Genomic DNA, 72,089 nt, shown 5'->3' on the forward strand with positions numbered 1-72,089 from the left:
ACACCTTTTGATGGCATGATTAGGAATCAAAATTGGTGGTGCTTCTGCTGCGATTTCCAAAGAATAAATAATATAACTGAAGTTAGTCAATAGGTCTACAGAGTTATACTAGGAGACAGGGTTGTGGAAGACTTTTACAAAGTATGCCAACCAGAAAACTTTTAATAGAGCAAGGAACAGCAATGAAAATAATCTAAATGGCTATCCATGAACTTCTATATAGTAGGAACAATGTTCTGAAGTATACATGCCAGGGTTATTGGAGATTTTCAACTGCTTTAACCAAGGGCAAAACTTCGTTGATGTTAGTATATGAAGAATGGCTCTGAAACAATAACTTGGTGATTATTTTCACTATTGGGAAATAGTCTGGACTTAAGGATATGATCTGGGTTCAGTTTATCTTTGCAGTCTCAGAATGTAACATTCCTAGCATATAATAGGCATGGCGTGCTGTGATTCATGGGCTCACAAAGAGTTGGACATGACTGAGCGACTGAACTGAACTGAACATCAGTATATGTTTATGTGGATTAATGTTCAATTTATAAGGTTATTTGAAGTAATGCAATTATAAGCAGGAAAGGTAAAATATTAATGTGTGTTAGAATACTCTGAGATGTGTTTTAAACCTTATAACAAGACTGTGATTACTAGACAGTTCAGTTTGATAGATTTGTTGTATGCGTGTCAAAAACTTGTAGAGATTTTTGACAACTGGCCTTGTTTCTAAGATCCTATACATTCGTGTATCCTATATAAGATCCTATAAATAGTGACTATACAACAAATTGAAGAGCAACCATAATGAGTTCACAATGTAAAAGACCGTTTTTAACCTTTTGGTCTTTTCTATATATACATAAATTGGATAGTTCCTTCTTTGAAAATGGAATACGGCAAATATATCCATAGCTTCCATGCATTAAGATGACCTTTATGCAAGTGGGGATGAAAAGTCAGACTTTCAAATGTGTGCATTCCCTTTTTAACTGTAGTCTCCATTCAGAAATCTCTCTGTATCTTGGAACGCTATGAATAAACAGGTGGCCTGGGTTGGAAGGATTTTACCTGTGAACCACACTCATATGGAGACACCACCATAAATATAAAAAGGTGGTGCAGACAAGCACGTACAAGACCTTCAAGCATTCCCTGAACCTTGGTGGAGCTGGAATCCCTGGGCACTCATTGTCCTGTGCAACTTTTCCTTTACTTTTGTCACTTGTCTATTTTGTTTCCTCGTTCTTGATCCTGGCCAGTCTTCATGTTTGTTTCGGTTTTTCTTGTTTTTAATTTCAACCAGGAGTTTTGATTTTGATTTCTAATAGATCTTTTATTGGATAGTTTTGTTTTATCTTACTGACCATGAATTGGACTCAAATTTGATTGATAACATTTTACCATGAAAATCTCTAATGCCTTTCCCCCAAAAGATTTCCTCACCCACCTGTAGAGTATCTCTAGGAGCAGATATGGAGGAATCCATCCTTTCATTTCTCTCTGTTGTCACTTCTTCCCATCATGGTGTTCCTTCCTTCCCCCTTTCTCTCCCTCTTCCTTCTCACCCCTTGCTTCTTCCTCTCATTCTTCAAATCACTGGGGCTCCAAACTCATTACATTTTCAGTTTTTTATACTGAGGCGAATAAATCTGTTCTAAAATTAGTAGCCTCAGTTAACAGATCATGGAACAAAAGATGTATACAAGGAAGAAAAAGTGGTAGCAGAGAAATAGATGGAGTTCTGAACATCATTCTAGTTCTCTGCCTTTTTCTACATTAAACTCTTTCTTCCTGCATCTGGACCCTCACCCAGGCATAGCTAGCGACATTACTCTTCAAGTAATGCTTTAAAAGTCATTTCTTTGGACACATTTCCCCTTATCTTCTAGACTTTGACTTATACCCTATAGACTGAATGCCTCAAGTTTAATTAATAGTCTAGATGTATTGATAGAGAAAACAGTGGGCTCAAATGCCATTCTTCCAGAAATTTGGGCAGTTCCTAGGCAATCAGAAATGTGTGACAAGTTCCTTCAGTACAGAAGATACTATGGTAGGCAGCCTGTAAACTGGCTTCTAAGATCCCCGCCTTGTGGAATTTGTGCCCCCACAAGCCTTGTGTGTGGGCTAGACATCGTGACTCACTTCTAAAGAACAGGATTCAGCAAAAGTGATGAGGTGTCTCTTCTGAAATTAGGTTACACGAAGACTGTGACTTCCATCTTACTGGTTCTCTCATGGTCTTCCTCTCATTCTCTCTCTCTCTGAGCCCTTGCCTTGAGGGACGCCAGATGCCACACTGTGAGAGGCCCTATGGACAGTGTGCAAGACAGGAATTGATGTTTGTAGCCAACAGCTAGCAACATCTTGAGGCTTACCGCCAGCCACGTGAGTGGGTTTGAGAGACCTTCCCTTGGTTCATCCTTGAGATGCAACACTGTGAGAATCTTGAGCCATGGGACTCAGCTAAGCCAAGCCTGGATATCTTAACCACAGAATCACTGAGATAATAAGTGTTTATTGTTTCAAGTCATGAAGTTTTAAGTTTGGGGATAAATTCTTACACAGCTGTAGATAAACAATATAGATTTTTCTGGAAGTGGGTTGAAGCTGGAAGGATATTGAGAAGCAGGTTAGAGAAAGCCTAAGTTCCTTGAACACCCAGGACAATTTCATCTGTATCCTACAAATTACATCTAACAAGAAAGCATTAACAATAACCTCTATTAAATGTAACAAAGGACATTTGATAGTGTTTTCACACACACACAAAGTGCTGATATTAAGGTACACTTTCACTTTTCACTTTCATGCATTGGAGAAGGAAACGGCAACCCACTCCAGTGTTCTTGCCTGGAGAATCCCAGGGATGGCAGAGCCTGTTGGCTGCCATCTACGGGGTCGCACAGAGTCGGACACGACTGAAGTGACTTAGCAGCAGCAGCAAGTATTGTGGATATTCAAGCTAGTGAATATCTGTGATTTCACATATTGGTAGCCTTTTATATATGTAATTCCATCCTTCTCAGACCATATAATGTACACCTCACATGACAGATGTGTATGGTGATTTGATGTAGGGCAGGATGCTCTTCTATAGCTTTTTATGAGGTTTTGAATCTTCCCATTAACTTTTTATGGATATATTTGGCTCAAATCTGTGCCTGTGAATAAATGATCACATTTTCTTTTCTCTCTAATGGAGGCAATGCAACTCCAAATCTTGATTCTGTTTACTAAACAATTTCCATTATAAATAAACACCTTGCTGCTGCTGCTGCTGCTGCTGCTAAGTCGCTTCAGTTGTGTCTGACTCTGTGCGACCCCATAGATGTTAGCCCAACAGGCTTCCCCGTCCCTGGGATTTTCCAGGCAAGAACACAGGAGTGGGTTGCCATTTCCTTCTCCAATGCATGAAAGTGAAAAGTGAAAGTGAAGTCGCTCAGTTGTGTCTGACTCTTAGCGACCCCATGGACTGCAGGCTCCTCTGTCCATGGGATTTTCCAGGCAAGAGTACTGGAGTGGGGTGCCATTGCCTTCTCTGAATAAACACCTTAGGTTATGCATAATGTTCTCGACAGTCTGACTATCTGATCATAGTACAAAGGTATATTCCTTTTGCAAAGTCTTGAACTAAATCCATTTAGTGTTTTTTCTTTACATTAGTGGGGGAGAAAATTGTTACTTATCCTGAAAGAATTCTTACTCATGGGTAAGGGGAAAAGGATATTCATGGTTTAAGTGACTAAAGACATTTGAGTGGAAATATAATGTGTTATTTTATAGATGGCATTCTTTGGAAGTAAGCATAATTAAATCTTTTAATGTATCATCAGGTAATGTATATATGTGTATATGTACATGTATCTCTATTTTCTCTGTTCCTATCTCTCATATATATAGTAATATAATACATATCTAACAATATCTAGTTATTTAATTGCATTTGGTGAAAAGAATGTTTTATCTAAATTTTGACATTTGAATAAGACATATTTATTTAGTATGACCTTTCCTTTCCTATGTGACTTGAGAAACGGAATCTTTGTAAATTGTTTAATTAAGGTCTAGTGGGACAAAAAGGTAAATATGAGGAAATGCTCTTGGTTCTACTGGCATGTGATTCTTTAGTAGAATGTAGGTAACTTGGTAGCAACATGGTTCAACCTTTCAGCATCAATCATTTTTGCTTCCATCACCACCGAGGACTTATATGTATACTTTAAAAATTACCTTTATGAAGGAAAATTACATGCATAAACAATCTTACCAGGAAGTAAGGTAGGGTGCTATTTAGGTGATGTACTTTGAAGAAAAGTCTCTGATCAGAAATATCTTCCTCTGTGGAATGTCACTAGTCCTAAATTTAAAATGTTCATGTACACTTAAGGATCTTTCAAGAAGCTGTACGTTTCAGCTAAGTTACGCTATCACTCTAAGGGGAGTTATCCAAAAATTAGCTTGTTGAAAGTGAATGTGAAAGTAAAGTCACTCAGTCGTGTCTGACTCTTTGCGACCCCATGGACTGTAACCTACCAGGTTCCTCTGTCCATGGCATTTTCCACGCAAGAGTACTGGAATAGGTTGCCATTTCCTTCTCCAGGGGATCTTCCCGACCCAGGGATTGAACCTGGGTCTCCTGTGTTGCAGGCAGGTGCTTTATTGTCTGAACCACCAGGGAAGCCCAGTTAGCTTGTTAGCAGGAATTAATTAGTTTATGGGAATAACTGCTACTCATCGTTATGCTGTAGAAAAAGGACCTTGAGCAATTTGACACAGACTGTCACGTTTGATGGCAGTGGTTAGAACCAAGGAATTGTATTTAGGGTTACCGAGTCTTGTGACCCAGCTACCCCTGTTCTCCATTGCTCAGGGCCCTGGAAAGCTAGGAAGAAGACAATAAAGGAGAACAAGGTGGTACTAAAAATGAGGCATAGCATGTTTTAAAGACACATTATCTTTTTATCAATCTTGCCTAGAGCTGAAATTTGTTACATTTTTCCTTTTGTGGTTAAATATAAACAACTTATAGATAAAGTCTGTATGAGGGAAGTCCCTGTAAGGAAAGACCCTATTGCCTTAATAATTTAATTATAATGAAGAACTAATTTTTCAGATTGATTCTGATCATTTTCAAGTGCATGTTATGTGGTTTCACTACTACTTTTAATGTTTTAGTAGACATCAGGTGCAAAAAGGGCTTCCCAGGTGGCTCAGTGGTAAAGAATCCACTTGCCAATGCAGATGACAGAGACGCAATTTTGATCCCTGGGTGAAGAAGATCACCTAGAGGAGGAAATGACAACCCACTCCAGTGTTCTTGCCTGGAGGATTCCATGGGCGGAGGAGCCTGGTGGGCTATAGTCCATGGGGCAGCAAAGAACTGGACATGACTAAGTGACCGAGCACACGCGTGCTCACACACATACACACAGGTGCATAAAACTGGACTATCCATAATCTTTGCTCACCGTTAGTCAATTCCTGACTTCTTCTCTCCCTTCTTTTCTTTCCTCCCTTTCTCCCTCCCTCCCTCCTTCATTTATGTAATAAATTAGGCAACATAAAGGTTGAGGCCTTGACAGCAACTTCTCTCTGCCTATGTGGCCCTCTGCAGCATCCTAACTCTGTCTTTTCCTACCTAACAGAATCACCATCCCAAGTCCTGTATTGATTGCTTTCTTGCTTTGCTTTTTGTATCATTTTATCCCATGCAACTGTATTTCTAAAAAGAATATATCTACACTTTAATTATTTTAACTTTAAAGGGATCATGCTTTATGTAGTCATTTGTGGCTTTTAAAATGTAATATAAAATTAAGATTATCCATATTGTTGCACTGTAAACAACTGTAGAATCTAATCATTCATTGTGATTTCTGTATAATACGTTGCAGATTAAAGAAATATCCAGTTGAATAATCTCCTTTCTCTTCTCCTTACCTCTCCTCTCGCTTTTCTTTCTCTTGTTCTCCCTGTATTCCTGCTCTCTCTCCAATTCACAGCTTTTTAATTGCAGCTGTTACATATTTCCATCTGCAAGTCCTGTAGACACCAACTACATGTTCCAAAACAGATTTTCTCTTCACATTCCTTCTCTCCCCACAATTCCCCATCAGAGCCCTGAGACAAATGCCCAGCATTCCAAGAAAGAGAATTTGAAAATAACTGAATAAGGCAGTTACCAGATGCATGCATATATTAGAACTCTATTAGTTCTCTTCAGTGGGTGTCAAGCTTCATCAGAAACACCTGTGGCTTGTTAAACCGCAGGTTGCTGGACCCCACCCCAGAGTTTCTGATTCAGTGACTCTGGGGTGGAGTTTGATGATTTGCATTCCTAAGCTCCCAGGTGATGCTAATTTTGAGAAGTACTAGTACAGGCTTCCTTGGTGGCTCGCACAGGAGACTCAGTTGGATCCCTGGGTTGGAAAGATCCCCTGGAGAAGGAAAGGGCAACCCAGTCCAGTATTCTAGCCTGGAGACAGCCAGGCAGTCAGTTACGACTAAAGTGCTAGCGTGCGTGCGTGTGTGTATGAGTGCACCCTCACGTGCGCACGCGCACACACACACACACTGTACATTTAAAACATTTTTTGACGTACTCCATGACCCAAACCTTGTATTAGTCTCATAAAATGAAGCACTTTTCAGGATGTGTTTGAAAGCTGACCTCCAGTCGATCTGGCTAACAATCCAATAATCTTTCAATTATGCAAGACAAAATATATTGGTCTTTTCTTTGAACTTTATAAATTTAAATTTACACTTGCCTTTCTTGTATATTCATCAAGGATATTTCCTGAAACTAAAAAAAGAACAAGTTTTAATGTAGTGCCATTTATTCTCATACTTTTGTGGGATACATTCTGATTATCTTCTTTAAATTCTACCTACAGATATACCTCCCTAATTTACCTAACAGATATGATTGTGATGGACTGCATGTAGTACACAGTTCTATACACCTAAAAATATTTTAAATGCACTAAGCAAGCTACCTCTTTAAAAAACTTGTTAAAAAGGCCTTCTGAATTGTGCATAATTATTTTCCAATTTTTATCTTCTGTAAATTTAGGATTTTGTGTATAATGTCTTCTTGAATGAAAGCAAATATGCCCATGAGAAATACAACAATCTTATAGATGCATTAGGAAGGAATGTGGTAAGAGAAATAGTGACCTCCCTTAGATACCCATGTGCAATTTTAATGACCAAAGTTGTCCATTTTCACTGTATGTCATGTGCAACTACAGGCCTATCTTTCCCCAGCTCATAAATGCTACTGATTTGCATCTTTCTGGCTGTTGCAATATACCCATAAACCTCTCTTTGAAGAAACACAGCTTCCATCAAAACAAGTCTTTAAAAATATTTACCAAACTGTAGTAAACAACACTCCTCCAATGTGCTACATATAAAAAAATAACCTCTTGATGGACAATGTCAGTTTTATTTTCACTAATTAGGCTCTGCACGTTTGCCAACACTAGTAAATTATATGGTCAACCAAGCTTATGAAAATAAAGCTTTTTTTTTTTAATTTGAAGAGATGATCTATATTCTCTTCTTGGTTATTCCAACAGATAAAATATCATCTCTTCAAAACTGTTCCCTTGGCACTATGAGGATATATAGTTTAGTAAATAGAAATGTACCAGATCAAATTATATTGCCTTTAGCAAATAATAGCAATGTTAGCTTCTTGGTACAGGCTAGGTCGTTCAATACATTTATTAATTTGTGCTATTCAAAGTAAGAATTCAGATAGCACAGTAAACATTTTGGCTGGAGTGGGAAATGGACTGCTGCTATACCAGGACTGAAGACAACTTGGAAACTTGAGCAGTGTAGCCATGGGGCAGACATAGATTTGAGCCAGAATGAGTCTACTAATAGCAATGGGCGCATTGACTGTATTTGGGAAATCTATCTGCTGATCGATCTATTTCATAAAAACAAAAGAAACAAACAACAGGAGTAATCTTAATATGAATTAAGCATAAATAATAGAAATAACCATAAGTGAACAGTTTCTGATGATTTACCATACACAAGTAGATGCTATTTCAATTAGGGCTTTCTGAAAAATTCTTCATCTTTTCTAATTACCCACATAAATATTTGTTGCCCTGTATATTTCCCCCCCGTATTTCTTTCTTGCTCACCTTTTCTTCTCTTTCATCTTTCTCACTTCTCTCTTTCTCCACTACATTTTCTCTTTCTTATCTTAAATTTCTTCTTTCCTTTCCCTTTTTACATCCTTCTCTGCACATCCCTCTTTTTTGTTCTTCCTTTCATGTCAAACATTGACCAAGTATTGAACAGAGGAAACAAAAGATTATGCTGGTTTCTGTCTTAGACTTCCTCAGTGAAGTATAACAAGAAAATATACAATAATGTTAAGGTTCAGTTCAGTTCAGTAGCTCAGTCGTGTCCAACTCTTTGCGACCCCATGAATCACAGCACGCCAGGCCTCCCTGTCCATCACCAACTCCCGTAGTTTGGACTCAAACTCATGTCCATCGAGTCGGTGATGTCATCCAGCCATCTCATCCTCTGTCGTCCCCTTCTCCTCCCACCCTCAATCCTTCCCAGCATCAGAGTCTTTTCCAGTGAGTCAACTCGTTGCATGAGGTGGCCAGAGTATTGCAGTTTCAGTTTTAGCATCAGTCCTTCCAATGAACACCCAGGATTGATCTCCTTTAGAATGGACTTGTTGGATCTCCTTGCAGGAAGCAACAGTTAGAACTGGACATGGAACAACAGACTGGTTCCAAATAGGAAAAGGAGTCCACCAAGGCTGTATATTGTCACCCTGCTTATTTAACTTATATGCAGAGTACATCATGAGGAACGCTGGGCTGGAAGAAGCACAAGCTGGAGTCAAGACTGCCGGGAGAAATATCAATAACCTCAGATATGCAGATGACACCACCCTTATGGCAGAAAGTGAAGAGGAACTCAAAAGCCTCTTGATGAAAGTGAAAGAGGAGAGTGAAAAGGTTGGCTTGAAGCTCAACATTCAGAAAACAAAGATCATGGCATCTGGTCCCATCACCTCATGGGAAATAGATGGGGAAACAGTGGAAACAGTGTCAGACTTTATTTTTTTGGGCTCCAAAATCACTGCAGATGCTGATTGCAGCCATGAAATTAAAAGATGCTTACTCCTTGGAAGGAAAGTTATGACCAGCCTAGACAGTATATTAAAAAGCAGACATTACTTTGCCAACCAAGGTCCTTCTAGTCAAGGCTATGGTTTTTCCAGTGGTCATGTATGGATGTGAGAGTTAGACTGTGAAGAGTGTTAAGGTAGAGAAACTACAAAAGAAATTTATTGTTGTTTAGTTATTAAGTTGTATCTGATTCTTTTGTGACTCCATAGACTGTAGCCTACTAGGCCTCTCTGTCCATGGGACTTCCCAGGCAAGAATACTGGAGTGGTTTGCCATTTTTTCTTCTTCAGGGGATCTCCCTGACCCAGGGATTGAATCTGCATCTCCAGCCTCGGCAGGTGGATTCTTTACCACTGAGCCACCAGGGAAGCCCATAAAGAACTAGAGAGACTTATATAATTCATCTTCAAGCATGTGGCAGAGTAGTTGACTTAATTTTGTAGCTGGATTCACTCTTTCACAAAGCAGGTTTCACCATTTATTACCTGCGAAATAGTCTCCTAATGGTCTCTGCATAGTCCCTACCAGTCCGTGCTGTCCACGGCTGTTCGCACTTATCATATTTCTCACCAGGTTAATTGTCCTTAATTTCAAGCAAATCACTCATTCATACTCCCAATAATTAAAATATTGCTCTTTTCAGCCTGTGGGGGGAAGTAAAAAACTCCTAATCTAGCGAATATATCTATCACACTGGTCCACGCTGGCTTTCATTTTAATCCCTTCTGTGCAGTGGCTTCTTCCTTCCACCTATTCATCTCTTATTCATTCTTTGAATCACCTTAGATATTCTTGTACTTTCCCTTTTAAGCCTTTTCTGATTTCTTGTTAATCTTGAGTTTGTTGCTTCTTGCAACAAGGTGTTTGGTGTGTTTTTTTTTAATTTTTAAAGTAATTTAATTTTGCTTTTTAATGCTTCTTTTAAAGCACATTCTTGTCCTCAGTATAATGTAGTTATTTTATTTTGATAGAGTTTTCAGAAAATATTTTTCATCATAAAGTTAATATATGCTTTTTATATCATTGTTCTTCTAGAATGTTTTCTATGCATAAATTTTATAATTTATTGCATCACTTTTAAAATAAACAAGCCTCTTCTTGATAGATTTAATAAATTTTAATTTATATATATATTTTAAGGTTCACATCTCTTTTCTTATTTTTTAATTTAAAGTTTTTGTAATACATATGTTTTTCATAATATTTAATTTTTTATAGAGCTGAAATTTATTTTAGATCCAAATTGATTATAGATTATAATTTCCAAAGAGCTAAACAATTCTGCTAAAATATATGTTGATTTTTTCTTCATTGTCTGGGTTTTGCATTATATTTTTCAAGTGGATTTCTTGAGATCCTTACAAAACCCTGCAAGACAGATGTTTTCAAGCTTATTTTACAGATAAGGAATCTCAAACTCTGAGAAGTTAACCATTTGTTCAAGGTCAAACAAGCTGTGGTATTAAAATGGGGTTCATGTTTTATTATAGTGTCAACAGTTACAGTTTCTTGTTCACTAGGAAAACTAAATGTAAGATTAGTCTACTTTCCTTATTTCTTTCCAAAGCTCTATTTTTGATTCTTACCTGATCTTTATTTCTTATCAACATTAGAAATATTGCTAACTTTTTTTAAAATCACAATATAATTCTGATTGGATTTTATGTATTATGTACACATGAATTAATTAGGGAAAGTAACTCATTGCCTGCATATGAGAAGATACGGACTTTTAAGTATATTTTTGTATACATGCTGAAGTTTTAGGAATCAAGTATTACAATGTCTGTAACTTTCTTCTAAATGCCTTAACAAAAAACAGGAAAAATATACAATATATAGATGTAAGGACAAAATGAAAGAGAAAAATTTGGGCCAAAATTTTAAAATTGATGGACTTTGATTTAAAAAATGGAGATTTTTTTGTATTATTCTGGTAACTTTTTTGTAAATATAAAAGTTTCCAAAATGAACAGCTAAAAAAATGTATAGTTGGTCATTTTATCGAGTTATCTTATGAATTCTAAGCTTTTGTATTGAGTTTCTTTTGTGGTAAGATTTTAGGTATATAACCATATCAATTGTAAAGCATCAAAAATTTGTCTTGTGTTTTCTAATAGTAAATCTCTTATTACTGCTTTATATCTTTTTGAAATTAGACAATAATTTTAAGAATGATGTCAAATGTAAACATCAGATGTCATTTTAGTGCTATTCTTCCTGAGTTTAATTGACATACCTCTAAATTTAGTTACACTAAGATCTCTCTATTCAGATGTGTCTGTATCTATCATTTTAAAAATTTTGTTAAGAAACCTATTTCCTACTCTTTGTTCCCACTGAGGTTTCCTTCAGCATGGCTAATGAATTTTATCGATCTATTGAATAATACAGTCTTTTCTAAATTACCAATATTTCATTTTCACTAGTTTCCCTTACCAGAGATTAGCACATGGTCACAGCAAAAATACCAGGGACAAATAAATGCACAATAAACATTTGTTAAACAAAAGGAAGAGGCAAAGAAAAGCAATAAGTAGAGAAGGATTACAAAGAAGAAAAGGAGAGTCAAAAATAATCTGCATTTTTCACTTTAGATGCTGTTATAGTTCTGATTTAAGAGGAATTTTGTTTGATTAGAATTTTAAATATTGCTGCATTGAATCATATTATGTACATGCTGGCACATGATAGGTACTCAATATACTTGCTTACCTTAACTTTTCTTCTGTTTTTTGTGTAGTTTCTTCTTCATAGGTAAATGCTCATTTAATCTGTCATGGATAACAAGGACATGGTTACTGTTGAAGAAAATGACAGCTAAAGAATCTGCCTTGGCTTTGCATAACTTTACAATCTCCTAGTCATCCATATAGAGCCCGTAAATAAAGCCTCCAGTGGTTGCCTAGTGGATTTCAACTACTTTTTCATTTCAATATACTTAAAAAAGTGAGATAGTACCTCTAACTACCCAAAGACCCAAATTACATTTTTTTCCCTTTTAGTACACTTTCCATGATATATTCTTTTGGAGGCAATTTATGAGACCTTAACTTTTAGATAACAAGTTAAAGCAAAATTAAAATGAGGACAAATAAAAATTAGATACAGGAATCTAAAAAACTGCATAGTTCCTGTAACATGCTGGATAAGGAGGCTCTGTTTCCAAACACTGAAAAGTAAGGAAGATGCCCTTTAATTTCTTTTTCCTTCCTTCCTCCCCCTTTCACTTCCACCCTTCCTCCCTCCTTCCTTTTCTTCTTTCCTTTTTTTCCTTTTAAATAAGTGGTTTATTTTTCACAACCCCCTTCTCAGCAGTTGCTTCTCTCTATCAGGCTCTCCCTAACCATAGGCCTCCCATGGGTGCGCACTGAAACTGTGTTGCACATGCGCAGAACTTCTCGACCTTGCGGCCGGCATATCAGACCTGCTGATCTGTGGCGTGGCTGGCAGTGTTCACGCAGTACAGAGAGAGTCTGTGACACAGTTACGCACGTTAATGCAAGACGCCTCTGTGAGGCTGGTGGTCATCCAGGGATCAGTACCCACTGGAAGTCGGGCTCTCAGAAGGCTGCGTGGATCCAGTTAGGGAAGGTTCTAGGCCTGGAACGCCCACCACAGGAGTGGTTCCAGTGGCAGTGGCAAATTTCAGCCCAGCTTATGGGTCAGCATTCCTGGAGGATGTGGTGCTGAGCTCAGCAGTTTTTAAAGGTGACAATGGCAGGAACCTCCTTCAGAAGTTTCTTCCAGCCTCTCTTCAGAGTAATGAATAATGCTATCATTTTTCCCTTTGTAAATGAGTGTTGCTATTGGAAATGAAGGTTGGTGCCACCTGAGTGGGTTCCTGCTGCTGCTGCTAAGTCGCTTCAGTCGTGTCCGACTCCCTAGGACCCCATAGACGGCAGCCCACCAGGCTCCTCCTTCCCTGGGTTTCTCCAGGCAAGAAAACTGGAGTGAGTTGCCCTTTCCTTCTCCAATGCATGGAACTAAAAAGTGAAGTCGCTCAGCTGTGTTCGACTCTTAGTGACCCCGTGGACTGTGGAGCCTGGTAGGCAGGAGTCCTGGAGTGGGGTGCCCTTACCTTCTCTGAGTGGGTTCAATACTGCAAGGAATTTGAGGACATCCTCTTTCATTTGTAGGACATCAAGCGGTCTGTGCATTATCAATTTGCCCTTTAAATTATGATGGGAACAGAGAACAACACTTTGCTGGGTAGGGTGGAAAGTCCTCTTTAATTTTGTCAGGTTTATTTTATCTGTAAAAGGAAAAGAATAATTCTTTTGAAATTCATTTTCTGGGGTAGTGATTTGAAAGGGAATAAAAAATATTTTAGTGATAAGCTGATATCTAAAAACCTAATTTCACTTGAAATCATTTTTATTTAATATGTCAAGAATTATATTTGTAGAGAGTACAGTCTATTCTTGGAAACATTTATGTTATTAAACATTTGAAAAAGACAATGATGCCATTAGATAGTATTCAGGATTAACTGATGAGTGCTGACTCTTTTAGCAAATATGTACTTTGATAAGACTTGCCAGGCAACTTACAGGTTGGCCTCAATGAATGCAGGCCGAAAAAAAAACTTAATGATACTGTAAACATTTTGGACATTATCTTTCATTTACCCCTCTATCCACTTCTCTATCTATCCATCCATGCAACCACTGATGCTTTCATAGTTTAAAAACAAATTATCAAATAATAATTTTCTATGCCTTTATTTTTACAACAATAAATCTACTTTTTCAGGCAAAGTTATTACTATTGTTTTTTCTGTTGAGAAATATACATGAAACACAGGAAAAAGTCCCTAACAAGTGTTCTCTAAATATTATGTGAATGAATATCTAGACAGTAGAAATGAGACAGATCAATTAGTTCATATTATCTACAAATAACTATTTTAAAATGATTTTCATCTAAATTTCCTTATATAGTTTCAAATTCAATATAATTGCTTCAGTTCAGTTCAGTTCAGTCACTCTTTGCGACCCCATGAATCACAGCACGCCAGGCCTCCCTGTCCATCACCAACTCCCGGAGTTCACTCAAACTCATGTCCATCGAGTCAGTGATGCCATCCAGCCATCTCATTCTCTATCGTCCCCATCTCCTCCCACCCCCCTTATGGCAGAAAGTGAAGAGGAACTCAAAAGCCTCTTGATGAAAGTGAAAGAGGAGAGTGAAAAGGTTGGCTTGAAGCTCAACATTCAGAAAACAAAGATCATGGCATCTGGTCCCATCACTTCACGGGAAATAGATGGGGAAACAGTGGAAACAGTGTCAGACTTTATTTTTGGGGGCTCCAAAATCACTGCAGATGCCGATTGCAGCCATGAAATTAAAAGACACTTACTCCTTGAAAGGAAAGTTATGACCAACCTAGATAGCATATTGAAAAGCAGAGACATTACTTTGCCATCCAAGGTCCGTCTAGTCAAGGCTATGGTTTTTCCCGTGGTCATGTATGGATGTGAGTTGGACTGTGAAGAAAGCTGATTGCTGAAGAATTGATGCTTTTGAACTGTGGTGCTGGAGAAGACTCTTGAGAGTCCCTTGTACCGCAAGGAGATCCAACCAGTCCATTCTAAAGGAGATCAATCCTGGGTGTTCATTGGAAGGACTGATGCTGAAGCGGAAACTGCAATACTTTGGCCACCTCATGCAACGAGTTGACTCACTGGAAAAGAGTCTGATGCTAGGAGGGATTGGGGGTATAATTGCTTTCTGCTGCTGCTGCTGCTAAGTCACTTCAGTCGTGTCCGACTCTGTGTGACCCCATAGACAGCAGCCCGCCAGGCTCCCCTGTCCCTGGGATTCTCCAGGCAAGAACACTGGAGTGGGTTGCCATTTCCTTCTCCAATGTGTGAAAGTGAAAGTGAAGTCGCTCAGTCGTGTCTGACTTGTAGCGACCCCATGGACTGCAGCCTTACATCCATCTAAAAATAAATCTACATTATGATGACATATTTTAGGAGGAATTTTACCATCTTGATGATACAGAGACATGAGGACTAAATGATGCTGTAGTTAGAGAATTTTCAGCTATTTCAACAATGTTTTCAGAGTTTTGATTAATGGACCAATATCAGCCTGGAGATTGTATTTCCAGTGACAAGCCATCACAATATTGTAATTATCCTGCAATTAAATAAATAAAATTTAAAATGTCTATTTGGATTCTTCTTTCTCAAAGTTTATTTAAATAATTGGAATGAAGACTTAGATACATTGTGTTAATAGAAGGTACAGATTTGAGAGATATATATGAAAACATTGGACCCATCAAATCACTATGGGATAAGACCAACACAATGAAGTTTAATAGTCACACACACACAATGCAAAGTAAGATATGTAAATATGTAGTCTTGCATTTGGTTAACAATATCAACTAGAAATATACATCTCAAGATTATCTCTTTTTTTAAAAAAATCTGAGCTCTGTACTAATAAAAATTGAAAACTAATATTTATTAATAAACGTTTGTTATACAGTCATTTATAAAAGTAAATATTCAAAAGAGAAAAGTACTCTAATCATGATACAGTCACTTAATGAAATACCATGCATCATTAAAATTAAACTTACAAAGAGAATTTCCAGTAACATGGTAAGATGCTTATGTATATTAATAATAGTAAAAACCCAGATTGCCAAATGGATGTCTTAACCTAAAGAAACAAGATGTTGTGCAAATTAAAAATTGAACAAATATGCGCCAAATCCTGTCTTTGTTTTTCTAATATGCACTCTTAGTTCTACTTTTTGCCTCAATTTTTATACTGGATCAGTCAGTTCAGTTCAGTCGCTCAGTCGTGTCCGACTCTCCGCGACCCCATGAATCACAGCACGCCAGGCCTCCCTGTCCATCACCAACTCCCGGAGTTCACTCAAACTCATGTCCACAGAGTCGGTGATGGCATCCAGCCATCTCATTCTCCCTCGTCCCCTTCTCCTCCCGCCCCCAACCTTTCCCAGCATCAGAGTCTTTTCCAGTGAGTCAACTCGTCGTGATATATTATTTATTATAATTATATGAAAATTTTAAAATCGGTTACAGAAGTAGTAGATTGAGGATACCTGGCTTGAAAGCAGTTAATTCTGATGGCTAATAAGAGTCACAGTTTGTTGAAAATCCTGTTCTTTTCGTGCTTTAGCTAACTTAATCATTACAACAAATGTGAATCCACTTAAGCTTCACAACAACTATATGAAATATGTATCATCATCTTCATTTTAAAATTCAAGCTTAAAGGCCAAATTATTAGTATATGGTAAAAATCATACTCTGAAAGTTAAACATGAGCCCACAGTGAAATTAATAATAACATCATAATTATAAGAAATAATATATGTAAAGTACTTGCCTCAGTACTAATAAGTGTTAAGAGAAAGTTCTTATGATTACATTGGATGCACACACACAAAGGTTTTGGTGGTAGTGAGGTCTGACATACTCACTTTACAATATTTTAAAGAGTTGTATGGTAAAGAAAGAATTTTTTTTTTTTTTTGTAGTTGCAAAGGATTGTACTGGGAGAAATTGTGGAAATTAAAATTTCCATTCAATATAAAAATCCTAAGATATTGGCTTACTTAGCTCTTTTTTCTAGAAATATTAAAGCACAGTCTAAATTATCATGTATCAGAATATTACATAAAGGAAATTTTATGTTGTATAAAGATTTTTGTGACTATTTTTTAAAATTCTAAAGTTTTTTAAATCCCAGCATCCTATAATTCAGTTATATTTCATCTTTCTTAATTCTTCATTATTTTCCACATTCTTCATATGTCCTGTCAAGAAGTACATCTATTCCTCTACTGCTTTATTTCAGTGTAGGCACTTGTAATAGGAACTAAATGAATGTCCTCTTCACCTTCACGGCTAGAAAGTTTTAAACCTTATTGCAGACTGGGTTTCAAATACCATTACAAGCAAATCTTAGTTTTGGATGAACCTGATAAGATGGATGTTGTCCAAAGAAATCAAATATGATCTCCTTTCCATGTGATGGGGCAGGTGGTGTCTCAGAGGCCTACTCTTGGGCAATGATTTGGATTTGGAGCCAAAGCAGGCGGAGACAATTAGCAGAGGCAGATCTTAGGGGTTTCCAAGGTCAGTACACAAGGTAAACAGTCTGGGAATAGCTGCCAAAGCCAAATGGAACAAAACAAGGAGGGTGAACCACTCTCAAAGCCATGAGGGAAGAAAGCAAGAGCAGATAATTTCTGAAACGTCTTAGAGCAATGGAATAAAGACAAGAGTGGAGAACTTCTCCAATCTGGATTTCAGATTATGTCATATCCACAACTTTAGGAACTATGGTAATGGGTGGGAAAGGCAGACACCAGAGTGCACACTAAATTGATACCATCAGGCAACATTAATTTATTAAAAAATATTTAATGACTGTGTCTTATGAGTAAGGCACTTTGCTAAGTACAGTGAAAAAAAAATAAGTATAGATTTTGTCTCAAAGAGCTTAGTTTCTAAAGGAGTGGAAAGTGTGAAAATAGAGGTCATTCCTAAATTAAGTGGTAAGAGAAAAAAGGATTTTTTATTGCCTGGTTGTGTAAATAGGCAAGTGGGCAAATATGGGGGAAGAATGCAAATACTTTGGGAAAAAAATTTCCAAAAGATGTTGCATCATTTAAAAATTTCTAGTTCAGTATAATTCTACTCTTAAAATGAATTTAATTTATGAAAGCAAATGTACTAAGTAATAATTCAAAAGCATTAGTGAGAAGAGCACTGGCAACCAACCAATCCATGCTGTCTGTGTGAAGTTTCTAAAGATCAGAGTGGTTGAAGGACTTGCCCAAATCACAGAGTAGTTCTATTTGTGGGAGTTCTATTTGTCTGATTAATAGTCATTCTCAGGAAATTATTGTTCATGTAAGTCTATATTAACTAGTGGTAAACACTTTTTGTTAAGAATTTTTATATCCTCATTAAATTGCATATGACATAGTTTGATAAGTCTGTTGTTCAGTGGCAGAAAGCACCACGACTGATAAACTTACTCAAAACTGATGCATGAAAATTTATACAATCCCCAAACCACGTGATGGCTGAGTGACGTACATGCTAACACTGTGAAAACGCATTTTGGATTCTCTATTATTTCTTCTGGTTGTTCCCTCTGATGTAGTATTAGAACATGCTTTATTACAAATACTATACCCTTCTAATCAAACACTGGTATGGATCGTGATAGCCAACTCCTTTCTACTGCCTTTACACCATGTTGTTAAGGGTTCTACTGTGACTCAGTCCTAGTGCCACACAATGATGCTGAAGCTTTCAGTCATCCGTGATGCTCTTTACATATCTTTTTAAGAATCATATGATCTACCTTTGGATATATCATAGTTTTTGTTTTACAATATCTAATTTTATTTATAACTATTTTAAAAATTGAACTTAGAGGGAAAATAGCACCATTTTACCTGGGTTTGTAAGAGAAATCTCAGACACAGAAAGGTCAGAGTGAGTTCATAACAGAGACACCAAAAAATATATCTTTTCCCCCCATAAGCTCCTTCTTTCCCAATAAGTATGAAATTTATAAAGTTCAATAAAGACACAAATTCTTTGTAGCCTTCATTTTAGTATAAATAACTATTTGTAGAACCAGGAAGGTTAAAGGAAAGGGGTTATTAAAATATCCAAATCTGCCAATTCAAAATAATCTTGGGATTGGAGTTTTGGTTTTTTTCAGTAATTTTTTTAGACAACACTTCAATACTCAACAACATACGGTGTTTACAGTTTTACCCACAGGCTATTTTTCCAAAATGACTTCAATGATGGGCAATCACAGGGTTTTCAGAATAGGTTTCATTTCTTAATTTTATTTCCTCTATCCCTTTTCTCACTTTTAACTCTTTGCCTACTATCATCGTATCGTCTATTGCTAAGATGTTAATACATTTATTAGGTTGTAGGAGCAGTGAAATTGCATGTTTTCTTCAACAATCTATATAAAGCAGAAGTGAGCTAATTATTTTATTCATACATATAAATACATAATCATATATATATGCATATCATTATATATGAAGAATGGTTTTCTCTCCATCTGTATCTATATTCCACATAAATCTATAAATGGATACTCGTTCAAGGATGTAGGACCAATTTTACTGAGTGTGAAAAATCTGGCACAACATTTTACCTGCAACTACTCACAACAATGGAGGAGTTTAATATTATAGTTCCACTTTCATATACTTTGAACTATAGATCACCTACCACACCAATCTGTAATTAGCTAATGGACATGAACTGAATGCTTTGCTGACAACTGAGCTGTAGTTTCTAGCTATGATTTTGTGAGCACACGCTATATGTCAGACACTCGAAATCCATCTTCATTAAGGCCCATTTTTATATTCTGCCAGCTCTTCATGTTGAACATTGGTGGGAACGAAGTCACATGGAAGTAAAGCATTTGTCCAACATCATTCAGATATGAAGTGCTTGACCAGATTTTAAACCTTGATCTTTTGGCTCCAAAGATCCAATATAGGAGACTGGAAGTGATAAGTTTGAAATGGTGTGTAGTAGTGATCTGTTATGGCAAGATGGTGATCATTTCTACTAAACCACAGTTAATTATTAGAGTGCTGCCATAGCTTATTGGTGATTAAAGAGTTGGCAGATCATGTGATCCGTCCAATTGCCTATAAAAGGAGAAGGGCGTGCTCAGTCACTAAGTCGTTGTTTGACTCTTTGAGACTCCAAGGACTGTAGTCAGCCAGGCTCCTCTGTTCATGGGATTTTTCAGGCAAGAATATTGGAATGGGTTGCCATTTCCTTCTCCAAGTGGAAGGGAGTATAGTTGAATTGTTGAGTGCTAGTTCTGGAGTTATTCAGATCTAGATTGGAGCACAGGTCATATTGTATTTTAGTTACACAATCATGGGCAAGTTATTTTCTCTAGGTTTCAACTTTTCTCGTCAGTAAAATAGGCTTGTAATAGTACCTAACAGGTATAATTATTGAACTTTATTGAGATAACACATGTGAAGTCTGCTCTATTGGTTAGTATATATTAAGCACTCAATAGTGTTCTGTTTATTATTATTGATATAAAATTAAAAAGTTAGAATTTTTTACTTTATTATAGCATAGAAATTGTTGATCTAAAATATTCCTGAATGGTATAGGAACCCATCAGATTATCATAAAAGTTAATGATTATCAAAGATAAATGGGTGTTCAGGGTGGGAATACCAAAATGGCAAGTGATAGAGCAGAGCTTAAAATTCACATTTTGTGCTTTATTCAAATGGCAAGTAGACTTCTGCTTTTAGAAGCCCTGACAGTGAACTGGCATAATGGAAAATTACTTGATATTATAGTTTAAGATTTTTATAGTGTTTGTGCAAAACATTTACAGTTTACTTCCATTTTTGATGGAAAACTTGAGTGCCAGGTTGACCTAATAGACTGCCCAAAGTTTTGTAGGTGGCAGAGGCATGGTTCACCCTTAGGTCTAACCTGCTTCTAAGCCTATGTTCTCTCCATGCCTTGAAGGCTACCTGAATGTCTCTACCCAGGGCAGTTTGCAGAAGTGCTTAGTTGCTTAGGGATCCAGTGCCAGTAAGTTATGGAGAAGAAAATGGCAACCCACTCCAGTATTCTTGCCTGGAAAATTCCATGGACAAAGAGCCTGGTGGGTCACAGTCCATAGGGTCTGAAAGAGTCAGACAAGACCAAGTGAGCACGCATGCATGCACACACTAGTGAGTTAACATTCCAGGACAGACCCTCAATCAGTATAGTACAAGAGTTGGTGGATAAATAGTTCACCTTTCTCATAGGCTCACTGCAGTGAAGAAATTTGAAGGTGTATTCCACAGTCTCTCAGACGGTTCCCATCCAAGTGGATCTCCATTTGTTTACAGAGATATCGTCCACACTGGCACACCTTTGTAAGTGTTCCTTCTTCTCCCATTTTTTTCTCCTCCCTCACAGTACTTCCTAGTTCATCTCTCAGATAAAATACTTGCATCCAAATCCTAGTTTTCTTCTGGAGGGATCTAAACTGAGACCCACTATTGTAAGCAAATGAAAATGGCACTGCTTTGGGACAAGCAGCCATGCATACTCTGTGTCTTTTTTCTGCCCAGAGAGGCTCCTGTGAACCACTGCTGAACTGATCATTCCATTGTATGTGACGTGGAAATCCCTGGGACACACCTGACTCTAATGGTATCACTTTATGGGTTTTTAGTATTTATCTCATTTCTTAGAACTTGTCCTTGGTTACCAGAAGAAACTTGAAAGCTGTGGTGTGTGAATAGAGACCTTTGAAGTAGCACGTTCAGGCTTTCTTATAATAAGTAAATTGTATTTTCTTTTTCGGTTAAAAGAATAGGTGGAATCTTCAAACTGTTTGCTTAGATAAATCAATTAAGGTCTCTGGGCTTCATCTGAAAAACACACTAACTTTTAATAAAAAAAACTAGGCCAGATGGGATTTTTTTTTTATTTCCAAGATGCATGCTTTTTAAATTCTTCAGGATATCCAATTTAAAAATTTTTAACATACTTTTTTATATTTATTTTTTTCTAATTTTAACATCAATCTGTGTACATTGTAGAAAATTTCATAATAACAGGCAATATTAAAGTAGAGAACAAAAATAATATTTTTTCTTTCATTCTTAGATTCTACTTGTATGTATAGATATAAATCAGCATGTACATATAAACACACACATATATAAATATATACTTAAAACATTAAGATCAAGTTTATAGCTTGTATCATTTGAAAAACTGAACTCTCTCTCATAATATTTTCCAATATTAATAAATATTCTTTATTCCATAATTGACATGATCCTTTTTTTTCTTCTTTTGAACACTGACTCTGTTTCTTATGTGTCACCATTACATTCAAAAGTTGCAGAAATCTTTGTGTCTCTAATTTGGAATAAATCCCTAGACATAGGTTTGCTGTTTACAATGTTAGGAACAACTTTATTTCTCAAAACATTTTGTCTCCCATAAAATCAGCATATTCTAACTATTAATAGAAGCATATGAGTAGACTTTTAAAAAATCATTCTAATAGTTTTGAAGATAAACATTAAAAAGTAAGCCCCATAATTAATTGAGTTTTAGAAACTATGCCCAGTGTTTTCAAGAACTACCTATTCAAAAACAGTCACTGGAAATGCTGCTCAGAGCTGACTTTGCTTTGCTTTTGCTGTTGATGGAGGCCACAATTTAAATTTAGTGTTCTTTCCTGGAGAGGACCCAATTAGACTACACATCATAAAAACATCCTGGGCCGATAAAAGTGTGGTGAAGGGTTTCTTGTTCACAGGATTTTGTTCATGTAGGAGGAGACTGAGTTGGCATGCATTCTCCTTGACATAGAGAAAGAGAAATGGAAGGGTGACCCTTTGCTTTTGGGCAAAAGAAAAAAGAAATCTTCGTGTTTCAATAGCAGGTGGCTGAACATAAACCATAAATATGGAGTTAGAAATATTTCCTCCACTCTGTAGAAAAAATACTGATATCTCATTTGGATGTTTTCTTTTTTTATTGCAGTATTATGCAAGGAAAGTGGTACTTGAAAAGCCATAATCCATTGCTAAAGGCATTAGTTTCCTCTTACAGTTCAGGTGCAAATGCAATATGCTGCGGAAGACATGCTACATTCTTTAATGTTTCTTCTAATAAGTAGGGTAGGATTGTGGTCCACATGAATTTCAAATCCTAGAAATTTTCAGCTGAGACCTGCAGAGAAGATAGAGATTTAAAACTATGCCAGGAACTCAAACCTAGCAAACACAGTTCATTATTAAAGACACTTTCCTACATGAGAATAAACTTACTAAATGAGTCTCTCCTTTCAGTTAGGTATTAAGAAACAGCTTAAGTGCATGAAAAAATATTTTGTGGTATCAAAAAGCATTTGAATGTTTCGGCTGAGACATTTAATAGCCACCTTTTCACAGACACTCAGGGATTTTCAGCAATTGGGTTAGAACCTATAGGTGCATGTCATGTGGTTACACAGACTTTGCAGGCCTCAAGCACTACCCTCTAAACCTCAGTATTTTGTTTCTCTTCCCTCTTTCCCGGGTCTGCTCTGTTTATGTATGTGGGAGAGGCCTGTTGAGTGTGGCTGATCTCTCCCAGCTGTGGCCTCTCCACTCACCCTAATTTCTTTCTCCATAGCTCATTTGGACCCAAGCAGTGGTGAAATTGCTGACTGGTGAGTGTGTCCTGCCACAAAAGACATAGGCAAGACACAGCCGCAACCAAAGGAGCATGAAGGATGGAAAACACCATCTGGACCGTGCAATTTAAACAGCATAAACCCTTCCGTTTTTTTTTTTTTTTTCTCTTTCTTTTTTTTTTTCACTTAAGAAAAATCAGCCATGCAGTCTTTTGTTGCTTTCTGCTGTGGCCAGAAACCACTTAGGTTGCAGTCCTCTGTCAGTGAAAGAAAAAGTCCAACGGGACTACAGGATATGCATTGCCCTCTTTTCAAGTTTTATGCACAGCTTTTTTTGGCTCACATCTCTGTGGACCTTTCCTCTGCTCAGAGCATAGAAAGTGGCTCCCGACTGTACATGTGTCATCGATCACCCTGAGAGTGCTCACTGTGCTCCTTGGGGATTTGTTTTCCAGTTGTTGGTAGACAAGGAGAATTTATTATTTTCTGTTTATATGCAGCCAATATCTCCAAAATAAGCAGACTACTCCAGAGAGTCCGTGTTCTTGTACATTTAGGGAAAAAAGTACAAAAATGCCTCTTTTGGATTCTTAACAAAATTTAGTCATTCTTTGGCTTTTACTCAGTAATGAAGATCCTGAGAGTTATGTTGTTACATTTGAAATAAGAGTGTTTTATAACAGACAGCGATCTGGTTGCATTTATTTTAATTGACTATCAAGACTTACTCTCTAGCCATGAGGGAATAGTGGTTTTCTGAGTGATGTAGGTTCAGTACAAATAGTATTTGTCTCTGTTAAGGGAGGTCAATATAGTATGTACCATGCTATATCTGCTAAGGATAATGTGGGACTAGATTCAGCTCTGTCACTGATTAGCTGTGTGACGTTAGGCAAGCCACCTAGTCTCTCTAGCCTTAATGTCCTCATCTGTGAAAGGAGAATTGAGATCCTCTGTATTTCTGCAAATCCAAACTTCTTCCTGAATCTTTAGAATGCAAGTTGAGAAGGAAAATATAATTAAAAAGGTATCAGTTAATGATGCTAAGTGCTAGCAACATGGAAGAATACATTGCAATAATTCAAAGAAGTTGTTCAGTTGCACAGTTGTGTCCAACTCTTTGTGACCCCATGGACTGCAGCATGCCAGGCTCCTCTATCCTCCACTGTCTCCTGGAGTTTGCTCAAATTCTTGTCCACTGAGTTGATGATGCTATCTAACCATTTCATCCTCTGATTCCCCTTCTCCTCCCCTCAATCTTTCCCAGCATCAGAGTCTTTTCCAGTGAGTCAGCTCTTTGCGTCAAGTGGCCAAAGTATTGGAGCTTCAGCTACAGCATCAGCCCTTCTAATGAATATTCAGGATTGATTTCCTTTAGTATGGACTGGTTGGATCTCCTTGGAGTCCAAGGGACTCTCAAGAGTCTCATCCAGCACCACAATTCAAAAGCATCAGTCCTTTGGTGCTTAGCTTTCTTTATGGTCCAACTTTCATGTCTGTACATGACTACTGGAAAAACCATAGTTTTGACTATACGTACCTTTGTTGGCAAAGAGATGTTTCTTTTTAATACACAGTCTAGGTTTGTCATAGCTTTTCTTCCAAGGAGCAAGTGTCTTTTAATTTCATGGCTGTAGTCAAGTAGGTACTACTGTTGTGTCCATGTTATAGGTGATGAAATTGAGACTTAGAGTATTTATGGAATTTCCTAATGCTGCAAGAGATAGAGCTGGAATGAAAGCTCAGGTTTCCCTGATACCAAAGTCTGAGTCTTCATAATTGTTGAGCTCTTGTTAAGTACACAGCAGTTTCTGGACATTATACCATTTAATCTTCAAAATAACACTATAATGCTGCTCTCGTCATTCCCACTCTGCAGATAGAATTGTAGCTTAAAAATCTTTGAATCCTACCAAAAGTTACATGGGAGATGCTGAGCAGGAAAGCCAAGATTCATTCCTTAATCAGCTTAATTCCAGAAACCAAGTCCTTTCTACCACACCGGCTAGATGCCTGGACATACCTAACTGTTGGATAATTAAGTAGCACTTTGTTTACTTCAAAATTTTGGACTTGACTCTAGATTGGCACATTCAAATTCATTAGGCCAAATGTTAGGTAATGATATGCAAAATGTTTATTTTCATAATCTTTGGACAAGCCAATAGAACAAGTTTGGGTTAAGTTCCAGATCCCAAACAAAATCTTGGAGGACCTATAGGATTGATGAGGGAGAGTCACTAAGATCAGATCCATACTGCTAATTTTTATAAAGTAGCCTTTTAAAAGATAATTTTACAGTTCAAAATTCTCTTTGGAAAGGAAAAGTAGACACTATCTTGAAATCTGGAGAATATCATAAAACATCTGATTTCCCTTCTCTTTTTAACAAAATTTTTGATAAAGTCATGAATATAAGTGGGTAGTGCATATTAGGATCTTTTCAACTGATTATTATCAAAGAGAGGTTGAAGATGAGGATATAGTCCATTAGTATCAAGTTGAACGTGGCTAGTTTGTCAGTAAGTGGAGTGACACTTGACTAGTATTGTTCAGTGTTAAGTCACTTCAGTTATGTCTGACTCTTTGTGACCCTATGGACTGTAGCTCACCATGCTCTTCTGTCCATGGGTGATTTCCAAACCTGACTGATCATAATCATTTGGGAAGTGTTAGAAAAAATTCAGATTTCCCAGCCTCCCTCTAGTTATATTGAGTGAGAATTGCTAGGATGTGTGTCCAGGGCATCTACATTTTTCAAAAGCTTCCCAGACAGTACTGAGGTGCAGGCAGGTTTGGAGAACCACTGAATTAAGTTAGAATCTGAGCTTTCAGCACTCTTTTGAAGAAAGTCTATGACTAGCAATAGTGATGCTGTTTCTGGTTGTGTTTCTAGAACTTCGATGTCCTACGAGGGTAAAAGGAGAAAATTCACCAGGAAATGTTAAGATGCCACTTTGTAAAATGGAGGCCTGGGTCACAAAAAATCTCTGAAAGTTACTTATGATTTTCTTTTTTGCTTTACTCAAAAGCATAATTCTTCTCCCATTATTTTTTCTTTTGAGGGAATAGACACTATAACTATTTAGTCACTGCTTTATATTTTCTGTGGTTAAAGGAGAACTGGAACAAAGTAAATGTCTTGATTTTCAATCTGAAAGTTTGGAGGATGCCTTTTATGAAAAAACTTGGGTCAGAATGTACTGTAAGGAAAATAAAACATTAGTTTTCATGAATTCTCTTGAGAAATATGTTTTAGAAATGTGTGTACCATGTATCAAGATATTTTAGTTTCTTTAAAATCATACCACATATTTTGACATGCTCTTAATGTAACAAAGCACACTGGTTCTAAAGAATAAACATTTTGGTATTATTGCTTTAGATTTATAATGTCTTTTCTATTATGAATATAAGTTGGGTTTTTTTCCCCATATTCTTTTCTTAGTTGTAATTAAATAGTTTTGCATGTGAATTTTTTTTTTTCATTTTTGAAATGATGGGAAGGTCAAGAATTATACTTGGGTCAATGTGTGAAAAGAAAAAAATAAGAATTTCCTGTGGACTACAAAAGAATGAATAAGTTTTAACAAAATGGAAGGAAAGTCCAATTGTGTCCATATTTAGGATAAAATCAATTTCTAGGAAAAAGCTTAAAGATTGTAAGTTCTATATATTTTAAAAAAAATAATAATGTATTTCATTTACAATAAAACTTTTTTACTCTCTAGCTAGTTATTTCTAGGATTACTTCTTATCAATTAAATTAGTCAAGAAAGTACTAAAGGCAGCTCTAAGACTTTTTTCCCATCACTTTTCTTGATGTGAAGAATTTGATTTAGTTGATATGTGGGTAGTTTTCTAATATTTATATATTCTAAAGGTTAGCATATAATTTATGTGTGAGAAATGTACATTAGGCTCTTTTTGTTTGTTTGCTTTAAGGCAAAGAGAAAATCAGAATGTTGTGAGTCTATTCCATTGATTTCAGAAAAAGAAACATACCTTTAACCCAAAATGCCACCAGAAGGACGTGGGCTAATGACTGTGGGTCTGTTTGTTTTCGATCATTTAAGTTGCATCATGAAAGAGTTCACTGGAAGGAGTATTAAAATCCAAACTGAAATTGTCATTTAAAATCAGGTTCTTGGGTAAGGTGGAAGGGTAGAGATTGAACTAAAAGTTGTGTATAATGTAACACTGATTTGAGGTTGAACTGTATTTTATGCTTTCCGTGAGGCCATTTGAATCAGAGCATTTCTTCGGATGGACTGCACTTTGTTCCCAAGGCCTGAATCTGCTCACACTTGGTTTGTGTGGCGATCACAGCACCACTTTGGGTATTCTTCGGTGCGTATGTGTGTGAGGAATGTCGTCATTAGTCTGCTCCTGTCTTTCCAGTTCATTCACAAATGACCTCACTGCAAGGCCCTGAGTCAGGAAAGGAACTTTTACTCTGTTAGAGCCATTCTTGTCTCTATTCCTGAGCAGAGTGACCCTTTGGCTCAACAAAATTATGTCTCTTTGCATTACAGAGTTTTCTTTCTCTAAACTTAAATAATTTTTTGATATGAGTTCCCGTGCAATCCAGCTGGCTTCACGTTGTTCTAGGGTCACATGCACAAATACCATTCCATTCCATTCCGTCGGTCAGTCGTGTCCGACTCTTTGCGACCCCGTGGACTGTAGCCTACTAGGCTTCTCCGTCCATGGGATTCTCCAGGCAAGAATACTGGAGTGGGTTACCATTTCCTTCTCCAGGGGATCTTCCCGACCCAGGGATTGAACCCGTGTCTCCTGCATTGGAGGCAGACGCTTTAACCTCTGAGCCACCAGGGAAGCCCACTAGCATTTTTGAAAATAATTATGAACATATTTACTAGTATTTTTAAAAATATTTACCAAGGGTCCATAGTGTGTTCGTCTAAGAGAAAATTCATCTTCAGTTCAGTTCAGTCGCTCAGTCGTGTCAGACTCTTTGTGACCCCATGAATCACAGCATGCCAGGCCTCCCTGTCCATCACCAACTCCCGGAGGTCACTCAAACTCATGTCCATCGAGTTGGTAATGCCATCCAACCATCTCATTCTCTGTCGTCCCCTTCTCCTCCCGCCCCCAATCCAGTAGAATAACTTACTAATTTATGTTCTATGACTGCAAATAATATTTTCATATTTGGAGGACAATCTGGAAAAAGAAATGATGCTGCCTAATAAATTCTGATCAAACTTATAATAGTTTGATATAATTAATGTAATATAATATAGTGAATTACTCACTGTAAGGAAGAACACTGAATGAAGTGAATGTAAGATTACTTGGACTTTTCAAGGGCAGTCTTTCCTTTGTGTTGTCTGGATGACCAGGCACCTTCTAATCTGTATACAAATTTCAGCCACAAGTGAGCAATCAGCACTTTCTTAACTTGCACCCTTTGGATATGTTCTAAGTCCCTACTGAGGACGTGGTTATTAAGCTAATATCTCAGTGAAGTAAACAAGACTATAGATTGTGGGAATAACAAAATTAACAAGGGCACAATCCATCCAACTTTGAGTTGAGCTTATTTTATTGAGTTGTTTTGCACATGAAGAATCTTCTGGGCTGCAATTATAGTAGTAGCATTTTTGGTTTTATATGAATTAATATTCCAACAAAATAAAATTTCAGTATAAGGTCAAACCATTACCAGAAATATATATTGATAGAAACTTACAGAGCTCTCAGGAGAGATAAGTATTTGTCAGAAAAAAAAAATGAAAAAGGAACTTCAATGTCTGTTACTTAGAACTCTGAGGAAGAGTTCAGGCAGCAATTCAGGCATTGTTGAACATTTTATTTTGTTACTTTATTTATTTTCCCTTCCAGTTTCATTCAGATATAATTGATATACAACACCGTATAAAGTATACAGCATAGTGATTTTGAATTACAAGTATTATGAAATGATGGTCACAATAAGTTTAGTGAACATCTATCTTACATAGATTCAAAGTAAAAGAAAAAAAATTTCTTCCCCATGATTGGAACTCTTAAGATTTACTTTCTTAACAACTTTCACATATAACATACAGCCGTGTTAATTATATTTATCATGTCATACATTATATCCCTAGTGCTTATCAGTGGGGGTTTATACCTTTTGACTGCATCCAATTCCATCTCCCCCATCCCCACCTCTGGTAATCACAAATTTCATCTTTTTCTATGGGTTTATTTGTTTCTGAAGTATAACTGAGTGATTTGATATTTCTATGCATTACAAAATGATCACTACCATAAATCTGTCCTTTTATAATTTTGGTCTTGGTACATCCTAAATTATGTATCCTTTTCTTTATCTACAAGAATAGACTTAAAGGGAGTTACTGTGTACATATATATATATGTGTGTGTGCGTGTTTGTGTGTGTGTGAGAGTCTGTGTGTGTGTTCATGCATCCCTGAGTATGTGCATTTAATTAGGTCTATTAAGAAGGGAGTCATCCTATACTAACTATAGCGTTATTAGGCAGTGAATGAGTCTGGAAAGTGGCTGTTAGACTTAATGGTTAGAAAAAGTTCTAAAAATTATAACCTATCACCACAAAAATAAAAGTGGAGCATTGAGATGATTTGAAGTTTGCGAAAAATGTAGAAATTAATAAGTGTTAGGGAATCCTACCTCTTTAATGGAAACAAAGCAGATGGATAATGTGGCCAAAGATTCAGAAGTATATTTTTCACTTTCAGCATTTGATTTTCTTGCTTTTAGTGTAGCAAATTGTTGTGGTTGATGCTGGAGTGTTGATATTAATGTTTAATGAAACATTTTTTTCCCTTTAAGTATGTGATTTTAGAAGATTTACTACATGCTTAGGTATTATTGTATTTCATTGAGAAGCCAAAATTTTTTCCAACAGAATGCATCTGTGATTATTATATAATGGGAAAAGAGTTTATTGGCAAAATTATGTTCTTCAATAGGCCTTTACTGAACAGAACTTGTTGCTTGTATAGCTTCTTCTCTGGTAGAAGTTTTAGTGGGAAGTCAACCATACTTTACTTGGCCTACTTATTTGAGCAAAAATATATTTTTTTGAGTGATTACCGCTAAGAGGAAAACTTCTATAAATAGTGACCCTACTTGAAATTTTATTCATAAATGTCATATATATAATTGAAAGAAAGTATATGTTAAATACATTTCCAATCTGTTTCTGTAGGTGCTTGCCATGTATATCATGCCGTATTCCTATGATGCAACCCACAATAATCATAATTTCCCTTGTACTCACAGCAGCAATGGATTTGTTTGGAAATGGCAACCCACTTCATTATTCTTGCCTGGAGAATCCCATAAATAGAGAAGCCTGGTGGACTATAGTCCATAGGATCACAAAAAGTTGAACACTTTCTGAGCAACTAACACTTTCACAGTTTCAAAGGGAGGTTACAAAAAATTAACTTTCTCTTTGGGGCCTTGTACATTTGGAAATGTTCTTCAAGTTTGCTTTAGGTTTTGTGAAAGCATACACTACTGTGCTTCTAAATGATCGTTTTCTCTTCTTGCTCCACAAAGCTCCACAAAACAAAGTTTTGTTTCCAAAACACTCTGAAATTAAAAATCAGATTGAAAATGGAATAATTATGGTCACCTTGTACAGGGCATTGGTTCTGAGGTGAAATAGCATGTAATTCTTTTAGGGGATTTAAACGAAAAATTTATATCTCCTTTTGAGGAGCAAATAGGAACACCAGAATACATGCCTAAACCTTGAGAGCTGTAGTAGGCAGAGTAATGGACCCTAACGATGTCTGTGTCCTAATTTCTACAAACTGTGAATGAATTACCTTACATTGTGAAGGCACATTCAGGTTGCAAATAAAAGTAAAATTGTTAATCAGCTGCCTTAAAAGAGGAAGAGTATCCTAGATTATCCATGTAGGTCTAATGTGATCAAAGCAATTCTTAAAAGTGAAAGAAGGAGGAAGAAGAGGAGGTCAGAGTGATGTAATGTGGGAACCTGAGCCACTGTTGCTGGCTTGGAAGATATAGAGGGAAGGGTCATAAGCCAAGAAATGTGAGCAGCCTCTGGAAGCTGGAAAAGGCAAGGAAACAGACTCTCTTTTAAAGGAAATGAATTCTCTCTTAGAGCCTCAAGAGGGGCAGAGGACTGTTGACACAAATTTTAGCCCAGTTGGACCCATTTTAAACTTCTGACCTACAGAACTGTAAGATAATAAATCTGTGTTGCTTTACACATTGTTCTTGATAATTTCTTACAGCAACAATAGAAAAAACACGTGAAGTGTTAGATTCCAGATCTGACTTTATTGATTCATTTCTCTCAGGTGTGATATGAGTGGATTATGGTTTAGCCAAAAGCAAGGGTGCTAGAGTTCATCTTCACCCCTCCAAATAAACAGCACATTCTCAGCACAGAGGCATTCAGAGCTGATGAATATGTCTTTGAGATTTATGTGAGTTTTTCCTTAGCTATATGTTCATAAGATTGGTGGAACTGCATGTTCAATTTCTTAATAACTTTTGGAACTGTGGTAGTTTCACTTATACCAAATGGTAGGGACTAAGTGAATTATCAAAAAATGTATTTTAAGCAATTTTACCCCATTTTGTAAACTTACAGGTGGCTAATTGGAGATTAAAAGCAACTCATTTACAAGACCAGCAAGCTCTCTTTTTATTGTGAGCTGTGTAAACATAATGAGGGAGGGAGAGAGAAGGAAAGAGAAAGAAACACTTTTTATAAGATTTGTCATTTAATATCCTAACCCAGTCAATGTTAGTGGAAAAAGACTCAGTCTTGCAGTTATTAGTTGAAGAATAGTTTTGCTGTCAAAAACTTATATTTATTCTCACTGACTGATTTGGGTAACCCCAGTGGGAAGGTAAAGTCAGATAAAGTTGAGATTTGACTGGTTTTGCATGACCAATAGTCTTTCCAATTTAATAAAATAAATAGTGCTTCTATGTGTGCTTAATATATTGACATTATCTATACCAAAATGAATTATTTTTGAAGGAACTGCAACATTATTCTGTCATCATGGTAAGGAAAATTTGTGGGAAAAAAGCCGCATGTTATCATCTGGATTCATTATATTAAATGCATAGTGTAAAAAGCTACCAGGATTAGCCCAGGTTGGGATGATAGTCCTGTCTTGCTGTTCTTGTATGATAACGATATCTCACGGTGAGCTTATGAAAGGAATCTAATGTAAAATTGTAAGGTTGTAGAAAAGCATGGTCATTTAAAATTTTCTGAATTTTTCAGTCATTAGTTCATTATGTGCATCTAAATATATCTAAATAATTTTCTTATGGTAGTTTTGTAAATAAATAATATCAGACTTTTTAAAGTAGATTTACAGAAAATGAAATAATAATTTTCAAGTTTTTCAAAGTTATATTTAGGAAAGTGTGTTAAGACCAGCAACAGTGGTGACTTGGCATATGTCAGTATTTTAAAGTATTTTTTTTAAACATTGCAAACTACAAATTAAGAAAAAGAAAAAAAATATTAATACTTGCCAAGGAAAGAAAAAAAATATATTAATACTTGCCAAGTATTTTAGCTTTTCTAAATAGGCAAAGAAATACAGCTGTGGCATTGACTATCTAGAGGGAATATGATTAATGGATCAGACAATTTATTTTGTGGCTCACTGACTTCTTAGAAATTTTAATGAAATCTATGGTACCTTTCTTGTAGCTTCCCAATGGCTCAGCAGTAAAGACTCTGCCTGCCAGTGAAGGAGACATGAGTTTGATCCTTGACTTGGGAAGATCTCCTGGAGAAGGAAATGTCAACCCACAATAGTTTTCTTGCCTGGGAAATCCCAAGGACAAGGAAGCCTGTTCATGGTGGGCTATAGTCCATGAAGTCTCAGAGAGTTGGACATGACTTAGCAACTAAACAACAATGGGGCACTTCTTGGAAAAATGTAAATACACGCCCTCCATTTGTATATAATATACTATTTCAAAGAGTTTATAGAATCCATGAAGTCCATTCATGAACCGTCCAAGGTTAAGAACTTGTTCTTTAAAATATTGTGGCTTTCTTGTCTGGACTTATACAACCAACTTGAACTTTGATTTCTCAAGAGACTTCAAGAGGAGTGACGGGGGGTGGGGGATGGATAAGAAGGGGAGAAAAGGTAACTGTGAAGTCAGTTCAGTTCAGTTCAGTTCAGTCACTGAGTCGAGTCTGACTCTCCGCGACCCCGTGAATCACAGCACGCCAGGCCTCCCTGTCCATCACCAACTCCCGGAGTTCACTCAAACTCATGTCCACAGAGTCAGTGATGCCATCCAGCCATCTCATTCTCTGTCGTCCCCTTCTCCTTCCGCCCCCAACCTTTCCCAGCATCAGAGTCTTTTCCAGTGAGTCAACTCGTCACATGAGGTGGCCAAAGTATTGAAGTTTCAGCTTTAGCATCAGTCCTTCCAATGGACACCCAGGATTGATCTCCTTTAGAATGGACTGGTTGGATCTCCTTGCAGTCCAAGGGACTCTCAAGAGTCTTCTCCAGCACCACAGTTCAAAAGCATCAATTCTTTGGCGATCAGCTTTCTTCACAGTCCAACTCTCACATCCATACTTGACCACGGGAAAAACCATAGCCTTGACTAGATGGACCTTTGTTGGCAAAGTAATGTCTCTGCTTTTTAATATATTATCAAGGTTGGTCATAACTTTCCTTGCAAGGAGTAAGCATCTTTTAATTTCATGGCTGCAATCAGCATCTGCAGTGATTTTGGAGCCCAAAAAAACAAAGTCTGACACTGTTTCCACTGTTTTTCCATCTATTTCCCATGAAGTGATGGGACCAGATGCCATGATCTTTGTTTTCTGAATGTTGAGCTTCAAGCCAACCTTTTCACTCTCCTCTTTCACTTTCCTCAAGAGGCTTTTGAGTTCCTCTTCACTTTCTGCCATAAGGGTAGTGTCATCTGCATATCTGAGGTTATTGATATTTCTCCCAGCAATCTTGATTCCAGCTTGTGCTTCTTCCAGCCCAGCGTTCCTCATGATGTATTCTGCATATAAGTTAAATAAGCAAGGTGACAATATACAGCCTTGATGTACTCCTTTTCCTATTTGGAACCAGTCTGTTGTTCCATGTACAGTTCAATGGATGCTAATTAGCTTGAATATGTTGATCATTTCACAATGTATATTTATATGAAATCATCATTCTCCCAACCAGATTTATGAGTGAAATTTGAAGTAGGTATGAAAGAGCAAGAGGAGTACCCAGTAGTATTTATTGCTGTGTCATCCAGGTTGGTGGGGTTACATGTACAGAGAATCTGGCAGGAGATTCCAGAGGTTCAGGAAGAGGTCTTGAAAACCTGAGTACTGAAGTACTGGGCAACGGATCTAGAAGATGATTGGTCAAGTGGAGAGGGTGGGAAATAACTCAGTAATAGGCACTGTGGCTGACTTGATCTTGAACCTTGATCTTTGGAGGTAGGCAACTTTCATGCATTTTCACTAGTACTGGGACAAAAGGCAAGCTAGATTGAGCTCACAAGTGGGAACAAGCCTTCAATCTGGTACAGGTAGAAGAGCAATGGTAATATAGGCCCCAAAGCAAGGTAAATTTTTTTTAGAAAATCACATGTATTTCTCTGTGTAGTCTATATGTATGTGCTGTGCTTATTCACCCAGTCGTGTCAGTTATGGAGTAGAGGCTGCCCTCCAGAGTAGCCACAAGGCTCCTCTGTCCATGGGATCCTCCAGGCAAAAATACTAGAGTGGGTTGCCATACCCTCCTCCAGGGGATCTTCCCAACCCAAGGATCAAACCCAGGTCTCCTGCCTTGCAGATAGATTCTTTACCATCTGAGCCACCAGGGAAGTCCTGGTAGACAAGAAGTACCAAGAGATAGACAAGAGGAAACAAAATACATCTATATTAGCAGGCAAATTCTAGCATGATCTAAAGTCACCCTGTGGAAGTCTTCCAGATCACTCCTCTCTCCCTAATCAAAATCTTTAGTAATGTGATTGAGAAAGATTGGTTTGAATCCTGATAAAATTTCTGATGACCTTTAATGATCTTCATCTTTGAAGAAGATTTTCTGTGAATTCCTCAGAAGTTTCTTCAGGGATTCATGTTCTCAACTCCAAGCCTTTGTGGCTGTCCTTTGATCTTGTCTGGCATCAACCCAAATGTAGAACTTCACCCATTTTTTATTTTAACTTCACATGGACATGCTCACACATGCACACTCAAATATTCATAAAAGTCCACACGTCAAAGAAGGCTTTGTGGTATAGAGTTAACTTTACTGATGGTTTGGGGATATGAAGGTTTATTTATTTATTTATTTATAAAATTTAATAAATGGTACAAAGCACCATGCCATAAATATTAACAGTTAAAATATCACCAAATGAAAAAATACTATAGAATACACAGTTGCAAAAAGCTACATTGTTATTTTACAACTGCCTCAAGCTGCAAAAAGAAAAAAAAACCCAATGCCTTACCTAAGTTATCCCTCTCTTGAAATAATGCCATTTGTATTATAAACCACGAACTCCCCATCAAAAGACGGGACCTGCTTTTGTTAATTCATATATATATATATATATATATATATATGACTGTATCACTTTGCTATACACCTGAAACAAACACAACAGTATAAATAAAATATAATACAATATAAAATAAAAATAAGTAACAGATCTTTGGGCTTTACACTGAGTTAGAGTTCCTATCAGAGGGATAACAGCACCACAACTGCTCTGAATCCTCATAAAGGAGGCATGAAGGTTTAATATATTTTAGCTATTCAGTTGAAAGCTAAATGTTCAAAGGTCTGTATGATAGAGTCAAATGAGCACTGAATCTAGCCATTTTGCTCCATAAACCAAGCCACAGACTAGGAAATGGGCTTGTGCTTGCCCACAGGAAGGGTCACCTTTTAAAACTCATACAAAGACAATGCACCATCTACTTACCAACACCGTTTCTGAGCTTATCTAGAAGTAGTATCTTTCCTGACTTTATTAAGGCTTCATATAAGCTACTGGGCTTCCCAGATGGTAAAGAATCTGCCTGCCAATGCAGGAGATTCAAGAGACACAGGCTTGATCCCTAGGTCAAGAAGCTCTCCTAGAGAAGGAAATGGCAACCACTCCAATATTCTTGCCTGGAAAATTCCATGGACAGAGAAGCCTGGCAGGCAGGCAGGCAGGCTACAGTCCATGAGGTCAAAAAGTGTCAGACACAACTGAGCATGCATGCAAGCATATAGCAAGTAGCGGCTCAGCCTGTGTTAGAGTATTTAGGCCACTCTGCCAAACTGCTCAGCCATTCTTGTGAAGAGTCCCAAAGGCCGACTGCCTGGATTTGAATCCTTATTTGTCACATACAGGGCTTCCCTGGTGACTCAGAGGTAAAGAATCCGCCAGCCATGCAGTAGACTCAGGTTCTATCCTTGGGTCAAGAAGATCCCCTGGAGAAGGGAATGGCTACCCACTTCTTGCTTGGAGAAGTCCATGGACAAAGGAGCCTGGTGGGCGCTACAGTACATGGGGTCTCGAAGAGTCAGATACAACTGAGTGTCTAACACATTCTGCCACATACTCGTTGCATGATGATGGGCAAATTATTTAAACTATCTTATTTTCCTCATTTGTAAAACAGGAATAATAAAGGTCCTACTTACTTTATAGGTTCATTATAAGGACTAAATGACACATAAACATGTAAAGTGCTTGGAAACATTGTCTAGCACATAGTGCTTAATATGCTCATCACTAATATTCTCCTAAATGTGTCATTTTATGCAATGAATGTAATATTTTATTCACATAGTAAAATTTCTGGTAGTTTCATGTCACTGACAGAATAAAGTTCCCACACCTCAACTTGACATTTAAAGTCCACTCACCACATCCATTTAGTGATATACCCTCTTTGACATACGATAAAGTCTTCACTTTAGCCATAGTGGTTTGCTCACAGACAGCCCTATCTTCCCACGTTCATTCACAACTCTAAACCCCATGTCGTGTTGCTGAACACACCCAATAGTACAATTCAAAAATTCATTCGTCTCAAAAGATACTTGATAGATGCATATGAAGGTCAAAGAAACTCACTCCTCAGTGGTGAGTGAAAAATGAAGGAATAAAAGGGAAATCCACAACTTTTTTAACTGGTAGTAAATGAGAATTTAAATAAAAGATTTTTATTGGGACATTTAGCACCCTTGAATACAATACATAGTATGTCTGCTTGTTAAGTGAAACTACCTGGCAGATACCATATCTAGTTCCCTTTTCCAAACACTTTTCACCTAAATTAAAGTATCAATGCATTTCCCAGAGATACATAATTAAAATGAAGATTAAATGAGGATTAAAGCATCTAAAATATAAGATGTTACAAAGAGTGACATTTCAGCCTGTAACTGAGGCAGAGTGTATAATTTTTTTCCAAGTTGCCTTCAAATATCACCCTTTGGGCTGTTGCTTAATTTGTCAGAATATGAGTATAGTTTGAATGTTAATTAATTAAAGAAGAAAATGTAAAAGATAAAAGGAGAAGGGCACCCTGACCCCTAGTGTTTATTTTTCTGCTCCTCTTCACTGGTGGTGGTCACACTGCTACTTCCAACTATTTAATTGGTCTCTTATCTATCCTTATGACCTAGTTCTTTCTGCTTTGTGACTATCACTTTGGTGTGAGAGAGAGGCTAAATGCCATTGATTTCTTTCTTTAATTTTGGAGATTATTTCCATGCCCAGAGGAAAAAGATCATCAGAGAAGCAATCTTAAAAGCTGCTAATAATCTGACAAGGTACTCACATGGAGATACAGCAATGGAGAAGGTTTTAGGTGCCCATGGGTAAATGAAATAGTTGGTTTAGCTGACCTTTTGCTTCTGAAGTTGGCGTCCCAGCAAAGTGTCACAGAACTAAGCAGAAGGTCTTTTTGTTCTGACGGGAGAGCTGCAAAGCTATGCCACTCCTTGAAAAACACTGAGCTGGAGGGAGGAGATCTACTTTCCGCTCTGAGCTCTGTCATTAAGTCTCTGTGGTGCTCTGCATCTTAGTTTATCATCTGTAAAATAAAGGGTCGGTCACTGAAATACTTGCTGAGCACGAGGCATGGTTTTTGTAAGGTCGGACCCTCGTGGCCTTCTTGGTTGGCTTCCCCTTCCCGGTGGCTATCTCGTCTCCTTCCCCAGTCCATCCCCTGCTGGAAGGAAAAAGTCCCGCCAAACCGCTGAGGAATTTCTGACGTAATAACCCTCTGCCGAGATCTATCCCCACCTTCCTGACCTCCAGAGTGACCAACCCGGTCTAGCTGACCACTCACAATCTCACATTCCCAAGCTTTACCTTATCTTAGGCCTGTCCAGGTTATATGATGCCACTTCCTGCCCCGAAGGCATAAAAATTGCACCCTGCCTTTGTTGGGGCAGAACTCCTCGTGGCCATTCTTGCAGTCAGTGGGTTCTGCCCGGGAGCGCACTGCCAATAAAGCCTGTTACTTTCCCTTGGTGTCTGGGTTATTTCCTTACAGCTTGAGACGCCCGTTTCTGCGACCTTACAGTTTTAAGTGCTGGTTATACAGCAGTGAGCCAAACTGACAAGATTCCTTCTCTTGGGGTGCTGAGTTAGGAAGCATGCAAGGAAAGGAGGCAGTCAAAACACTCATACATTGATGCAAAAGAAGATCCCAGCTACTGATTAGTGGCTGTTAGGAGAGCGAAACTGAGTGGAGTGTTAGAGCGTGACTGAGGCTGGATTGAGAGAGGTCTCTCCGTGGAGCCTGGTGTGTATGCTGTGTTTGGATGATGCGGATGAGTTATGATATAGGGAGGCAGTTTTCAGAGAGAAGTCACAGTTGGTGCAAAGAAAGACTTGAAGGCCAAAGTTAGGTTAGTGTCTTTGAGGGACTGGTAACATACCAGAAGGAAGAGAGAGGGGCAGAGAGATGGGATTAAAGAGATGCATGTGGGCCTTGTTGACACTGTAAGGTGTTTGAATTTTTTCTTATCATATAACCCCATTGAAGAAGTCTGTCCAATAGAAATATAATGCAAGACACATGTAATTTTAAATTGTCTCGTTACCACATTAAGTGAGTGAAAAGAAATAGATAAATTAGATTCAATAATGTATTATTTAGCAGAATATATTAAAAAGACTATCATTTAAACATCTGCTACTGCTGCTGCTAAGTCACTTCAGTCGTGTCCGACTCTGTGTGACCCCATAGACAGAAGCCCACCAGGCTCCCCCATCTCTGGGATTCTCCAGGCAAGAACACTGGAGTGGGTTGCCATTTCCTTCTCCAATGTGTGAAAGTGAAAAGTGAAAGTGAAGTCGCTCAGTCGTGTCCGACCCTTAGCGACCCCATGGACTGCAGCCTACCAGGCTCCTCCATCCATGGGATTTTCTAGGCAAGAGTACTGGAGTGGCTTGCCATTGCCTTCTCCGATTTAAACATCTAGCCACTTAAAATTATTAAAGAAATATTTTACACTCTCTTTTTGGATTAAGTCTTTGAAATTCATTGTGTGTGTTACATTTATAGTGCATCTCGGTTTGGATGCCAAATTTTCATTGCAGATAATTGATCTGCATTGAGATTTTACAAAATTTACAATTGAAATAGCAGGTTCACATATCCAAGTTGTTCCAAACATACTTAAATGCTTTCCAATAATTGAATCAAGCACTAGTTTTTAAACTTAGAATAATTGAACTTAAATTAAAAATTCATTCTTCAGTTGCACTAGACACTGGTGATTAATAGATGTGTGTGGCTAGTGGCTGCAATATTGTACAGCTCAGCATTGGAGAGTTTTAAGCAGGGAGTGACAAGATTTGATTTGCTTTAAAAGGATCACTGGTTGCTGTGTGAAGAACTGACTGTGGCAGAGAGAGCACAGGTGTGGGGAACCAATTACACACAGGTCAGCAGACGTTTTCTATGAAGGGCTCGAGAATAAAAACTGGCCAGATAGTATAAATGCTTTAGACTTTGTGGGCCACATGGTCTCTGTGAGAGGGTTGTATAACTGCCTTTGTGACGTCAAAGCAGTAATGGGCTATACATAAAAGAAAGAGCATGACAGTGTTCCAATAAAACTTTATTGATGGACACCAGATTATTAATTTTACATAACTTCACGTCATGAGGTATTATCAGTCTTTTTATTTTTTATAATCATTTAAAGATGTGAAAACTCTTCTTAGGTTGTAGGACATACAGAAAGAAGTGGCAAGGAGAATGTGAGTTGCAGTTTGCTGACCCTCAGCTCAGGGTTTTTTTGGCAGAACCCAGGTGAGAGGGGTTGGTGCTTGGAAGCTGAAGGTGCTGCAGTGGGGCAGGAATATGGTTCCCATGGTACTGGGCTGGACTTTCTGATAGTTTGGATGTTGGAGAAAGGAAAGGGAAAAGTCTTAAGAATGAAGGCACCAGGCTTCATTTTGAGCCTGACCAGATGATTTCTAAAGTTCTCTTTAGCTCCAACAACTTGTGATCTATGATTTTTAGGTGGAATCCATTTTTGACCAGAGTTTGGAACGATATTCTTCCTCCTTCTTGAGTGGATGCATTCCAGTGTCTGGAAATTGTAAACCTGGGGATTTTCTGTGCTGAAGGAGTGTTATATATTTTAGCTCTTCACTGACAGCCCCATTAAGCCATTTTATAACTTTTAATTTTTGTGTTGTGGAATTTCACGGATCTTAAGACGCACTTTTGTATGCATCAGCAGTATGTAGAGCTCTGACCATGTTTAAATGAATTAAACTTGCTTGTTTTAAAATAGGTTCTATGGGAATTCTAGATCACTTAGGTCCTTCCCTCTCCTCTCTTTCTTTCATCCTATTATAGTTATCTTCTGGTGAGGATAGGTTTCATGGATTAAAACAGCAATTGATTTTGTTTTTAACTTTTATTTGAATGTATCCTTTCTCCTCAAACACATTATGCATTTCCAAAAAAACTCATAAATTATAAACTAAGCAAAAGTTAAAATTAGATGTGAGTGTGGTATAATGCCCAAAGGAAACTTATTTGAAAAGGTTAGAAGCTGTCAAAAAACAATTTGTATGGTTAAAAGCCACACTGTTAGATGCTGTTAATGGAGTATCTGAAATGATTATTTAGGCATTGGTTGCTTATTATGTCTCTGTGGCAACTAATCAGTGTGTTTCTTTGGAAGCCTGAGAGACTCAAAATTCGGCACCTATAATACCATGGAAGTGTGTGGTAGAATGTGTTTTTCCACATCAAACAAACCGCACCTCTTGTTTCTCCAGATTTTAATAATTCTCCACCCCTCCCAAATTGTCATTGGTGCTGATTGCAAGAATAAAGACTAGTTCCTTCAGTGAAAGGATCATAAAGTCAATCATGTGGATAAAATTACTGAGCCATCCAGCCAGCTGGTCTCTATTTGGCTCCACTTTGGTTCATTAGTTTATGGGGTGAATTCACTCCATATTTAAGGAAAGCAAAAACGGCATCAAAACTAGTTTGTAATTAATTGCAGCTTTTTAGAAAGGAATGCATTGGCAAATGGAGAATATGCACTGTCAGATCCTGATTTCTGATTATGTTATGAATCTGTTTGAAATGTAGCTTTCTTTTGTGTTTATGTTAACGCTGGGTACAGGTTAGGCACTTTTTCAGACCCTTACCACTATAATCTGTGTTTTAAGAGTTTCTCTGCACAACTTCAAAAACTTTAAAATAACACATTATTGGTTCGATGGAGCCTGTACATTTCCAAACAATGTTAAGAGTCATTTGGTTGCCAGGCCATATAATCTTGGCTCCTGTCTCATTGTATTTGTCATTGAGGTGATTAGATGGGCTTGTGCAACTGTAAGCTGACATTGAAATGACTATACATCACAAAGACATCGTGGTTTCCATGCTTTGTTAGTGGCAAAATGGCTAATGTTAATTACTCAGGCATTTAATGGACCCAGAAATAACACATACATGATCCTCTTGATTTGGAAACCTTTTATAAAAGGACATAAAAGCAATCAAGCAACTCTGGAGCTGTGCCTCTGTACTTCTAACTCCTTGTAATAATGGCCAAAGTAAGTGCAAAAGACACAGATGCTTTTAAACATAGGGAACCCAGTAGGACGGAGCACTAATATTTAATACTACCTCTCATAAACACAGAAAGGAAAAATCTGTTGGAATGAAGAAGCCAAATGTCATAAATATGCCTCCCCATGTCAAAGACTGGAATTAGTTCTCATAGAGCACAACAGGCAAAGGCAAAACAGAACTTCACTTGGCTACTTATGGTGGAAACAATCCACTCCAGACTAAGTCAAGCCACTGACAAGAGCGTTGCTTTGGAAGTGATGGATATTCAGGATGTAAGCCTGATGTGCATCAAGAGCATGAGCTCAGAATGTGTTTGGGGAGATGTCCAACCATGCAAATCTCTACCAGATGTCATGAGACCCAAAGACTACAGAATTCACCAGGATCCTTGGACCTTCTTTGGAGCATCTCATCCCCTTTATCTCTCCAAATCCTACTCCATCTGCACTTGCAAAAAACAACTCATAAATAGAAGATTAAAGAAAAAGTCAGTAACTTGGAAGCAAGCACTAGAAAAATGAATTTGTTATAAATGAGTTTTCAATTCGTTTGTCTGAGATCAGGAGACTGAGGTCTAGAAAAGTGAAAATGGTGAAGTAACTTGCTCAAATTATGTATTTACTTGGTTGGTTGGGGTCAACAGCAGAACATGTTACAAAATACCTTTAATGAGTTTTAACTCTCAAAAAAATTTTACCAAGTAACTAGGAAAGGCATTATCTTCAAAATATTACAGGTAAAAGGACTAAAATTCCAAGAGGTAAAATGATTTGCCCAAGACCATATAGCTAGAAAGTCACAATTCCTTAGAATTAGCTCTTTTTGACTCTGTGATCTTTCCATCATTCCAAATTGTCTCCAGATTTAAGTTCCTTTTTCTTCCCATGTAGAAACCAAACATAATGGAAAGCTGAAATTAAAAAAAAAATGAAAAAAGAGGAATGAAATAAAAAAAGGAAAGAGTAGAATTAGCTTTGTATCTAATTCCTCAGATGATAGTTTTCTCAATTAGAGTTGATATACTGAATCCCACCTGAACAGACCGGCAGAGGAGAAAGCCTAGGATTTTGGCAACAATACTTCACAGAGGGGCTACTGTTTATACTCTTAGAACTTATTCTTCTTCTCTTCCATTTCCTCAAGATTTCCCCTCAAAATTAATGGAGGCTCAAATAAAGTAAAAAATGAATTGTTGCTTTTAAAAAATGACGTAGATCCTTAAGAAATGTATCATGTCAGAATGCAATTTTAATGACCTAAGTTATATAAATGACACATAATAAAGCATTATAATTACCTGTTATTTACATATGTGGTCTAAGAATTACTTTAATTGGGTGCAGGATTAACAATTTTAATAACTTTATGAAATATTCATGAGCAATCACAAATCCCACAAGGTGCTTCTTTAAAGAATTAATGATATTTAATGTCTTTCCACAGAATTTAAGGGCAGAAAAACCTGATTAGGTAGGTCAGTATAAGTTTTCTGAAGTTACTGTCATTCTCCCTAAAGAAATGGTTACTACACATCGCTTTTAACTGTCAGATCTGTCTGTTGTTAAACATGTGATTTTTTTTTTCTGCTTTTAATAATGAACCAGATTCTCCCATCATAGTCTGTTGGACATGACAACAGTAACAGGAATATCTTTACAGATGGACAACACTTATACTTTCAAAACATTCATTCTGATATCAAGGGCAGGAAATGCACTGGTTGTTTTTTACAGCCACTGTGTAGGCCACTCTGAGCTCCAGGTGGAGGGAACATGTAGAATCTTAGGGCAAGATTTGAAACTACTTCTCTCTGTAATGGAAGAATCAAGATGAAATAGTTGGAGTTAGAAACTTGCATGATGAGCATGCACCACACGTATGCAGTTGTGTTGAAGCATCTTCTTAAGTCTTAATTATTTGTGTGTTTCACCTACCTGCCCAACGCCTACAACTTCTCTGGAATCCAGCAAGGAGATACTGATTGCAATGAGGATTAAAATAAAATAAATGAGATAATTAAATTTTAACATGTTGTCAAGGAGGTATTACTGACAAAATGGGGAGAGGTAATAGATAGAAAGGGAATCTTAAGGATGGAGTAAAAGAAATGGTGAAGATGATCTAATATATCCAATTAGGTACACAGGGTGCTCAACAAATATCAACTTTTATTATCCGTTTCAGCATATTTACAGATCTACTTAATGAAAGGTATTTGGTTCTGCTTTTGGAAACTTTGGCAGTTCTATTTTTGGAAGTACTGTTGATTTGGATAATCTAGACCACTGTTGCTAGGCTAATAGGAATTGGTTACTTAGAATACTGCTATTCCTGAGTGAGCTGGGATATTGGATTCCCAAGTATATAAAGTAGAGGACAAGAACTTGGACTAGTAAGGGCAGATACTTAATGAAACACTCGAGTGGTTGTTGTTGCTGCTGTTCAGTTGCTCAGTCATGTCCGACTCTGCAACCCCATAGGCTGCAGCACACCAGGCTTCCCTGTCCTTTACCATCTCCCACAGCTTGCTCAAACTCATGTCCATCAAGTTGGTGATGCCATCCAACCATCTTGTCCTCTGTCATCCTCTTCTCCTCCTGCCTCTAACCTTTCCCAGCATCAGGGTCTTTTCCGATGAGTCAGTTCTTTGCATCAGGTGGCCAAAGTATTGAAGTTGCAGCTTCAGCAACAGTCCTTCCAATGAATATTCAGGACTGATTTCCTTTAGGATTGACTGGTTTGATCTCTTTGCTGTGCAAGGGGTTCTTAAGAGTCTTCTCCAACACCACAGTTTGAAGGTTTCAATTCTTTGGCGCTCAGCGTTCTTTATGGTCCAACTCTAACATCCATACACGACTACTGAAAAAACCAAAGCTTTGATTAGATGGACTTTTGTTGGCAAAGTAATGTCTCTGCTTTTTAATATGCTGTCTAGTTTGGTCTTAGCTTTTCTTCCAAGGAGCAAGCGTCTTTTAATTTCATGGCTTCAGTCACCATCTGCAGTGATTTTGGAGCCCGATAAAATAATTCTGTCACTCTTTTTATTGTTTCTCCATCTATTTCCCTTGAAGTGATGGGACCAGATGCCATGATCTTGGTTTTTTGAATGTTGAGTTTTAAGCCAGCTTTTCCACTCTCCTCTTTCACTTTCATCAAGAGGTCAAGTAGGGACCACTAAGAGGAGATGTTTAACGAAACACTTGAGTGGACAGGCTATTGGCTATTAGTGGTAAAGAATCCACCTGCTAATGCAGGAGCTGCAGGTTTTATCCCTGTGTCAGGAAGATCTCCTGGAGGAGGAAATGGCAACCCACTCCAGTATTCTTGTCTGGAAAATTCAATGGACGGAGAAGGCTGGTGTGCGGCAGTCCATGGGGTTGCAAAGAGCTGGATATGACTGAGCAAATGAACATGCATGTGGTATTACCTTTATGGTGGACAGAGACACTTTCTCTTGCTGCACAGTTGGGGAATATGTAAACAGATACATTCTTGGAGAAACTTGTGTGATTTATCCCAATTTCTTGCTGTCATGACCTTCAAAGTGCAAATAAAAGATACATACATCTATAAATCTTTGTATACATATATGAATGTATAAAATATTACCAATTTTGAATTTTTAAAACCATGTTAGATGAATTTATCAAAGACTTAAAAATTAAAATTAGTGTATGCTTTCTGAAGAATATATAGGACATTTGGAAACTAGCAAAATATGAGAAGTGATATGAAAAATTATCCAAAATTTCTCCCATTGAGAAAAGGGTCACTATTAATTTTATTGTGTTTTTCTGTTATGCTTTTTATGCACTAAAATATATTAAATTTTATAAAACAGTTAAAATAATATCTAGACTATTGACTGAAATCCAACCCAATTAGGTTTAGAATGGAAAGGATGTATCTCTTTTCATATTGCAAGTTAAAAAAAAAAAAAGGTTTGAACTGGTTCCATTTTTTGGTTATTTGGATAGTTAGCACTATAAATGTTAAGTAATGTATTTTCTCAGTTTCTTTCTATCTTTATCAACTTTAAAAACGCCTGATGACTCATCAGTACATTTTACCTCTATGCTTGCTTTCTGGTAATTTGTGCTGTAATATTATATTTATAGCTTTATTTGTGATTTACTAACTTCAGGCATTGTCTAAGGAGATGAGATTTTGTAGATTTTTTGGCTATATTATTACTGTTACCTTTTTAAGGTTTATAACATTTTATTTTATTGTATGAAATGAAAGTGAAAGTGTTAGTTGCTCAATTGTGTGCGACTCTCTGCGACCCTACAGGCTTTAGCCTCTGTTCATGGAATTCTACAGACAAGAATACTGGAATGAGTTGCCATTCCTTTCTCAGGGGATCTTCCTGACCTAGGGATCTCACCTGGGTCTCCGTCATTGCAGTCAGATTCTTTACCATCTGAGCTACCAGGGAAGCCCTTTCTGTTTTACTATTAACTGTTACTATGACTTGATGCTTTGTTTATAAGTTGAGACTAAAACTTTAAGATGAATAAAACAGCCTTTAAATATTATCATTATGTGAATATTACTCATTGTAAAATCAAATGATATAAATGGATGCATAGAAGAAGAAATGCAGTGAGTGTTAAGTCATCAAGCTCCTGTGAAAGAAAATGTTCTTAGCATAATTCAAGAATGGGTAGCAGAATCTCTTATAACACTTTTGAATTTTCTTCACTTCCTCTCATTCATACTCAGTTGCTTCTGTTTCTTTTTATCTTGGGTCATCAGTTTGTATTCTTTTTCATTTTCCTGGGATATCCTTCTGAGTATATAGCTTTTATGGGAGTTGCTTGGGTAGTAAGTTTTCTTAGTCATTGCCAGAGTTAGTGTTTTTTTTTTTTTATTTTTTGTTTTGCTTTTATACTTGAGAATACAATTATAGGTTCATTTCTTCTCAGACTATTAGAAGAATTGTTCCATTGTTTTACAGCATTCAAAGAGAATTTGAACTATCATACTTTCTATGCTAATCTTTTTTTTTTTTAAGTCTCTTTCGTTCATAGAATTTTCTCTCTTTCTAAAAATCTACTTCCTTTAACCCTTTGCTCTTCTCTGCCTCTCAGTTTCCTGCTAGGTAGATGTCAGAAAGTCACATCTTTTAATATTTACTCTTTTCTGTTTTCCTCTTAGTTCTAGAAAATTCTCTCAACTCTATATTCCTGATCACCAGTTTGGTTACTGCATCATTTTTTTCTCCTTTAGTTTACAGAACAAAGTTAGTTTTGTCATCATATTTCTGATATCTTTTTACTGTCAAGAACAATTTAATTGCTCTTCTTGGGCTTCCAGGTGGCGCTAGTGGTAATGAACCCATCTGCCAGTGCAGGAGACACAAGGGACATGAGTTCAATCCCTGGGTCAGGAAGATCCCCTGGAGGAGGAAATGGCAACTCATTCCAGTATTCTTGCCTGAAGAATTCCGTGGACAGAGGAGCCTGGCAGGCTACAGTCCATAGGGTCGCAAAGAGTTAGACATGACTGAAGTGACTTAGCATGTAGCACGTGTATTGTGGCCTATCCTGGTTTTATGGATTTATTCACTTATTTAGTGTCTTTGAAGAAAGTAATTAGAATTTTTAAAAATTATTTCCCAGTTTGTACAAAGGTCACATTTTTTGTTGTTTATTTTCATCCTTCCCTTTCACGTCATTGTCTAACCTCAAATGGCTACTGGTCGTGGATTGTCAATTCATATTTATGAATGATGACCAACTTAATTGATGTAAATGAATTCCATTTACTCTGTAGCTGGAAGTATAAGCATACTTTGATATTAGGATTTTGCTGTGTTTTCTTCAGTGAAATCCAAGAGGATATAAAGAGAAGGCAGGAACAAGATTTGCAGTAGATGCAGATTCCTATAACTGGAGCAGACATGGAGCCATAGCCAGAACTCTGCATCATACAAATGAGGAATAGGCAGACGGGAAGAGATTTGTCAAAAAACAATTCTGACTTTTCTTTCTCATCCATAGTTATACTTATAAAGGAGCATTTCAAATTTCTTTGAAACCACATTGATTTTGTCTTGCATTTGAATTTGTCTCTATGGAAGGTAGTACTGAGGTGGCAAAATACTCTGGGGTTGATGTGACTTTTCACTGGCCACTGACATTTCTCACATTGTTTCATTCACTTTCTCAGAATCTGCAGTCTTGGCTTTTATTCTAATGGTAATCTCTGCCACATTCTTCACTGTTTTTGTAAGAATACATTTTCAAAATAAAATTTAAGAGACATCATTGTCTAAGGGAGAACACAGACATAGAGCCTGAGCGATGACCATTGATTTCCCAACTTCTAAAATATAAAAATAAATTGCTTATGGCAAGAGGCCAAGTTTTTTTTTCAAACTTATGTTGCATACTATTGTGGGTTTCTGGTCTCACTCTTGGAAGTAGCAATTAGGCATTTTACTTACAAATTATGTGAATATTTCTCTTATCATTGGACAGCCTCCCCCCACCCCCCACCCCCGAAAAGAGTCTCAGAGGCTTTGCATGAGGGACAGAGACTATAGATTTGAGTCCTGGCTTGCTGCTGCTGCTGCTAAGTCACTTCAGTAGTGTCCGACTCTGTGTGACCCCATAGACGGAAGCCCACCGTCCCTGGGATTCTCCAGGCAAGAACACTGGAGTGGGTTGCCATTTCCTTCTCCAATGTGTGAAAGTGAAAAGTGAAAGTGAAGTCGCTCAGTCGTGTCCGACCCTTAGCGACCCCACGGACTGCAGCCTACCAGGCTCCTCCATCCATGGGATTTTCTAGGCAACAGTACTGGAGTGGCTTGCCATTGCCTTCTCCAGAGTCCTGGCTTAGTCATGCATCAGCTGCTTTATTTTTCATACATTTTTAATTATTATGAACTTCAGTTTCCTTACTTGTGAAATGGTTATTTAACAGCACTTATATTATGTGCTGTGCTGTGTGCTTAGTTCACTCAGTCTTGTCCGACTCTTTGCAACCCCATGGGTTATAGCCTGCCAGGCTCCTCCGACTATGGAATTCTCCAGGCAAGAATACTGGAGTGGGTTGCCATGTCCTCCTCCAGGGGATCTTCCCAACCCAGGTACTGAACCCAGGTCTCCCACATTGCAGGCAGATTCTTTTACCATCTGAGCCATCAGGGAAGCCCAAGAATATTGGAGTGGGTAGCCTATCCCTTCTCCAGGGGAACTTCCAGACCCGGGGCTCCTGCACTGCAGGCAGATACTTGACTGTCAGAGTCACCAAGGAAGCCTCGAGTTTATTGTAAGACTAGCATTTAATTCTTCAATTGAAATACATAACCAACAGAGTTATAGAAACTGAATCACTTAAGAGGATACTGCAGCCTATAAAATATATGTACCATTCTGCAAAGTCTGGAAGTTTAATCATTATTCTGAAATTGGAACATGAATAAAAGTGAAATGCTATGATTTCACTTAGATTTTTATTAATTTAACACATTGTTAAAGGAGATTTCTTTCTATCTTGGTGTCTTGGTTGTAATCTGAAAGCTGAAGAAATCAGTGATAAATGTTTCACATTCTAAGGAAAGGTGTGAGGCTCAACTGTCCTGGACTAACTTTTCTAGTCTATAGAACAGAATTCTATAGACTTCTGAGAGACTGAGGATATGTTTATTAACATAGCTCTCTGACTGAGATATAATTCACATAAATACAATTCATCAAAGTGTATAATCCAGTGGCTTTTAATATAGTCAAATAGTTGAAAAACCATTACAAGAATCAATATTAAAACATTTTCCTTATCCACAAAAGAAACTCCTCATCCCTTAGCCATTACCTACTCCCTACTGCTCAATCCTAGGCAACCACTAATCTACTTTCTGCCGCTATATATTTGCCTATTTTGGATGTATCATACAAATGGAATCATACAATTTGTAATTTCTGACTACCTTCTTTTACTTAGCATAATGTTTTCAAGTTTTGTCCACATCGTAGCATGTATCAGTACCTCTTTTTATTGTCTAATAATATTCCAGTGTATAGATATACTGCATTTTATTTATCTATTCATTAATTGATAGACTTTTGTGCTGGTTTTACTTTTGGCTATTATGAATAGTGCTGCTATAAATATTTGAATACAAATTTTTGCATGCACATATATTTTTATTTTCTCTTGGTTGTATACCTCAAAGCAGAATTACTCAATCCTGGGTGTTCATTGGAAGGACTGATGCTAAAGCTGAAACTCCAATACTTTGGCCACCTCATGCGATGAGTTGACTCACTGGAAAAGACTCTGATGCTTGTAAAGGTTGGGGGTGGGAGGAGAAGGGGACGACAGAGAATGAGATGGCTGGATGGCATCGCCGACTCTGTGGACCTGAGTTTGAGTGAACTCTGGGAGCTGGTGATGGACAGGGAGGCCTGGCGTGCTGTGATTCATGGGGTCGCGGAGAGTCGGACACGACTGAGCGACTGAACTGAACTGAACTGAATGGTATTAATAACTCTATATTTAACCTTTTTAGACTGTTTTCCAAAATGGCTGAACCATTTTATACTCCCACTAGCAGTGTATGAGAATTCCAGTTCTTCCATATTCTTGCCAACACTTGTTATTAACTGCTCTATTGATGATAAACATCCTAGTAAGTATGAAGTCATATCTCATTTCAGTTTTCATATGTATTTCCAAGATAGCTAGTGATGTTGAATATTTTTTCATGTGCTTATGAGTCATTTATGTATCTTTGAAAAACTGTCTATTGAGATTTGTTGTCTATTTTTTCATCAGTTGTCATTTTGTAGTTAAAAAAAAAAGTTTGTGTTGTTCCCACTTTCCCTGAGCCATGTGAAACAGCTTCAAAAGAATGATACAACAGACATCTCCAATGTCTGTTGTATCATTCTGCAGCTTCTGAAACTTCCAGGTCCAGAATCGACATTGAGTTGGAAAAGATCTTGGAGAGAGATTTGTGTTAGGACAGGCTTTTACTTGGAGAGTTTGAGGGGCACTGAAATCAAGGGTCACTCAGGGTCACTGTTGATGGCTGGAGCCATTGAGAAAGTCTCCTGCACATGAGTGTTGCTTTGTAGTGTGTTATGGTCTGAATGTTTGTATTCCCTATCCTCAAAAATTCATATGTTGAAATCCTACTATAACCCCTGATGTAGAGTATTAGGAGGGCCTTTGGGAGCTGATTGGTCCTGAGGGTAGAGCCCTCATGAATGAAATTAGTGCCTTATAAGAGAAGTCAGGAGAGTTCCCTTGCTGCTTGCGTTGTGAAAGGTTAAAATGAGAAGTCTGCAACCCAGAAGAGGGCCCTCACCCAACCGTGCTGGTACCCTGGTCTTGGACTTCTTAGCTTCCAGGACTGTGAAAAATAAAGTTCTGTCATTTATAAGCCATGCATTCTAAGAAACTTTGTTTCAGCAGCCTGAATGACTAAGACATAGGGGCAGGAGTCATAGGGTATAGAATCAAATTAAAAGCTGAGGCAGAATCAGAAGCAGTTAGCCCAAGCATGTATTGCCTATACAGTGATGGGGCAGTACTTACGTCCCCATCTGGGGATATCTAGAGTCCCAAAAGCAGACCATGAAATGGTGTGTAGAGAAAGGACCACATTATATAAGCACTGATCAAGAAAATCTTGTCCTTTCCACTTATTCCCCTCCTCAGACTGCTTCCTACCCTCATTTTCCCCCTTCTTGTATTCAAGTTGCAAGTCTCGCATGGGCTAGGGAGAGGAGAAAGCTTTGAAACGATTCAAGTTTTGAGTTAAATTGGATTGGATATTTTCACACCTGAAAATAATACTGTTCGGATACCTAAAAGTGACCACAAAAGCCACAGGGGGACTGCCCGAGATATTTTCCAAGAAAGCAGAAAGATCTAACAGAGAATTTCTTAAAATAGTAGTAGAAGGAGAAAACTAATTTTTGATTATAGCCCATCATGTCTAGTCTGTTTAATATAAACACACATGCACACACATACATGCATCTACATATTTTCTCAGTGATGTATTCTTCCTAGGTTGATGAAATATGTCTAAGCCCTTTGGTCTACACATCATAGTAAATAGAGAAATGAATGCAGTTGTATGGAATTTCCAATCATAGGACACAGAGCAGTGGTGGAGTCAGGAAATAGAAGCCAGGTTTCTGACTGGCAACTTATGACTGGATTATGCAACATATGATTTGTAACTCTTTCTAGGGCTGTCAATATTATCAATGACTCTAATAACTGATTGTTTGGTTCATCTGTGTGTGTGTTTATTTGCTATGTTGTGTCCAACTCTGTGTCCCCACAGACTGTAGCCTGCCAGGCTCCTCTGTTCATGGGACTTTCTAAGCAAGAATACTGGAGTGGGTTGCCATGCCCTTCTCCAGAGGATCTTTCTGGCCCAGGGATCAGACCTATGCCTCCAGTATTGGCATAGGAATTGCATTGGAAGACGGGTCTTTACCACCGAGTCACCTGGGAAGCCCTTGTTTGGTTTATATTATGTGATTAAAGGTCTTCATTCTCCTGGGAGATCTCAGATCTTCTAGTAACAGTTAATTTGATAAGTAAAAACATTTAGTAAACAAAATGCTTCCTTGAAATAATAAGATATGCAGAAACTATTTTCAAATTCATGTTTTAAAATAAACAACATATTAATTGCAGGAAAGCAATTGTTTGGGTAGCAGACTCTTAGATGACAGACTGGAGTGACAATAGGGGTCAGTCCCAGAGAGCTTGAGCTCTGGGTTTTGGTCATGTCAGGCCCAAGATCAAGAGAAAGTAAAAGTACTGAAAAGCTTGGCATAACATCTTAGAGAGGCAGAGCACGGAGGCCCTTCACACAAACAGAACAAATCCTTTTCAGTGCTTTTAGACCTTAACAAACATGGGGTGATGTGTAAAACTTCACCCCCACCCCACCACGTAGCTAGCCCCGACCCTGCGAGCCCCTGAACTCTTTTCAGCATTTCTTAAATCTGCCCCATTGAACAATCCGCATTCATTTTAACAAATACAATCTCATTGAATTAGATTCTGAAGAGACTTTACAGCAAGCAAAAAGAGGACTGATCCTGTATTTTCTTTAATTTAAACAAGGGACAGAGCCCAGCAAATGAGAAAGTTTGGCCTAAGTTCACTGAAATGGGTGGGGAGGGACAGAGAAGGGGTGAAAATGGGATGAACTTGTACTGGGTAAATCAATTTCTAGAGTGTTCTTGGAATAGAAAACCAATGTTAAAGTTGGTCCTTTCATTGTGTGACTGTTCAGTGTTACTGGATACATTTTCTTTTCCCTATCATAATATAATACATTTATTTGAAATTTCCTTGAATGTAAGGTAGGGCTTAGAGTAAAAATCATCAAAATTATAAAGTGGAAGAGGGAAAACAAGCCAGCAGCTATTAGCAGATGTAATAAAGATTTGACTAATCTGCATGTCTATAGTTTGTGTTAGCTTGCTGACCATCACAGTCTGATAAAACTTGCCCTATCACCCAGGCACACATGATTCATTGCCTAGTATCGTTATGATTATCTTTGCTTTTCTCATTACTCACCCATTCCTTCGGTTGTATCAGGAGTAAAAATAATAAGCCATAAGCCTCCCTGCTGTTTAACATAAACAGCAAATCATTCCCTATTTCAAGTCCAGTGTCAATTATACAAAGCAAACCAGGATCACACAGACAAATTTCTTCTTCCTCCACTGGGCATCTGACCTCTCCCCTGAAACTGTTGACCCATCAAGTGTTAAATTTAGGAACTCATTCTTGGTTTTCAGTAGCTACAAATCCCTAATAACTTAACAAGCAAAACATAGACTCAGCCTTGAAATGTGTCAGCACACAAATTAGCTAGACAAATAAGAAGGATAAAGAAAAATCTTGAAAACAGCACTTATCATCAGTCTCCCATTCAGAAATAATGAAGGAAGATGGTTTATACAGATTTAATAATAAGACATGACATAAATGTAAATATAACATGTTACGACCTTTCTCCTGGTAAACAGTAAGCATTTTGTTCATTATTCAGAGCCTCTTTGTTTACAATGAATGTGGTGATGAATCGAACTTATGACATCAATTAAGTCACAAGTTTATATTATTTTCAAACAGATAAAATACAGATATTTTTAAGGCAGGTAGCAAGAATGATGAGTTACTGTCTATCATTTTTCCCTAAATGAGTTATACATATTCAAAAAAGGAACATTAAAGATGTTGTACAAAGCCAGGATCATATATTACTTTTTCTCTGAACAAAGATAACATTTGTAGAATCCTATTAGCCATAAACCTTTTAGATTTTTTTCCCTTAAAACCTTATGATTCCAAAGGGAAGAAGTGATAATCGGTAAACAGAGCTCTGATATTTGTCAGGAATTTGCCTGAATTAGAGTTGAATTGACTTGACCGAGAGATCAAGAAAAAAAATTATCTTTGAATATGTTTGAATTTTTCTTCAAAGATATCACTAAAATGGAAACAAAAATACTTACCTTTTCATATTTGAAAAACACAGGATATATAATATGTAATCATCAATAATAACAAGTAAATATGCTGGGGTGAAATGGTATTCACAAAGCATAGAATAGTTTCAAAGAATATTGAACTATAATATTTTCCTAGAAGTATTATATAAAAAGTACAAATAGCTTAGTATTATTTATTCTCCTTTTAGTGATTTCGACATCAGAAATTAGATAAGTATTATAGATTCTCTCTTTTTCTTACTCAACCAATGGTTGTACCAGGAAAGAAAAAGCAAAACAAGATAAGAGAGAATTAAAAATATTCTGGAATATTGTACATGGTATATTCAGTAACACATGGTCATCATTGACTATTTGGAGCACTGCAGTGTCTGCACTGAGTGTGATTTGGTTATAAGGCCCCTGTGGGTTAAATACCCATTTCCTAGTGCTCTAGAGTTAGGATCTTTCTATCACCATATTTCTCTGGAAGGAAGATGTTCCCCAAAATGTGGACTACCCCATGAAATAGTACTTTTACTGAGAGTTGCCTCATTAGGATCTCTCTGCAGAACTCCACTTGCTTTTCCCTTTAAAAAGTGCATTGTCCATGAACTTGAATTGGAAAATGCCCACATTCGCATCATAGGCTCCCCTGGAAGTTATCAGAAGATGGTGGGATGCAGAAGCAAGAGTACTGGTGGTTGCAACATCAAAGAACAATTCTGTCTCTCAAACCAGCATCTAGATGGTACCAAAAAAGGCAACTTATTGTGAATTTACTTAAAATTGAGATGAACATTTTATAGACCATGATGGACAAGGAAAGGCTTAGTTGGGACTTTATCTAGATATGTAAAATTAAAAATAATGAAGATATTTTAAGAACAAAATTTAGGTTATATAGAAACTATTCTGTAATCCTTTGAACAAATGAAGTAACCAAATCTTAGATTTTTGAGTAATCTTTTCTTATGAAAAGAATTTTACAAAAATATTCTATGGCTTTATTAATTTTCAAATGGGTTTTCCTAAATCATTTGGTTTTCAAGTTGTTTATTTTTTAATCGCATCTACTTTATTTTCCTTTTTTTCATTTGTTTGATCTTGATAGATCCACATCTTTGCCTGTGATGTGAGCTGTCTCCAATATCACTTTAATAAACTTTATGAAATCCTGCATTTTGTAAAGATTTTCAGTTTAACTTTAAAATTTTATTCTATTTGCATAGGAAGTTGTAGACATCATTTTTGCAGCAGGATTATACCTGGTCAAGGTATTGATTCTATTGATTAAAATAGGTGGTATGCTAAATGCAATGGGAGTTTAACTCACAACTAATCTTAAAAATGGTCAGTTCACTGCTAATAATTTTCATGTTATGACAACTTTTGATTTCCTTGCACAATTTTTTAACTGTTGAGACTCACAGAATAAACAGTCAGAAGAGGAATCAGATACCTGTGTCTATTTGACAATTTATTGAAGACTCAGAGAAAACTATGTAGGTGTTAATAATAGGTAGGCAGATAATACTTTTTAAAAACATGAACTATGTTATAAACAGTTAGCAAGTATGGATTTGTGCGTTAGAATTCTTACTGTCCTCTGTAAGAAGGAGGGGCAATTTGACTTCTGTTTGCTTATTTTACTCTTGCCGCTGCTGCTGCTGCTGCTAAGTTGCTTCAGTCGTGTCCAACTCTGTGTGACCCCATAGACGTCAGCCCACCATGCTCCCCTGTCCCTGGGATTCTCCAGGCAAGAACACTGGAGTGGGTTGCCATTTCCTTCTCCAATGCATGAAAGTGAAGTCGCTCAGTCGTGTCCAACCCCATGGACTGCAGCCCACCAGGCTCCTCCATCCATGGGATTTTCCAGGCAAGAGTACTGGAGTGGGGTGCCATTACCCCTTAGATTTCTTCACTGCAGATGTGTTCCTCTGTTCCTCTGTCACACAAGCATATACAATGTTTGGGGCTTTGCTGGTTGCTCAGATGGTAAAGAATCTTCCTGCAGTGCAGAAGACCTGGGTGCAATTCCTGGGTTGGGAAGACACCTTGGAGAAGGGAATGGCTACTCATCCCAGTATTCTTGCCTGGAGAATTCCATCGACAGAGGATTCTGGTGGGCTATGGTCAATGGGGTGGCAAAGAATCAGACACAACTGAGTGACTAACTTACACTTTTTATAATGCTTACTGTCTGTCAGACACTGTGTCAGGCTTTGGAGATACAAGGATGGACCATGTGTCTCTTTGCACAGTGAGCTCAGGATCTAATAAGAGAAATACCTGAAGAAACAAGTATCAGTTCAATTCAGTTCAGTTCAGTCGCTCAGTTGTGTCCGACTCTTTGTGACCCCATGAATCACAGCACGCCAGGCCTCCCTGTCCATCACCAACTCCCGGAGTTCACTCAAACTCACGTCCATTGAGCTGGTGATGCCATCCAGCCATCTCATTCTCTGTCGTATCAGTTCAGTTCAGTTCAGTTCAGTCGCTCAGTCGTGTCCGACTCTCCGTGACCCCATGAATCACAGCACGCCAGGCCTCCCTGTCCATCACCAACTCCCGGAGTACACTCAAACTCATGTCCACAGAGTCGGTGATGCCATCCAGCCATCTCATTCTCCGTCGTCCCCTTCTCCTCCCGCCCCCAACCTTTCCCAGCATCAGAGTCTTTTCCAGTGAGTCAACTCGTCGCATGAGGTGGCCAAAGTATTGCAGTTTCAGCTTTAGCATCAGTCCCTCCAATGAACATCCAGGATTGATCTCCTTTAGAATGGACTGGTTGGATCTCCTTGCAGTATAAGGGACTCTCAAGAGTCTTCTCCAACACCACAGTTCAAAAGCATCGATTCTTCGGCGATCAGCCTTCTTCACAGTCCAACTCTCACAACCATACATGACCATGGGAAAAACCATTGCCTTGACTAGACGGACCTTGGTTGGCAAAGTAATGTCTCTGCTTTTTAATATACTATCAAGGTTGGTCATAACTTTCCTTCCAAGGAGCATAGTACAGTATAATTAAAAAAAAATGATCTAATTATTATGATACACTTATAATATCAGGCACTGCACCAGATGCTTTACCATTGTTTCATTTGGATCCTAACAACCTCGTTGGTGGCTGACTCTAGATCTTTCTCAGGCCAACACCGTGTTCTGTATGACTGTATTCCACTGCTTCCTCACATAAGTGCAAGACAAAGTTTTATGCCCAGGTACTTTGAGAATATCAGGGAGGCCTCTAAACTAGACTGGGGTGCCAGAGGAAGGCCCTCTGGGGGTGTTGTATGAGCTGGAATGCTAGAGGACAAGCTCACAGACCTTGGCAAGGAAGAGCCAAGTGGAGATGAGGTTGGAGGGATGGAGAAATTACCCTGTCTTTTGTTTTCTTCAGTATTCTAAGCGTAGTTATAGTATAGACCATTTTACAGTACATTACCTGGAATATAACAACATAATTTCATTTACAATCATGCTTAGTGTTCCCAATACCAGAAAATTTCAAATAAAACCTTATGTCTAATCATCGTCCCCATTTTTGTGTAAAAGATTTCGAAAGCCAGCTGCCTCAGGCCGTGTACTTGAGAGACTGTTACTTGGCTGATGACTACTGCTTCTGATTTCTTCTACTATGTATATTTACCCAGAAATGTCACATGGGGTTTTACATTTATATAATGCTTTTTAGGGTGATGAAAACCCAATAAAATCAGCTGGCTTATTTAATGTTCAAAGTGTTTAATAAGCTTTTTTTTTGGAATGAACCATTTAAATGAGTTTTTTTTTCCATTAATTAACTCACCAGTGCACCAAATACGTATCAGATAAATGAGTTGATAGGGTCCCCAGTTTAGTTGAAGATGCATTACGGAAAGCACTAATTAGGCAGGCAAGAGCTCCAGATAATTAAATAGTGATTAATAGATTTTTGTGCTACCAAAATTAAAAGTAATTAATTGGTTGAAAAAATATTTAAAATTGTGTGCTTGGAACTTACATGTTGAATGTGATTCTGAGGGACACTAAGACTATGTTGGTTTTGTTAAGAGTGAAAGTTTTATTTTTTTCTTTTACTCGATTTTCTCCCCCTTCTGACATCTTGTGTCAAAGTGTTCCCATGTTAATAGTAGAATATAATGGAAGTTTATGCAATTAAATACAGCAAGAGAGTTTATAGACCATTTATCATTGGACATGGGTCATATACTGTGAATTTCAGAAAATAAAAGGGAATTCCATTTGTAGTTCACTCTTGCCTGAAGCTCACCTAATGAAATCTTTCTCACTCATAGAATTAACAGTGTATCCAGCTGAAAAGTATTTAACATTCTCTGTGCATACTAAGCACGCAAAAGTAGAATAAAACCTTGCATACTTACAGGGGATTTTTGTTGCTTTTTCTTCAGCCCAAATTAGGCAGTTCTTGTTCATTTAGCGCATTTGAAAGGAGCTGAACTTTTAAAATTCTGAACTGTCAGTCTCCATCGTTTCATCTGACAGCTGACACTTCGAGAGAAAAGAATACACAAATCATGGGAGTGGAGTGAAATACTGCTAATAAATGCTATTGTTTTTCCTGATGGAAAAGGAACACCTTATACAACTGTTTGCAGATCCAATGGGTTTGTTATGATGCAAAATGCATGTTTGGCTGTCACCATTTTTGTTTACTACCTGCAGAGCATAAAATTGCTGATAAAAAAAAAATTGAAGAAACATAAGGCAAGATTCACTAAGAACAGAAGCATGCTTTTCTCTTCCCCGCCTACCTTTATCACCCCACCCTCTCATCATAATATGATAAACAGTGAGTCTTCCTTCATTAAGGCATGAAACTAAATAAATAACTTACGGTTCTTGAGATAATTACAAGATTTCTGTATTTATGGAAAACTGGAACTCTGAAACATTTGCTTGTCTGTTTGCTAAGTAAGGGAACTTGTGAATATTCATTTTGCTGTTTTGGAATTTCGTTTAAGAAGGTCCATGATAGTTTTGGGCTTCCCTGGTGGCTCGGCAGGTAAAGAATCTGTCTGCAATGCAGGAGACATAGGATATGGGGGTTCAATCCCTGGGTCGGGAAAATCCACTGGAGAAGGGAAAGGCAACCACTCTAGTATTCTTGCCTAGAGAATTGCATGGACAGAGGAACCTGGCAGGCTACAGTCCATGGGGTCTCAAAGAGTTGGACACGACTGAGCAACTAACACTTTGACTTTCATGATAGGTTTAGAGACTGTGTAGCTTTGTTTTCCACCACCAAACTTCTGAGGTCAAAGTGTTTGTGGGTAAGTTGGAAGGAACCAACTTCCTGATGCAGAAAATCTCAGACCTATTGACCTGATCACACTACACAGAATAACATATCATGTTTTATTGAAACCTTCCTTTGTTAACATTAATTAAGATATATTCAGCAGGAAGATCATTCCTATTTTTTTTATTATATGTATCTACTATAGAGAAACTGGCAGTCTACAGCCCATGGGTGACTCACACACACACACACACACACACTCTCTCTCTCTCTCTCTATCAGTTCAGTTCAGTCGATCAGTTGTGTCCAACTGTTTTCAACCCCATGGACTGCAGCACACCAGGCTTCCCTGTCCATCACCAACTCCCAGAGCTTAACCAAACTCATGTCCATAGAGTCAGTGATGCCATCCAACCATCTCATTCTCTGTCATCCCCTTCTCCTCCTGCCTTCAGTCTTTCCCAGCATCAGGGTCTTTTCCAGTAAGTCAGTTCTTCACATCAAGTGGCCAAAGTATTGGAGTTTCAGCTTCAGCATCAGTCAGTCCAATGAATATTCAGGATTGACTTCCTTTTGGATGGACTGGTTGTATCTTCTTGCTCTCCAAGGGACTCTCAAGAGTCTTCTCCAACACCACAGTTCAAAAGCATCAATTCTTTGGCGCTCAGTTTTCTTTATAGTCCAACTCTTGCATCCATACATGACTACCGGAAAAACCATAGCTTTGACTAGACAGACCCTTGCTGGCAAAGTAATGTCTCTGCATTTTAATATGCTGTCTAGGTTGGTCATAACTTTCCTTCCAAGGAGTCAGCATCTTTTGATTTCATGGCTGCAGTCACCATCTGCAGTGATTTTGGAACCCCCCAAAATAAAATTTCTCACTGTTTCCATTGTTTCCCCATCTGTTTGTCATGAAGTGATGGTACTGGATGCCATGATTTTAGTTTTCTGAATGTTGAGGTTAAGCCAGCTTTTTCACTCTCCTCTTTCCCTTTCCTCAAGAGGCTCTTTAGTTCTTCACCTTCTGCCTTATATAAGGGTGGTGTCATCTGCATATGAGGTTGTTGATATTTCTCCTGGCAATCTTGATTCTAGCTTGTGCTTCATCCAGCCCACATTTCACATGATGTACTCTGCATATAAGTTAACTAAGCAGGGTGACAATATACAGCCTTGACATACTCCTTTCCCGATTTGGAACCAGTCTGTTGTTCCATGTCCAGTTCCAACTGTTGCTTCTTGACCTGCATACATACTTCTCAGAAGGCAGGTCAGGTGGTCTGGTGTTTCCATCTTTAAGAATTTTCAACAGTTTGTTGTAATCCACACAGTTAAAGGCTTTGGTGTAATCAATAAAGCAAAAGTAGATGTTTTTCTGGAAATCTCTTGCTTTTTAGATGATCCAATAGATGTTGGCAATTTGATCTCTGGCCTTTTCTAAATCCAGCTTGAAAATGGTTCACATACTTTTGAAGCCTGGCTTGGAGAAATTTGGACGTTACTTTGCTAGTGTGTGAGATGAGTGCAACTGTGCAGTAGTTTGAATATCCTTTGGTATTGCCTTTCTTTGGGATTGACATGAAAACAGACCTTTTCCAGTCCTGTGGCCACTGCTGAGGTTTCAAAATTTTCTGGCATATTGAATGCAGCACTTTCACAGCATCGTATTTTAGGATTTGAAATAGCTCAACTGGAATTCCATCACACACAGTATAGAGAAAGATAAATTAATGGCTTGGGATATAATGTATTTTGCCTCCCTCATGGTATATTAACTCTCAAAGCACTTTTACGTCCTAAATATTTCATAAATATTGCTTTTAAACTTAGCACATATCTTCAACTATCTTAGTAAACCTCTGAAAGATTTCAAATAGAATAAAATCAGGTCTGATCCAAATAGAGAACTTGAAAAGCTATAGTATGAGATGTGACAGTTAATTTTAAGTGTCAGCTTGATGGGGCCATGGGGTGCCCAGATTTTCAATTATTATTCTGGGTGTGTAAGTTTGTTTTTGGATAAGATTAATATTTAAATGTGTAGACTGAATAAAGCAGAATGCTCTCCCTAATGTGGATGGGCCTCATCTAATCTGTCAAAGGCCTGACTTGAACAAGAAGTCTGACCCTCCCTTAAGTAAGAGAGAACTCCTCCTGCCTCACTGCTTGATATGGGACTTCAGACTTCAGACTCAAGCTGAAACATCGACTCTTATACTATCACCACTCCTGGTTTTCAGGCCTTTGAACTCAGACTGAAATAATACCACTGGCTATTCTGGCTATTCAATTTTCAAATGCAGATCCTGGATCTTCTCAGCCCCCATAATTACTTGAGCCAATTTGTTAAGGTAAAGCCAATTCTCCTTTCTATATGTACATCCTGTTGGTTACTGGAGGACTCTCAGTAATTCATGGGGTTTTAATTGTGAAAAGAAAAAGTAGAGTTTAATGTGAAAAGAAAAAGTAGAGTTTAATGTGAAAAGTTCAGGAGTGACTGGTATTACTTTTTTCTTTCTATACAATGACTTTTAGTTTTCAATGCAAATAATAGGAAAAGGAAATTATGTTCTATATTGTTTCTTGCTGATGAACTGACAGAGATAACTCACTTAACTGTCTAGACAGGAAACATACATGCATACCTATGAAAACATTTAAAAGCTCATTACCACATGGCCTTGAACAACGTTAACATCTTATGCACACATTTACACATGTATATACAAAGTGTAATTGATTGAGAAAGGGGAGAGTCCAGTAAATTATTTCTACTGATATTCTGCACATAATTCTTTTAGTGCCTCAGTGTATCTTGAAATAAGAAAATGCTTTGGATTTTGATGGCAAAGTGGCCTTTGAATTCAAGTAAATGTGCACAGAAATATCCTTCATGTAATTCACATGGTTTCATGGGAGACTTGGGAAGTCTATTTGCCCCGCTGGAAAACTGAAAGTTCCTTCTGGAGAAGCCATTGCTCTGCTTTCTAGTTCCAGTGCTCTGACCTCTCCTCCAGGTTTTCTCTGAAATATGCTTAACTCTGAGTTACCGTCTCTACTGTTTGCTTACTCACCTTCTCAAAATCAACAGGTCAGAAGTCAATGGGTACTTTTTAAAATTCATGACTGTCATAGGATGTATGATTCCCAAGACAGCTGTGGCAAATCACCAGTCCTACAGATTGGTAATGTCCAGAATGTTATTCTGTGGCTAAGATTTAACTGGAGTTGCCCCTCATGCCCACAAACAGGCAGTTTGCTTGGTTTGTCATTCCTTTCTGAAGGTACTTAGGAGGGGCGGAAGCCTAAAGTGGGCAGTTACATTCTTCCATGTGAGAGCACAAGTGAATTAAAGTTCCAGTGCCTCAAGTCTCTGAGGCAATTACATAGGTTTTCGGTAGTTAAACCAAGGTAACTTGCAAAGAGCCCAATTCCATTGCTGACTCGGTCTTTAAATCAATATGTTTCCACAGACGTTATATATGATAGCATATGTGGGCTGGGAAACAAGGAATTGAGACCCTGGAACAGATTTAAAGGGGAGAAAGTGACTCTTTATATGAGGTTGGATTTTCAAGTATTATCTAGGGTAAAAGTTTTTTAAAATCTTAAATTACCTGTCACTCTGTAGCAGAGAACAGTTCCAGAGACTTGACTTTGCTCTTACATAGTCACTCCACATAATGTCAGAGACCCCTGAAAGGGTACTTGGAAAGATATATTGCAAATTGTTATGCAATTCCCTATTTCTCTGGCCAGAAGAATTAGGAATTGGGCAGGATTTTTATGTTGGTTAGGGGAAAGAGGGGGTAAAAATTGACATGGAAATTTATTTTTAAGAGTACTAAAACCTGGGCAGTTTTTACTGCATAGCCCACAGGATACTGGCTACAATAATTTGAAGGAAGGCAGCAGAGAGACTGAACTGATGGCTACAGAACAGGTTCTGGAGAGTCCCTTTTGCTACAGTTTTCATGGAGGAGGACATCCCTGATCTCACATTCTTTCAAATTTCACTGGAAGGTCTGAGGAGTGAAAGGTCAGACATGGCACTGGCCAGTGTAGTTGGTGTGACTATTACATGGAATGCGCACAAAAGAAAACCAGTTTTCAGAGGTTCAGAAAAACCTCTGAATCCTGACTGGGACAGAATGCTCATCTTATAGACTGAGTCATCATCTTTGTAAGTAGTTCATGTGATTAAAAGCTTGGGCTTGGAGGCAGACACATCTTAGTTCAAATCCCAGCTCCACAGTCACTAGATGGGTGCCCTGAAAAATTTACTAAACCTCTTTAGGTTCAATTTTGTCTCCTGTAAAATGAGTTCAGTAATAGTATCCATCTCCTACAAATGAGATTCTATGTGGAACCTACTTAACAGAGAGGTCCTGGCACTTAGCATGTGCACAGTACAGTTTAGATAATTGGTTACAAGAGAAGCTAATAATGGAAGCTGATATGATCCTGGTAAACATAATACAAAGTGTTTAGAGTGAGGCAGTCCAGAAAATCAGACTTGGCTCCATATAACTGAAACACCTTATCGGTAGCACACTGGATTAAAAAAAAAACTTGGATTCATTCTTATTTTCATCATCTGTGAAAACAGTTCAGAGGGGAGACATTTTAAATGCTTTCTAACAGTGGAAGCTGAAATTTATTATTTATTATGTACCAACACTTTTGAACTGTGGTGCTGGAGAAGACTCTTGAGAGTCCTTTGGATTGCAAGGAGATCCAACCAGTCCATTCTAAAGGAGATCAATCCTGGGTGTTCATTGGAAGGACTGATGCTAAAGCTGAAACTCCAATACTTTGGCCACCTCATGCGACGAGTTGACTCACTGGAAAAGAGTCTGATGCTGGGAGGGATTGGGGGTGGGAGGAGATGGGGACAACAGAGAATGAAATGGCTGGATGGAATCACCGACTTGATGGACATGAGTTTGAGTGAACTCCGGGAGTTGGTGATGGACAGGGAGGCCTGGCGTGCTGTGATTCATGGGGTCACAAAGAGTTGGACACGACTGAGCGACTGAACTGAACTGAACCTGGATAGGAAGGGAGTCTGGGGGAGAATGGATGCATGTGTATGTATGGCTGAGTTCCTTGCTGTTCATCTGAAACTACCACAACATTGTTAATGGCTATACCCCAATACAAAATAAAAAACTGAAAGTTAAAAAAAAAATGGACACATATAAAAAATTGAATATTCTTGGATAGAAGTGATTCACTGAGTATTCCTCTTATATGAGCATGCATTTCAATCTTAACAAATTTGACAGAATTGATAACAATACTTGGAGATAAGACATCATGAAGAGTCATTGTCAAATGACTTTAGTTTGTGTGAATGAACCCTTTGTCAGTGAAAGAACAAGAAGGATGTCACATCACCCTGCCACTCACAAAGCCTAAGGGGGAAAAACCTCAAATATCAGAAACATATGGTTTTAAAGTTCTGTGTCTGAGCTTGCAACACTGATGGAGTTTTATGTAAAGAGATAAAAATCTGTGCATGGACTGTCACAAGCTGTTTGGGAGAACAGAGTCCCTGTTGCTAAACCCCTGTTGATGTTCTTAAATGGGTTGCAATGAGAACCACCTGTAAGGCAGACAGGTTTGGCAGTGGTGAAAATCGTCAAGGGATCCAGGTCAAAATAACGTAAATAAGATGGGTAAAATGTCAGTGAGTCACATGGCGATGAAAACCTGAAGAACAAAGAACAGAAACAGGTGTGACTTCATCAGAAGCATGGCAGAAGCGTGTACCTGAGGGATGAGAATATGATGCACTGCATGGTAGTCTGGAAAACTAGGATTTCTGGATTCATTCACCTTTCATATAAATTTACTCCGATTATATTAGGCATTAGGTGGTCAGGGGACCTCACAGATTCAGAAAACATATACAGTATTAAGAAACAGAGTACCTACATTTCATGGGGAAGAGGGTCTTGGAACAGATGTTGCTGTTGTTCAGTCACTAAGTTGTGTCTGACTCTTTGCGACCCCATGGACTGTAGCACACCAGGCTTCCCTGTACTTTACTATCTCCTGGTGTTTGCTCAGACTCATTTCCATTGAGTTGGTGATGCCATCCAACCATCTCATCCTCTGCCATCCCCTTCTCCTCCTGCCCTCAATCTTTCCCAGCATCAGGGTCTTTTCTAATGAGTCAGCTCTTCTCATCCGGTGGCCAAAGTATTGGAGCTTCAGCTTCAGCATCAGTCCTTCCAGTGAATATTCAGGGTTGATTTCCTTTAGGATTGACTGGTTTGATCTTGCTGTCCAAGGGACATTCAAGAGTCTTCTTCAGCGCCACAGTTCAAAAGCAACAGTTCTTTGGTACTTAGCCTTCTTTATGGTCAAACTCTGAGATATTTGACTCCTGTTGGAATGTGATATGTTGAGTGGGCTACACACTTTTGTCAGTTGTTTCATATTTGTCTAGGTGAATTCCCATAACTTACCTCATTTGACGACCCCATGGTAGGCAGGGTGAAAGAAAATTTGACCAGCAAAAAATTTTCATGAAGTGTTTTGTTCTAGATGAATTGATGAGTCACCATGAATATTAAGGTAAATCAATAAATATCAAAGGAAATTAGATTTAATCTAAGCATCTGGTTCTCAAAGATTCTGGTCTCATCCTTGGCAGACTCACATTAACAATTTTTCCAGATATTTATCAAATGGTTGAAGTACCGTGGATGTTTATGTAGTGGTGGTGGTTGGTTGTAATCTGAGACGGTTCCTAAACCCAATGATTTTGAGGGTGCAGAGGAGACATGCATGTTGATAATTAGCTTTAAAGCAAGTAAAACAAAATAATGGCCAGGTAGAGGAGGATTGTGTAAGGGTTGAGCACATGAACTTTGTAATCAATGGCTGGTCTGCCACATATTAGCTGGATAAGTTGGAGAAAGTTTTTTCAACTCTCTACACCAGTATCCTCCTTGGTAAAGCAGCACCTTTGATGCTATGCTGTAATATATCTGCTGCTGCTGCTGCTAAGTCACTTCAGTCGTGTCCGACTCTGTGTGACCCCATAGACGGAAGCCCACCAGGCTCCCCTGTCCCTGGGATTCTCCAGGCAAGAACACTGGAGTGGGTTGCCATTTCCTTCTCCAATGTGTGAAAGTGAAAGTGAAGTCGCTCAGTCGTGTCCGACCCTTAGCGACCCCATGGACTACAGCCTACCAGGCTCCTCCATCCGTGGGATTTTCTAGGCAATAGTACTGGAGTGGCTTGCCATTGCAAGCCCTTATTATATCTGTAGCCCTTATTATAATGCCTGGCATACATTGAGTATTCAAAAATGGAGGCTATCATTATTAATCATTATAAGTGCTGTGGTTAGGGATATTACAGAAGATTTGATGGTATGCCATTGGGTATGTTTTCTGAAAAATTAAGATTTCAACGCCGGGAAGCAGTGTGATATAGATGATTAAAACAAAATGAAACAAAAAATGCTGGACTTTGATGTGAAGATGCTTTGGTCAGTTTCCTGTTTTCAGTCAATTTTTATTGACTTTCTCCTACATGTGAGGCTTCCCCTATGGCCCAGTTGGTAAAGAATCTGCCTGCAATGAGGGAGACCTGGGTTTGATCCCTGGGTTGGGAAGATCCCCTGGAGAAGGGAAAGGCTACCCACTCCAGTATTCTGGCCTGGAGAATTCCATGGTCTTATAGTCCATGCGGTCGCACACAGTTGGACATGACTGAAGTGACTTAGCAGCAGCAGCGGCAGAGCGACTTCCACTTTTGCTTTCACATGTGAAGCACTGGATATGTCACCTTAACCTCTGTGAGGCTCAGTCTCTGGGTCAGAAGTTGAGATAAAAAGTCTATTTTTCATGATTCCTGCCGTGAGGAGGACGTAACAATGTTTGAGAAAAGCATAATGTGATCTGAAAATCGTTATTTCTTTTACAATGATTACTTCCAAAGTAAAGGATGGGAGGGTCATTTAGGCTGAGAGACAATGATTTAAAGGCATGGAAATATAATGACACAGAATGTTCAGGAAATGACCAGAAGGTGGTTGTGACTGGAATAGAAGGTGTGGAAAGAAGTGCCTGGAGTCCTTCATGCAGGGCCTGAATCCTGGGCAGGTTTGGGCTTTATTCTTTGCATAGTAGGGAGTCAGTGAAGGTTTTGAGAGTTTCATGAGTTCTGGAAAGATTATCCTGCACCCTATTACAATGGGTTGGAAAAATGTCCATTGGTACAATTAGTGATGCGATCACCATCTTTTGTTCTCTTCCTTTTCCTGGTTCTGGCCTGTGCCATTCTTTCATTATCCTTCAATATCTCTCTCCTATGAAACTTCAGAAATATATTAAAGACTAAATTTTGCTCCAGACTTTTAAGTTAGCATCTGGATGGTAGGGCCCAGGCCATACATTAAAAAAAAAATCAGTCCAGGTGATTCCTATATCCAGGAAGGATTGAAAGTTTTCTTTTGAATTTTCTGTATACACAACAACTCCTTATGATTTAGAGGAGTCTATTTAAGTTGCAAGAAATTTCCGTACGTTATGGTGGCTTAATGTTAAGATATACCTGGAAATAAAAAAGACAGGAATCTTGCCACTTGGTTATGGCTCAGGGAAATTAACAACAGCAGGGCCCTGAGCAGTATGGGACAGAGAGCATGCTCAGATGCTTGGTGACTGGATCACAGTTCAGAGACAGGAAGGTGACTCTGGTTTAGCTGTGGAGCTGAATGATCCCAATCGGGGCTTCCCTGGTGGCTCAGTGGTAAAGAATCCATCTGCAGTGCAGGAGATGTGGGTTTGATCCCTGGATTGGGAAGGTCCCTTGGAGGAGGAAATGGCAACCCACTCCAGTATTCTTGCCTGGAAAATCCTCACGGACAGAGGAGCCTGGCGGGATACAGTCCGTGGAGTCATTAAGAGTCAGATATGACTGAGTGACTAAACGATAACAACTATGAGGTTGCTATAACAACTATGTTATAGTAATAACAATATCAATTATGAAGTTACTGTGTGAATATGTGTGTGAAGTCGCTCAGTCGTGTCCAGCTCTTTGGGACCCCATGGACTGTAGCCTACCAGTCTCCTCCGTCCGTGGGATTTTCCAGGCAAGAGTACTGGAGTGGGTTGCCAATTCCTTCTCCAGAGGATCTTCCCCACCCAGGGATCGAACCCGGGTCTCCCGCATTGTAGGCAGATGCTTTACCATCTGAGCCACCAGGGAAGTCACTAGTTACTATTATTATCTTATTTTATGGACAAAGAAAGTCATGGAGAGTCATGGAGGTCATATGGCTAACAGCTGCAAAACTGAGACTTGAACCCAGGTACTCTGGGTACATGCTTACCTGTTGTGTCATTTATGGAATCTGTTTCTGTACATGGTTAGATAGCCCAAGGTAATAAACCTATATTTGATCTCATTATGCATGCCAGGCTGATCTACAGAGTGGTGTGAGGATGGTCAGGCAGCCTGGTATCTGCTTCTCAGTGAACTCTTGTTTTCCAAGTCTAGATTCAGTGCCCCCCCAACCCCTTTTTCCTTTGAAGTTCTGTGTCTGGCCCTAGGGACTCAGTGCGTATCTATCAAGTGACTGTGGAATGAATAAATGAATTCATGAATATATAAGGAAGTGAGATTTCAGAAATAAACTCAAGAATAATCAAATTGGAGTTTGAAAGAAGATGGGAAGAACCTTTGTTGGAGTAGAAAAATAACACATGGTCATTTGAGAATTTCAGTATTAAGAAAGAAGGGTACCACTTGACTTTGCCTGCTACCCCATGCTGAGACCTGCTGCTGCTGCTAAGTCGCTTCAGCCGTGTCCGACTCTGTGCGGCCCCATAGATGGCAGCCCACCAGGCTCCCCCACCCCTGGGATTCTCCAGGCAAGAATACTGGAGTGTGTTGCCATTTCCTTCTCCAATGCGTGAAAGTGAAAAGTGAAAGTGAAGTCGCTCAGTCGTGTCCGACTCTTCACGACCCCATGGACTGCAGCCCACCAGGCTCCTCCACCTGATGAAGTGTTTTAAAGATGTTGTTCTTAATCTTCTTAGTTTGTAAAATTTGAGCAATCTGAGTGCAATTTGCTGCACTCATTGCTGCTTTTCCAGAGAGACCATTATGAGAGTCAGTTATCATTTAGTATTTTGTTTTGAGTCCTGAGCCATAGCAAAAAAGAACTAAAGGAGAAAAAGTTAAGTGTGAGCGGCAACTACTGAAGCCCATGCATTCGAGAGCCCACACACCACAACTACTGAGCCCGTGCGCCTAGAAATCTGCAACAAGGGAAGCCACCGCAATGAGAAGCCCGCACACTGAAACAGTGAGTAGCCCCTGCTCTATGCAAGTAGAGAAAACCTGTGTGCAGCAATGAAGACCCAGCATAGCCAAAAATAAATAAATATAAATAAATTTTGCTTGTTAAAAAGCTCATCAACTTTGCAACACGAGGCGTATTGGCATTTTATTTGGTTTTTCTTTTATTCTTTAAAAAGTAATGATTGAAAGGAAATCTCAGGGACTCTTTTTGGAACATCTTATTCAAAAATATGTTAAGAAGAAAATATTTTGTTTAGTTACTCAGCAGAGTAAGGATAAGTTCATCAGTGAAAATGGGGCACACACACTGAAGGGGAAAATCAAGAGCAGTGAAAGCCAGCAGGTTGCGGAGGAAGCAGCAGGCAGAGCAAAGAAAGTAACAGCTGTAGATGAGCAATAAACAAGCACAGGGGACCAAGTGGGAGCTCAATGCCAAATTAAACCTGTGCAGGAACCTTATTTATTTCCTTGCAGTTAAGGGGAGACACCACCATTCAAATAGACAATATACAGAAGGAAGACTGTGTACAAAGTAGAATCAGAGTTTCCCATCAGAAAAGGTTGTTGTGTCTTTTCCAGTTAAGAACTTGGTAGATAGCTCTGTCCCATTACAGACATTGGCTCTAGTCAGTTAGAAAGGGAGAGCCTAAGAAATGGTCACACAGAATATTCTGATAATGTTACAAGGTGCCTGCAGCTTATGCCCTCATTTTAAATGAGAGAAAGAAGGTACTTCCTCACTTAGAAACTGCTTCTGATGATCCCATGGTATGTGCAATCTTGTGAATACAATATATAGGGTAATAAGATACTCTTGCAACAGACATGTTATATAACACCCTGGGTTGTCTATATTCTCATTCTTTTTCAGTAAATCAAGTTTTACTTTTAATTCTGTGTAATGGTGTCATTTCAATTTATTTACACACATTCCCTGTAAGGAAATAAACTCATCCTTTAATATCCTATAACACTTATCCCCATTATTTTCCTTCTTCAATTTCCTTTTTTCCCCAACCTAGTTCCCAGTTGCGGCCAAAACATAGAATATGACAAAGTAAAAATATGCAAGAAATCTGATTTGTAATTGAGAATCTAAAGAGATAAACGTACTCGGAACTCTAAGCAAGATCATAATAACAAAATGCATATTAGGTAATATAGGAGAGGACTAGAGGAAGAGATATCTTCAATTAGAATTCGTCAAAACCTACCTTTAGAAATGAATACAAATAGAAAGTTACTTAGCTTGACTGATTTACTGTTACATTTTATAAAGATATTATGCTTATTATCTAATGATTTTTATAGTCTTCAGTAGCATGATGAAGAACACTAGCTTTTCTGACCACTTTATAATATGGGGAATGGAGACAGAAATAAGTTGAATGATAAGTTTAATTTGTGAGGCAAAAGAAATAGATGATTTTGGCTAATTCAGTATTTTAGTGGTTCCTGTAAGCCAGTATCTTATGAATCAG

The sequence above is a fragment of the Moschus berezovskii genome, chromosome 9 (assembly GCF_049115385.1).
Source record: "Moschus berezovskii isolate FMDL1 chromosome 9, NW_MosBer_1.0, whole genome shotgun sequence".
NCBI lineage: Eukaryota > Metazoa > Chordata > Mammalia > Artiodactyla > Moschidae > Moschus > Moschus berezovskii.